At 49.4% G+C, this 71,137-nt stretch overlaps 2 protein-coding genes, 1 non-coding gene and 1 pseudogene across 3 annotated transcripts; 1 reads left to right on the forward strand and 3 right to left on the reverse strand.

The window, feature by feature from the left end:
• Nucleotides 1–3,687: 3,687 nt before the first annotated feature.
• LILRB5 (leukocyte immunoglobulin like receptor B5) lies at nucleotides 3,688–10,516 on the reverse strand. Its single transcript, XM_054539001.1, is given in 15 exon segments — nucleotides 3,688–4,122; nucleotides 4,202–4,360; nucleotides 5,245–5,297; nucleotides 5,557–5,594; nucleotides 5,677–5,740; nucleotides 6,062–6,181; nucleotides 7,245–7,292; nucleotides 7,591–7,641; nucleotides 7,952–8,254; nucleotides 8,538–8,849; nucleotides 9,310–9,408; nucleotides 9,411–9,608; nucleotides 9,756–10,040; nucleotides 10,228–10,263; nucleotides 10,409–10,516. Coding segments are annotated over 15 exon segments (1,947 nt in total). The 5' UTR covers nucleotides 10,443–10,516; the 3' UTR covers nucleotides 3,688–3,975.
• Nucleotides 10,517–17,595: 7,079 nt separating this feature from the next.
• LOC112130276 (U6 spliceosomal RNA) lies at nucleotides 17,596–17,699 on the reverse strand. Its single transcript, XR_002912547.2, has one exon. It is a non-coding gene; the product is annotated as a U6 spliceosomal RNA (small nuclear RNA).
• A 4,154-nt stretch (nucleotides 17,700–21,853) lies between these two features.
• Nucleotides 21,854–22,334, forward strand: LOC100936899 (ATP-dependent zinc metalloprotease YME1L1-like; annotated as a pseudogene).
• A 9,195-nt stretch (nucleotides 22,335–31,529) lies between these two features.
• On the reverse strand, nucleotides 31,530–56,005 carry LOC100432416 (leukocyte immunoglobulin-like receptor subfamily B member 1). The gene is given in 21 exon segments (XM_063719797.1): nucleotides 31,530–32,616; nucleotides 32,618–32,776; nucleotides 33,661–33,713; nucleotides 33,974–34,011; nucleotides 34,091–34,166; nucleotides 34,544–34,666; nucleotides 35,287–35,337; nucleotides 35,626–35,676; nucleotides 35,996–36,298; nucleotides 36,554–36,850; nucleotides 37,087–37,389; nucleotides 37,533–37,817; nucleotides 38,008–38,043; nucleotides 38,205–38,365; nucleotides 43,864–43,978; nucleotides 53,471–53,773; nucleotides 54,027–54,323; nucleotides 54,549–54,851; nucleotides 54,995–55,279; nucleotides 55,448–55,483; nucleotides 55,646–56,005. Coding segments are annotated over 21 exon segments (3,669 nt in total). The 5' UTR covers nucleotides 55,815–56,005; the 3' UTR covers nucleotides 31,530–32,391.
• Nucleotides 56,006–71,137: the final 15,132 nt, after the last annotated feature.

Here is a 71,137-nt window from a genome sequence, read left to right on the forward strand (position 1 = left end):
GCTCACTGCCAGCTCTGCCTCCCGAGTTCACACCATTCTCCTGCCTCAGATTCCTGAGTAGCTGGGACTACAGGCACCCACCACCATGCCTGGCTAATTTTTTTTTTTTTTTTTGTATTTTTAGTAGAGACAGGGTTTCACCGTGTTAGCCAGGATGGTGTCGATCTCCTGACCTCGTGATCCACCCGCCTTGGCCTCCCAAAGTGCTGGGATTACAGGCATGAGCCACCATGCCTGGCCATGCAGTGGGAAGAGTTTTAAAAGTGTAAGTCAAGATGGTAGTCATTCTGGAAACTTAGCTGACGTTCTGCGCGGACTCCTACTCTGAGCAAGGTTCAGACCCAAGTGCCAAGGCTCTGACTGTTGTGCAGATTATTTTGTCACCCAGATATTAAGCCTAGTACCCATTAGTTATTTTTCTTGATCCATTCCCTTCTTCCAACCCCCACCCTTCAATATGTCCCAGTGTCTGTTGTTCCTCTGTGTCCACATGTTCTCATCATTTAGCTCCCACTGATAGGTGAGAACATGAGGTATTTAGTTTTCTGTTCCTGAGTTAGTTTTTTGAGGATAATGACCTCCAGCTCCATCCACATTCCTGCAAAGGACATGATCTCATTCTTTTTTATGACTGCATAGTATTCCATGGTGTATATATACCTCATTTTCTTGATCCTGACTGTGTATTTTCAAATAGCCTGTCTTCAAGCTCACAAATTCTTCTTCTGCTTGATCAATTCTGCTATTAAAGGACTCTGATGCATTCTTCAGTATGCCAATTGCATTTTTTCAGTTCTAGAATTTTTCTGCTTGATTTTTAAAACTTATTTTAATCTCTATGTCAAATTTATAAGATAGAATTCTGAGTTCTTTTTCTGTTTTATCTCGAATGTCTTTGACATTCCTCAACAAAACTATTTTGAATTATTTGTCTGAAAGGTCAGATATTTCTGCTTCTCTAGGATTGGTCCCTGGTGCCTTATTTACCTCATTTAGTGAGGTCATGTTTTTCTGGGTGGTGTTGATTTTAGTAAATGTTCTTCATTGTCTGGGCTTTGAAGAGTTAGATGTGTATTGCAGTTTTCATTATCTGTGCTTATTTGTAGTAATCCTTCTTGAAAGGGCTTTCCAGATGTTTGAAAGAACTTGAGTGTTCAGCCTAAAAGCTCCTCCAGTTGATAAACAACTCAGCAATGTTGCAGGATACAAAATCTATGTACAAATTCACTATCATTTCAATACACCAACAACAGCCAAACTGAGGGCCAAATCAGAAAGGCAATCCCATTCACAAGTGCCACACACACACAAAATAAAATACAGGAATATAGCTAACTGGGGAGGTGAAAGATCTCTACAGTGGAAATCATAAAACACTCCTTAAAGAAATCAGAGAAGACACAAACAAACGGAAAAACATCCCATACTCATGGATCAGAAGAATCAATATCAGTAAGATGGCTATCCTGCCCAAAGTAATGTACAGATTCAATGCTATTCCCCTCAAACTACCAACAACATTCTTCACAGAAGTAGAGAAAACTATTATAAAATTCATATAGAACCAAAAATGAGCCCGAATAGCCAAGGCAATCCTATGCAAAAAGAACAAAGCTGGAGGCATCACATTACCCAACTTCAAACTATACTACCAGGCTACAGTAACCAAAACAGCATGGCACTGGTACACAAACAGGCACATAGACCAATGGAACAGAATAGGGTGCCCAGAAATAAGGCCACACATCTACGACCATCTGATCTGTGACAAAGCTGACAAAAACAAGCAATGGGGAAAAGACTCCCTATTCAATAAATGATGCTGGGATAACTGGCTAGCCATATGCAGAAGATTGCAACTGGACCCATTCCTTCTACCACATACAAAAATTAACTCAAGACAAACTAAAGACTTAAATGTAAAGCCCAAAACTATAAATCCCTAGAAGACAATCCAGGCAATATTATCCTGGACATAGGAATGGGCAAAGATTCCATGACAAAGACACCAAAAACAATAATAACAAATGCAAAAATTCACCAGTGGAATCTAATTAAACTTAAGAGCTCCTGCACAGCAAAAGAAACTATCAACAGAGTGAACAGACAACCTATGGAATGGGAAAATGTATTTATAAACAACGCATCTGACAAACGTCTAATATCCAGCATCTATACGGAACTTAAGCAAATTTACAAGAGAAAAACAAACAACCCCCTTAAAATGTGGGCAAAGGACACAAACACACACTTTTCAAAAGAAGACATACATGTGCCAACAAGCATATGAAAAAACCTCAATATCATTGATCACTAGAGAAATGCAAATCAAAACCACAATGGGATACCATCTCGCACCAGTGAGAATAGCTATTATTAAAAAGTCAAAAAATAACAAATGCTGGTGGGGTTGCGGAGAAAAGGGAACACTTATACACCATTGGTGAGAGTGTAAACTAGTTCAACCATTGTGGAAAGCAGTATGGCGATTCCTCAAAGAGCTATCAGCAGAACTACCCTTCAATCCAGCAATCCCAATTCTGGGTATATACTCAGACGAATATAAATCATTTTACCATAAAGACACATGGACGCGAATGGTCATTGCAGCACTATTCACAATAGCAAAGACATGGAATCAACCCAAATGCCCATCAATGACAGACTAGATAAAGAAAACGTGGCACATATGCACTATGGAATACTATGCAGCCATAAAAAAGAATGACAGCATGTCCTTTGTGGGGGCAGGATGGAGCTGGAGGCCATCATCCTTGGGAAACTAATGCAGGAACAGAAAACCAAATACTACATATTCTCACTTATAAGAGGGAGCTAAAGGATGGGAACACATGGACACATAGAGGGGGACAACAGACACTGGGGCGCATTTGAGGGTGAAGGGAGTAAGGAGGGAGAGGATCAGGAAAACAGGGCACTAGGTTTAATACCTAGTAATCCCAGCACTTTGGGAGACCGAGGAGGATGGATCATGAGGTCAGGAGTTCGAGACCAGCCAGGCCAAGATGGTGAAACCCCTGCCTCTACTAAAAATACAAAAATTAGCCGGTCGTGGTGGCAGGCGCCTGTAGTCCCAGTTACTCGGGAGGCTGAGGCAGGAGAATTGCTTGAACCCGGGAGGCGGAGGTTGTAGTGAGCCAAGATCACGCCACTGCACTCCAGCCTGGTGACAGAGCGAGACTCCGTCTCAAAAAACAAAACAAAACAAAACAAAACAAAAACCCACACACAAAAACCAAAACAAACCCCCTTGACACAAGTTTATCTGTCTAACAAACCTGCACATGTATCCCTGAACTTAAAAGTGAAAAAAATAAAGGCAATATGTGTCAGATTTGTGGTGGTGTCTGCTGTTTCATCCCCATATGGAGATGTGTGCCTGATCCCCGCTTTTCTCCTTGCTTATCGTGGCTAGGATTTGTGAATGTAATTCACATTCTCGAGAATGAGCTTTTTTAGCTTCACTGAGTTTTCACGTAGTTGTTTTGTCCTCATTAGTAACTCCTCCTGTTATTTTTGTCCCCTTCCTCACACCTTCATTTGGAATAATCTGTTGTTCTTTTTCTAAATTCTTTCTATCATTGCCAAGGTCATTAATTACGTAGGTTTTATTCTTTTCTAATTCATTCGCTCATTTGTAGTTTTCCGATTTCATCATTTAATGTGTAATATTTACATTATCATTCAATTTATACCATTCTCTAATTTCTGTTTTAGTTTTTTCAGCTCATTGATTTATTGAGAAGTCTGTGGCTTTATTTCAAAAATGCAAGGATATTAGTCATCTTTGATTGCAGAATCTAGTGAGTCCCAGAGTTCCCAGGATGTCCTGGTGGTCTTTGTTGGGGGTCCAGGCTGACTGGGGTTCATTGGTGTCCACTGGGGGCAGCTCCTGTGCCTTCTGGAGTCCCTGAGTCTCCTTCTGCTGAATGTAGGGTCTGCGTCCCCCCTGGGCTAGTGGATGGCCAGTGTGGCGTAGACGCTGGCCTCAGCTGGAGGTTCCCGTTCCTGGGATGGAGGAGGCTCAGTTGCCTCCCGTCTGAGGGTCAAGCTGTGCAGCTGGGCGTAGGTCACATCCTGGGGGGCTTCAGATGCAGCAGCCTGCAGTGGGGGAGAGTGAGAGGGAAGGAACGTGGTGGGGGTCGGGGAGGCCTGGGGGCCTGGAGAGGAAAGGACCCACCTCAGTGTCCATCTGCCTGTCCTCTTCTGCCTGTGTGTCCTTTGTGTCCAGGAATTCCTCAGACAGTGGGGAGGGAGGGGAGGCCATTTCTCTCCTAGGTCTGGAGTGTTTCACGGGGGCATATGTCATTGCCTGGGGGTCTTCATCGTGTGGGCTCTGCTGGAGAGAGACAGTGGTGGGGGGTGTCCTTGAATCCCCCTGACCCCCTGGAGTCAATTTTCCTCACTGTTCCCAGGGTGATCCGATTACATCCCTTTCCTGATGGAATCTCAGGGACGCCCTAAGGCCGTGGAGGGTCTGGCCGCTCCCTCCCTGTGGTTCTGGCCCCTCCTCCTCACTCTGACCTTGCCCATTTGGCTGCAGCCTCAGGCGGCCTTCCTGCAAGAGCTCGCTGCTGCCTCGGGGCCTTTGCATGGCTGTTTCCTCTGCCTGTAGGGGCTCGTCCATTAGAGGATCGTGTGGCCCCCTCCGTCCAGGCTTCTCAGATGACAGCTGAGCAGACAGCCCTCCCCTTCCATTCAGACTGGCCCCACTGCCCCACACTCTCTGCCCTTTCCCTGGTTTATGTTCCTTACAGCACGTTGCACTCCTGGACACGGCGCATTTATTTGCATTTTGTCTCCCACCACGAGGTGAGCTCAGGAGGCGGGGGCGGCTTTGCTCCCTGCTGTGTCTGCAGCTCCCACGGGGAGCCCGATCCTCGGTGAGCTCCCGGGAACACTCGCTGGATGAATGAATGAAGGGGAGCCCAGGGGACCAAGGTGGTTCATTTATTCCTCATCCTCCTGAGGCCTGGGGAGCGCTCTAACAACCAGATGACCAAACAGAGGATGAGGAGCAGGAAGGGGACCCGGGAGGAGGCCCACGAGGTCCCAGGACACCAGGAGAGAGTGACATCACAGCAGGCGGGAGGCAGCGTGCTGGACAAGGAGGGGTCCACTGTGACGATGCTGAGAGCCGGGGGAAGGAGGACAGAGAAGTCCTGCAGGATTAGATCTGGCACCAGGAGGCCTTTGGTGCCCGGGACAGGGGCGGGGTCTTACCTGAGTGTCCAGCTCCACCCCGTCCTCAGGCTGTGTGTCCTTCACAGCAGCATCTGCTGGGGCAGAGCAAGGGATTCATCTCCTGGGAAGGTTCCCTGAGATCTCTCAGTCCTGCCAACCCCTGCCCTGCTCCCACTAGGGTGGCTGAGATCCAGGGAGGGACTGTGATGTCCCCGAGGTCCCACAGTGTGGGTTCAGACCACCTCCCCCTTGGCCCCAGACCCTTCCCAGCCTGTGCTTGTGCCCCCATTGCTACAGAAACTTTGAGGCCCCCTTGCCCACCCCAGGTGCCCTCCGCTTCTTGTCACTCACTGAGAATTTCCTCCTGGACATCAGCAACTGGGCTGGCCCTGGGGGAGGACACGGGAATGTGAGGGGCAGTGAGGGGGCTGTGCGGGTGGATGGGAGTCTGGGGTCTTCAGGCAGAATTACCTCTTCTGCAGGCCCTGGTCCTTGGGCTCTGGCTCCGCAGCCCCTGTAGGACGGTAGAAATGGGCTGGACAGAGATGGACAGAGTGTCAGGCTTGGGAGAATTCGAACCAGCTGCCCTGCACACACAACTCGAGCGGAAAGAAGGAAACCTGGAGGCCTACTGGCACTGAGGCTTTAAACACGTCATAAGTTTAAAGTAAAATCAGAAGAATCAAGCACTTCCACACATGCTCACATTTATTCTCTTCTTTCTCCATCGATTTTTCACCTGGGAATTTCTGGAGCGGTTTTTCTAAGCTGACTTTCCTGTGTGTTTGGGTTCCCTCTGGCTGGTGCCCTGAGCCCACCCTCGGTCGGCCCACGGGTCCCCCCATTCCCTACTCACCCGATATCCTGTGTTTGCTCTGATGCTGACGTCGGAGGAGGAGGAGGAAGAGGAGGAAGAAGAGCAGCAGGATGAAGGCCACTGAGACCCCGGTCACAACCCCCAGGTGCCTTCCTAGACCTTGAGCGTGATGACGTCAGGAATGGGGATGACATCATTGATGTGAGCACCTACTGTGTGCAGGCGCGAGCTAGGTCTTTCCTTCATGAGCTCCAACCCTCACAGCAGTCGTGCAACATGGGACTGCCAACCCCCCAATTCACAGAGGAGCAAACTGAGGCTCAGAGAGGGGAATCGCCTGCCCCAGGCTCCCCAGCCTGGAAGAAGCAGGTCTGGGAAGGGAACCCAGGACCTTGTGTTTTCCCCAGCTGTCCTCCTGCTGCCCCACCAGGTGGACACCCACTTCCTGCTCTGGGTCTCCTCATCTGACAGGAGGGGCCTGTCCTAGTGTCTCCATCTGGGGCTAGTGTCCTCCTTACGGTCCTCCCTTCCCCAGCACAGCAGGGCCTAGGGGAGGGAGTGGATTGTGCAGGACGGACCCTGCATTGCTTTCATCCCCAGCTCAGCCAGGACCGTTTCCCACTCTGTCAAGTTCCCACACTCCCATGCAAAACCTGTCTGGATAGGGGCTCTGTGTGTATCTGGGAAGGGCTGAGGGTAACTGGAGGGCTGTGTCCCTGCTGGGCTGTGTCCCTGCTGAGCTGTGTACAGGGCCAGGTCCCATGATTTCGCTTACACCTCGCAGCAGTTCTGTGAGCTTGATTGGACTGAGCCAGTTTACAGCTGCTGAGACTGAGTCAGAGTAGAAAATTGACCTGCCTGGGGCCCCACGGTGGGATGCAGCAGAGCTAGGAAGTGAACCCAGGAGTCTGACCTGCAGCCCTTGTTCTTTGCCCCTGAGCCGAGCCCCAGAGATGCAGGGAAAGAGCCTGAATGCCCCAAACCATGGCCTTGCTCCCCTGCCCTGCCCCAGGTTACCGTCACTGCTGCAGGTGGGACAGGACAAGCCCCTAAAGAATCCCACCTGTGCAGGCCTCTCTCCTTTACACTTGGAGAAACTGAGGCCCAGGCCGGGGAAAGGCTTGTGCACGTCACCATCTCCAGAGGAGCCTGAACCTAGGACAGAACCCACCTCTGCCTCCCCTGGTCCCTGCCCACCTCCCACTCAGAGCCCCTCACTCACCACTCTGGGGATCCGACCGCGTGGGGTTGAGGGGCTGGTCCTCAGGGCCTCCTGGGTCAGGATGGGGAGGTGAGGGCTGGGGCTGCTGTGCCCCCCATGTCAGCCCGGCTGCTCCTCCCCCAGGCTGGGCCCCAACACCCAACATCTCTCTCTGCCTCGACGCCCCCCACTCACCAGCCCAGCCTCAGAGCCCTGGAGAGCCTGAGGCCCCTCCTCTGGCTCTGCCCAGCTCCCTGGAGGGAAGCTCCTGCTTGAGTCTTTGAGGGGAATAGGATCCTCGGTGAGACTCAGGGCTGCCCAGGGGGAGGCCGTGCTCCCTCCGAGCCCAGAGGCCTCAGTGACTCACCAGGTGTGGGGGTGGAGCCTGTGGGTGGGAGGCTGGGATCCCCAGAAGGTCCTGGGAATAAGCACAGAAAGGGAGTGAGTTTGGTGCTGAGTGAGGAGACCCCTCCCTCCACCTGCCCGTGGCTTCTCTGGAAACTTCCTTCTGCTCACCTTTCACCATTTGCGTCCCAGGAGATGGGGCCAAGGGTGGGCATGCCTGGGGAGACCCCGTTGTCCTCCTCCCCTCTGAGGGGTGAGTCTCCCTCTGGCTGAGCCCCCCTCAAACCCCCCCCACCCCGACTCCATCCCAGCCCAGAGCTCTCCTGGGGGCAGGGCCTGAGCTGAGCCTTTGGGCTTGGACAGGACAGGGTCACGGCCCTCACCTGAGACCATGAGCTCCCGGGGGTAACTAGGGCTGGACAGCAGGTAGGGGTAGGACCTGATTGCGCTGTAGCATCTGTAGGTTCCACCCTGGGCTGAGGTCACGGGACTCATGGAGAATTCAGCCTGATATTTATAAGACTGGTACTTGGACTGTAGACACAGCGGGGGATGGGCTGCCCCCTCCTTGGTCAAAAAGAAAGTGTCTATCTGATGCCGTGACTGACACAGCAGGGTCACATTCTCTCCTGAGGCCACTGTGGGGCCTGGCTGCACCGAGAGGGAGGGTATGGCACGGATCTGTCCTGGAGAGAAGAAGGATGGGTGAGGGGCTGCCCTACCTTGTTCTGAGCTGAGACCTCCCCAGGCCTCTCTAGGAGCCTCTGTCTCTGTTTTCTCTGAGTCTCCTCTCCCCACCCACCCCTGTCTCTCTCTCTCTCTCTCTCTCTCTCTCTCTCTCTCTCTCTCTCTCTGTCTCTCCCTCCCTTGGGATCACCCCCCGCCTCATCCCGGCCATCACTAACTGGATTCCCCCAGCAGGACCTATGCAGAGCCTGGGTCCCTGACTGAACCCGCTGGGCTCCTCACCTGCGATCAGGATGTCCAGGGGGTCACTGGGGGCCGACCACCTAGGGGAGAGGTTGTGTCCACCGTATCATCTATACTGCCCCCCGTGGGGGCGGCTCACAGGGCTCAGGGTGAAGTTGGCCTGGGAGATCCCGGCCTGGGAGATCCCAGCCTGGGGCTGCTGGCCAGAGCCCTGGAGGAGGTCATGTCCCCCCTCCTTGTACAGAGCGAATCTGTCGTAGCCGACATCAGAGCGACACTGCAGGGTTAGGCTGCCTCCACGGGCCACGACAGGGCCCTGCGGGATCAGGAGGGAGGGCTTCCTAGACACGCCTGGAGGGAAAGAGGAATTGGGACTTGGAGGGCTAGTTCCTCCCCCACCCCTTCCTTCTCCCGTCCTGGCGTCCTGGCCCTGCAGGTCTCACTGTCTTTCATGCTCTGTGTCTGGGATCCCACGGGCTCCTTCTCACCTGGGTCTGTCTTGGAGAAGTTCCAGACCGATAGTGTCTCCCTGACTCCTGGCCACTGTCTGTCTGGTCTGTCCTCTCCTCATCAAGGGACAGGAAATTGCAGCAAATACACCCAGTACCTTCCTGAGTTGACCCCTTCCAGGTGAGGGTGACTCAGGCTCCTCTTTCCCCATCCGAGCCTCCCCATAGGGTGTTCCTCACATCTTCAGCCCATCCATCAACACACCCTTCTGGGGTCCTTGCCATGATCAGTCATCAACCAAACTCCCAACAACCTATCTGGCTCCCCAAAATTATATAAAGGAGCGTGGTGGCTTTTTCACCTGGGACCAGAATCTCCAGGAGGTCACTGGGGTTCGACCACACCTGAGGGTTTTTCCTGTAATAGTAGTAGCATCTGAACCTCCACCTGCAGCTGGGGGCACGGGACCCACAGGGAACAGGGCCTGGGATGGCCCTTTGGGGAGTTTCTGTGAGTACAGGGTCCTGGGGAGCTTCTGTTCTTCCTCAACAAGAACAAACGTGAGAAGTCCGTCCCGTGTATCACACTGGAGGGTCACGTTTCCTCCTGAGTCCACCACAGGACTCGGCAGGGCTAAGAGAGTGGGTTCTGCATAGAATCCTAGTAGAGGAGGAGGCACCGTGTTAAATGGGGCTCCCACCTCCCACATCATCCCCAGGGCTGGGCTGTGAGAGGGAAACGCCCCTAAGAGCCGACCCTCTTCCTGAGGGCAGAGCCTGGGGCTGGGACCCCTGAGTGTCCTCTCACCTGTCACCACCAGCTCCAGGGGGTTGCTGGGCTCTGACCAGCCTGCAGGGGTCTCATAGTAGCAGCGGTATCTCCCTGCACTGTCATACGCCATGGATGGAATGTGGAACTTGGCCTTGGCTCCAGGCTCCAGTGGGTTCTGTCTGTCCCAGGTCCATGGGAGTCCCTCCTTATCCAGACGGTACTCCTCAGTCTCCAGGGGCCCCTGACACCAGAGGGTCACGGGCTTCCCCCGGGCTATCACAGAGCCTGGCTCAGCCCAGAGGGTGGGTTTGGGGAGGGTGCCTAGAATGGAATCAGAGGCTGGATCCCAAGACATCCTCATCCCTCAGATTCTAGCTCTCAGCCCCGGGACCCTCCAGACGTCCCCATCAGTCAGCCCAGAACAGCTATCTCCACCCCCAGCTGCCCGGGGTTGGGCCCTTGTCCCCAGTGAGAAGAAGGGACCTGGGACAGCTGGGGACAGACTCACCTGCCTGCACGCAGGTCCTGGGGCCCAGACTCAGCCCTGGAAGAGAGTTCCCTGTGATAGATTTGCCCCCAAAGCCCCAACAGTTCCTCTCCTCCCTCGGAGCCTCTGATAGACCAGAGCCTGGCTTTAGAGTGAGCTCCCTCCAAGACGGGGAACTTCCTTCCCCCTCTTCAAACCTCACCGAGGCAAATCAGGACTGAGAGGGTGAGGGTCATGGCGTCAGCTCCCACTGGACTCAGCTGTGGAGGCGGATGAGACCACGGTGCCTGGCGGGGCACAAAAACACGCAGAGTGTGGACTGGAGGCTGGGTTCCCCCTGTCACAAGGCTGTCCCATCTGCAGCCCCACAGGAAGGGGAACTGCCCTCCCCAAGAGCCTGGCTCTCATTTCCCCAGGGATGGGGGTGGGGTGAGCTCCAGGCTCTCTGCAGACATTTCAGACAGAAATGGGGTCTCCCTGAGCCCTAGCCACTGTCGGCCTGACCTATACTCAGCTCACCAAGGGCTAGGGCAGAGCAACAAAACCCCTCCGCTGGGAATGAACCTGAGTCGTTCCTGCCTCCTCAGTGCCCCTTTGTCCTTGGCCGTCCCTCTGTGCCTCCAGCCATGTTCCAAGTTTTCAGAACAATTACTCAGGTTTGTCATCTGATTCAGGGGGTGGAGGGGGGAGCTGAATTTTCTTCCCAATTCCACCGATTATGTGACCCTGGACAGCAAAGTGGCTTGCTTGAGCCTTTCTCTTTTGGAACTTGTGGTCATGACCTCAGCTTCTCAGAGTGGATGTGGGGCTCAGTGGTGCCTGGGACATGGGAGGGGGCTCGGCCATGGTGAATTTCCAGACCAGATTAAGACAGGAGTGGTTGGGGTGTGAGAGGATCCTGGCGTTGAGCTCCGTAGTTGAGGAGGATGATTGATGCCCCCACTCAAGAGCCCACATCTGCTCCAAATACCAAGAAATGCTCCTTATAATATGTTTGAAGTTCCCGGCACGGTGGCCTACCCCTGTAATCTGAGCACCTAGGGAGGCTGAGGATGGAGGATCCCTTGAGCTCAGAAGTTCAAGACCAGCTTGGGGAACATAGTGAGACCCCGTCTCTGCATATAATAAAAGAGAAATAATCAGGTATGTTTGTGCACGACTGCAGTCCCAACTATTTGGGAGACTGAGGTAGGAAGATTGCTTGAGCCTGGGTGGTCCAGGCTGTAGTGAGTTATGATCATAGCACTGCACTCCAGCCTGGGTGAGAGAGCAAGACCCTGTTTCAAAACATACATACATATATATATATATATCTGAAATATGTAGATTATACATCTGAAATAGTAGATTACGAAAGTTTTGCGCAGAAAAAGAAATGAAAAGTTTTTTAATCTGAGAAGGTTGCACATCAAAGAACAGACTTGAAAGCTGGCAGCCCGCTTGTGTCTAGGACCATCCCAGGGTCATTAGGGAGGAAATTTCCACTTCTGTGTGGGACAGAAGAGGAACCCCAGGTCCTCACAATCAGGGAGGGGTAGGGGCTCCAGATGAAGATGAAAAGCTGTGGCTCGGCCCGGCGCGGTGGCTCACGCCTGTAATCCCAGCACTTTGGGAGGCTGAGATGGGCAGATCACGAGGTCAGGAGATCGAGACCATCCTGGGTAACACAGTGAAACCCCATCTCTACTAAAAAAAAAAAAAAAAATAGAAAAAATTAACCGGGCGTGGTGGCGGGCGCCTGTAGTCCCAGCTACTTGGGAGGCTGAGGCAGGAGAATGGCATGAACCCGGGAGGCAGAGCTTGCAGTGAGCTGAGATCGTGTCACTGCACTCTAGCCTGGGGGACAGAGCGAGACTCCGTCTCAAAAAAAAAAAAAAAAAAAACAAAAGGGAGAAGAAAAGCTGTGGCTCACCCTCGCTCGTGTTTGTGGACAGGAGCTGGGATATCTCCGCCCACTGACTGAAGTCCATAATCAGCATGGGGCTACCTCTCCTGTTTTTGTGTTTAACAGATTCAGCCGCCGGGCGCGGTGCCTCACGCCTGTAATCCCAGCACTTTGGGAGGCTGAGGTGGGTGGATCACCTGAGGTCCGGAGTTTGAGACCAGCCTGACCAACATGGAGAAACCCCATTTCTACTAAAAATACAAAAAAATTAGCTGGGTGTGGTGCTGCAGGCCTGTAATCCCAGCTACTCAGGAGGCTGAGGCAGGAAAATTGCTTGAACCCGGGAGGCGGAGGTTGCGGTGAGACGAGATTAAGCCATTGCACTCCATCCTGGGTGACAAGAGTGAAACTCCATCTCAAAATAATACTACTAAAAAATAAAAAAATAAAAATCTTGAAGTCCACCAGGCGTTCTGTTGCACTGCAGCTGACCTGGCACTCAAACCAAAGATACTGTCCTTCCCACTCATCCCTCCCCTTTCTTAAGGCAAAGGAGCCTCACGCCATGGCCACTGCCATGACAGGCCGACAAGGAGAACTCCCAGACTACTGCCAGTGTTCTTTTAAGCCCTAAGGGATCTTCAGTCAGCTTGTGGTGAAACCTGCCTGGCCTGCTATTCATCCGTCATGACACTGGGCTCTGCCCAGGCCCAGGGCGGGTCCAGAAATGATCTCTAAGAGCAAAGTCCTTGAATCGGGGACCCCGAGAGCCTACTTGGCACTCTATCCCCTGTTGTTGAGCTGGTACCTAAGGTGCAATACAAAGTCCCTTTTACTTTTTCCTCCACTTTTCTCACCCCACAGTCAACACGGCTGGGAAGGTGCTGAGTCTCACTTGAAGCCAGCAAGTCTCAGAGTCTCACCTAAGGCCCACGACATAGTACCTGTATATTGCTGCTGGTTATTCGGGGCCCAAGAGCTCTTTGGTTAGCAAGTGATGAATTCTGCCAGGACTAAATCCTTCCCCACAAGGCAGCAATTTCCCTTCTGGCCTAGGGTATGTGTAAAAATGTTGTCCAGGAGCTAGCATCTGGGATGGGGGCCTCAGGACTCTGCCTGTTGCTCTATCTTTCTGTGGCTGAGTTGGTATCCCAGAAAAAAGACAAAGTCCTCTTTATTCTTCCCTCTCCTCTCTTCAATCAGAAGAAAGGAATCACTTTTGTTGCTACAAGTTGTGCTGCCTTGGGTAGTGGGAGGGATGAAACAAGTACACCCTTAGCTACCTTGGCTGATTTCTCTAAATTCACTGGTTCCAAACTCAGCACAGCACTAGGATTTGCCCAGGAATCGCAGTACTTGTGGCCTAGACTATCTTTCAAGCTTGTTTAAGACCCCAGACCAGGCACAGTCACTCACACCTGTAATCTCAGCACTTTGGGAGGCTGAGGCGGGCAGATCACGAGGTCAGGAGTTTGAGACCAGCCTGGCCAATATGGCCAAATCCCATCTCTACTAAAAATACAAAAATTAACTGGGCGTGGTGGCACGTGCCTGTAGTCGCAGCTACCAGAGCGAGACTCTGTTTCAAAAAAAAAAAGAATGCTGAAAATATACCCTAATATCTTTAATATCTTCTGACTTTTAGGGTTATGCTGAAAGGTTCACTGTTAGCCTGATGAGGTACCTCTTTTAGATGACTGGCCTATTCTCTCTAGCTGCCATAAATAATTTTCTTTCATGTTGATCTTGGAGAAGTTGATGACTATGTTGCTTGTGGGTGGTTTTGTTGTATAGTGTCTCACTGGGGTGTTCTGAATTTCCTAAATGTGAATGTTGGCTCTCTAGTGAGGTTGGGAAAATTTTTATTGATAATATTCTCAAATATGTTTTTCAAGTTGCTTGCTTCCTCTCTTACTCAGGGATGCCAATGGGTCATAGGTTTTGTCTCTTTCCATAATCCCATAATTCTCAGAGGTTTTGTTCATTCTTTTAAATTCTATTTTCTTTATTTTTGTCTGACTGCGTTGATTCACAGAAGCAGTCTCTTTTAATTTTGTTTTTGTTTTTGTTTTCTGAGATGGAGTTTCGCTCTTGTTGCCCAGGCTGGAGTGCAATGGCACAATCTTGACTCACTGCAACCTCCACCTCATGGATTCAAGCAATTCTCCTGCCTCAGCCTCCCTAGTAACTGGGATTACAGGCATGAACCACCACGTCCGGCAAATTTTGTATTGTTAGTAGAGATGGAGTTTCACCATGTTGGTCAGGCTGGTCTCAAACTCCTGACCTCAGTTGATCCGCCCGCCTCAGCCTCCCGAAGTGCTGGGATTACAGGCGTGAGCCACCACACCTGGCCATAGAAGCAGCCTTTGAGCTCTAAGATTCTCTTCTCACCTTGGTCTATTTTGCCGTTACTACTTTTTATTATATTATGCAATTTTTGTAATGAGTTTTTCAGCTCTATAAAATCAGTTTCTTTCTTTCTTAAAATGTCTATTTCATCTTTCACCTCTGGTGTCATTTTACTGGGTTACCTAGATCCCTTGGATTGGGTTTCAACTTTCTTCTGAACCTCAGTGATCTTTGTTTGGCATCTAGATTCTGAATTCTACATCTGCCATTTTAGCCATTTCATTAAAAATCACAGGGTGGCCACATAGTAAATGAAAGTAGCACTGCACCTCTATCACCCCATCCCCCAGTCAGGATCAGCTTGGAATAAAGAGGGACTTCTCCTTGCTGGAAGAAGCTGAGAAAAGGACCTAGCAGCTTCCATCAACACTTTGGACACCTGTAGATCTCACCATTGGAGATTCCCTTTCACAGACACTAAGCACAGCTGACGGAGCTACCCAGATTCTACACAGCTGCACTCACCCAGGAGAAAAGACTGACACTGTGCCCACTGTCCATGGCCGTCATGGCTCTGGCACTATGCCATTGTGGAATGGAATCTACTTCTGGATCTCTGGGGGACACGTAGCTACGGCATCCTTTCATTGCTGAGGGATTGTCACTGCTGAGCCAGCCTTGCCTAGTGGCCTGCCATCCCCAGGCTGAGCTGTTGCTATACACTATCCTGTTGTGCCAAGCTGCCATAGAGCCACTCTATCCACCTTTCCCAGTAACAGATGCATCTTGACCCGCAGGAACTGAGCTGAAGTGGAAATGGTGCCATGGGTGTTCACAAGAGTAATGGCCCTGTGCCTGGGCTAATGTGACACGCTGTGTATTAGGGTTCTCTAGAGGTACAGAACTAATGGTGTATATATATGTATGTGTGTGTGTATATATATATATAAAATTGTATATGGTATATATATGTGTGTGTATATATGTGTGTATATATGTGTGTGTATATGTGTGTGTGTATATATACCATACATATATATGTATATACACCATATAAATGTATGTATATATATATGAGTGCTTATTAAGTATTAACTCACACTATTATACAAAAATTAGCCCAGTGTGGTGGCGGGTGCCTGTAGTCCTAGCTACTCAGGAGGCTGAGGCAGGAGAATCACTTGAACCTGGGAGGCGGAGGTTGCAGTGAGCTGAGATTGTGCCACTGCATGCCAGCCTGGTGACAGAGTGAGACTCCGTCTCAAAAATAAATAAATAAATAAAATAAAATAAGAAGCTGCATGAGGGCCATACTGCTTCATGTACTCGGAGCCAGCACCACCCTACTCTTCCTAACCAACACACTAAGACTCATCTGCAGGTGAAAGTGTTATCCTATGGAAGCCTCTTAGAGTTTAGAAGAGGTGATTTATTCCACAAGATTTGCAGACATAAATGCAGGGACACAAGAAGCACGAAAAAGCAAGCAACCATGACACCATCCATGGAACACAATGATTCTTCAGTAACTGACCCCAAAGAAAAAGGACATTCACCATTTTTCTCAAAAAAAAAATTCAAAATGATCTTGAGGAGCATAATGACAGACAATGCAGCAAAATCAGGAAAACAATTCATAATCCAAATGAGAAATTCAAGAAAGATATAGACGTAATAAAAAAGAACCCAACAGAAATTCTAGAGCTGAATAATTCAATGAATATTCCTGCCTTTTTGTTATTTGTTTTCTGGTTGTTTTGTGTGTGTGTGTTTTTTTCCTTCTTTCTTTTCTTCTTGTCTTCCTTTAGTGAAAGTGATTTTCCCTGGTGATGTGATTTTATTCCTTGCTTTTTATATTTTGTGTCTCTATTGTATTGTTTTTTTGTTTGTGGTTACCATGAGACTTGCGAATACTAGTTTATAACCTATGATTTTGACCTTAATGACTTAACGCTGCATAAACAAACAACAAGCAAAAAGAAAACTAATAAAAACCCTATGCCTTCACTTCATCTTCTTGCTTTTTAACATGTTGCTTCCAGTTATAGCTTATTGTACTGACTGTGTCTTGAAAAGTTGTTGTAGCTATATTTTTTGATTAGTTTATCATTTAGTCTTTCTGCTTAGGAGTAGAGTAGTCACCACAGTTACAGTGTTATATCCCAAACCCCAAAGAAAAAAGAAATTTATATTATTCCTCAAAAAAAATTCAAAATTATCTTGAGGAGCATAATGACAGAAAATTTAACAAAATCAGGAAGACAATTCATAATCTGAATGAGAAACTCAACAAAGATATAGATGTAATAAAAAACCCAACAGAAACTTTTGGAGCTGAATAATTCAATGAGAGAAATAAAAAAATACAATATAGAACCTCAATGACAAACAAGATTAAGAAGGATAAATCTCTAAACCTGAAGATAGAGCTTTTGAAATTACCCAGAGGAAAGTAAAAAAAAAGAAAAACATTTTAAAGTTTCTTTAATGTTTAATGGTTAGTAATTATTGACTGAATAGTGAACACTAAGAATCTTATATTTTTGAGTACTTGATTTTGATGTCTTCTTCTAAAGGATGTTGTATATTTTTTCCTGTGTCTTATCATTTATAGTGTCTAGAATCTCCAGAAAAGGAAACTTTTGACAGTGGAGATTTAGGATGACATGCATTAAAAAGACATGACACAGCCGGGCACAGTGTCTCACATCTGTAATCCCAGCACTTTGGGAGGCCGAGGCAGGTGGATCACCTGAGGTCAGAAGCTTGAGACCAGCCTGACCAATATGGTGAAACCCTGTCTCTACTAAAAATACAAAAATTAGCCAGACATGGTGGTGTATGCCTGTAATCTCAGCTACTTGGGAGGCTGAGGCAGGAGAATCGCTTGAACCCAAGAGACAGAGGTTGCAGTGAGCCGAGAGCGTACCATTGGACTCTAGCCTGGGCAACAAGAGCAAAACTCTGCCTGTCTCAAGAAAAAAAAAAAAAAAAAGACATGACTCAGGCAACACTGATGGGGAATCACCAGGGTCTGCCCTGTCTGTTGCAGTCCACACTTTGCCCTGCTCATAGCCCCATGAACTTCATGTTCATGTCTTTTCACACTGTAACTATAATTTCTTCCAGGTCTTTGCTGGACACATTAAAAACAATATATAAAATGCTTCATGAAATTTGTTAATATCTTTGTGTAGCTGCCATGCTGATCTTCTCTGTATCATTCCGATTTTGGTATATGTGCCGCCAAAGCAACAACACGCTGGACAAATTTATTTAAAAATGAGGCAAACAAAGCATATGGATGTGAATGGGGAAAAGCACAGTGTTCTCTGTTGTAATTGACCCTGAGGTCATCCTTTATATTTACCAGCTTTGCTGTCTATCACCCTCTCTAGGTTCTGCTTACATTCTGCCAGAGTTTGCATGAGAAACTCTACTTGTCTCAACTATTGGCCCAATGAAATAAACATAAATTTCAACTTTGAGGCACCTGAGCACCTGATTATTGTGCCTGTTTCAGGCTTTCTTGTGGGAGTTGCCCATTGTGTTAGTTTCTTGGAGGCTGATATAACAAATTATCTCAAAGTATTGAATAAAAACAAGATAAACTTATTCTCTCAGAGTTCTGCGGGCCAGAAATAAAAAATCAAAATGTTCATATAATTTCTTCTTTCTATAGGCTCTGAAGAAGAAACTTGTGTGCTTTTTCCTTCTTTCTTTCTTCCTTTTTTTTTGAGACAGAATCTCGCTCTGTCGCCCAGGCTGGAGTGCAGTGGCGCAATCTCGGCTCACTGCAAGCTCTGCCTCCTGGGTTCATGCCATTCTCCTGCCTCAGCCTCCCCAGTAGCTGGGACTACAGGTGCCCACCACCACGCCCGGATAATTTTTTTGTGTTTTTAGTAGAGATGGGGTTTCACCGTGTTAGCCAGGATGGTCTCGATCTCCTGACCTCATGATCTGCCCCCCTCGGCCTCCCGAAGTGCTGGGATTACAGGCATGAGCCACCGCGCCCGGCCACTTTTGTGCCTTTTTCTTAGATTTTGGTCCTTGCTGGCATTTCTTGGCATTCCTTGGTTTACAGACTTCTCATTCTAATCTCTGCCTCCATCTTCACATGGCATCCTATTCTTCTCTGTGTGTCTTCTTCATGTCTTATAAAGATGTGAGCAATACTGGATTTAGATCCTGCCCGAAGCCAGCATGACCACATCCTAACCAATTATATCTGCAAAGATCCTATTTCTAAATAAGTTCATATTCACAGCTATGGGAAGTTAGGATGTCAACATACCTTTTTGGAGACACAGTGCAAACCCCAACCCCAGTCATGGTTACCTCCAGCTATGGAGACTTCATCAGTGCCACAGTGAATTATCTGAGCTGCCCAGCTACCCTTTCTTCACCAAATCCTCCTCCTCATCATTAAAGAAAATTACCCAGGCCAGTATAATATCTTTCTCCTTACCTGTTGATGAGGTACTGTAATGAGGAAACCCAAGGAAAACCAGCAACATCATTTTAGGTACAGAGTAATTTGTGTTGTTCCCTGGTAGTGGTTTCTTACCAGGCAGATTTTCTAACCCAGGGTCACCTAAAAGTGCAGTCACAGGACATGCACATCTCCCAAGTGTGTCATCTATAAAGTTAGTGATAGATGCTGTTCATTAAACTCTCACTTTTCTCCCAAGCCCATGCATTCTACCTATCAAAAGACGTACCATGATTTATTGTTTTGTTGTTGTTGTTGTTTTTGTTTTGTTTTGTTTTGTTTTGACGGAGTTTTGCCCTTGTTGCCCAGGCTGGAGTGCAATGGCGCAATCTCAGCTCACTGCAACCTCCGCCTCCCGGATTCAGGTGATTCTCCTGCCTCAGCCTCCCGAGTAGCTGGGATTACAGGCGAGCAGCACCACGCCCGGCTAATTTTTGTATTTTTAGTAGAGACGGCGTTTCACCATGTTGGTCAGGCTGGTCTTGAACTCCTGAACTCAGGTGATCCACCTGCCCCGGCCTCCCAAAATGCTGGGATTACAGGCATGAGCCACCGCACCTTGTCCATTTATTGTCTTCATAGCTATACCTATATGTATATTATCTACAGCTTTCTATATACCTATTTACATCTACGGTAACAGAACCCCCAAACTACAGAGTCTCGTTCACAAACTGCTCAATACATCCAATTTCAAGAGGCCATTTCAATGTTCTTTCAGTCCCAGTAAAACCAAACCACTGCACGGTACATATCTCAGGTCATCCCCAGAATATCACGCGGCCATGTTCTCATTCACTCCACTGATTTTGTGGCCATCTGGATTCCCATTCTGAGAATAAGTCATGGGCTATTTCGTGTAAACAAGTCAGACATTCTGAGTGCTCACAGACCCCTGCAAGGAGCTCGGTCAAACCCATTTTCAGCACAAGCATCCATCGGACTAAGGAAGGTTTGCTGCCCCCTCGTGGGTGGAATGTGTTCCATGTCATCAAGTTGCTACCAGGTGGATTACTGGTCGGTCTCCTCAAAGGATGGCATCACATCCAGACCTCTCTGCTGGTCGCAGGTGAGACTTTCAGCTACAGTGGTGGCTACATGGTCTTTGGTGAGAGGGAGTCACTGGTGTTGGGTCCATGCATGTCCTCCTTTCTTGCTCCATGGCTATCCCATTCATGGGCCCCTCCTGCTTGCATTGGGCCTGCTGACCCCACAGCTGGATGGACTCCACTGCGTCAGTCCTGTACTCCACCTGGTGCCTCCCCCAGCTGTGTACTGCTCTTGCTTGCTTCTCAGGGATAGGCTCACGGTGGGGAGTAGAAATTTCTCCTGTCCTCACCGAGCCTCAGTCTTGGACAATTTCTATATGAGTGGGCTTTGAAAGGGTGGGGCTTGCTCAGTGTTTGTGTCCTCCTTCCCCTTGGCAGCTGGATTGTACTTGGTAGCTTTGGTTAACTTGGGTAGGAATTTTCTGTCCCTTCCCTGACATTTGTATATCTGGGATTATGGTTTCAGGAATTTTCCGCATTACTCCTAGGGATAGAGGGACTTTTAAATCTACCTTCTTATATCCACAATGGGTTTTTACCTGGGGCCTGAGATTGGCTGGTTTTGCTGAACCTCTCTCAATGACTTAAGTCTTTTTCTACACATGGGAGAAGTATCTGGGCAGGGGGTGAGATTTCAGGCCACGCACTGTGGAAGGTAATTATGTCTAATTACAAGTTTTGGGTCTCCACCTTACTTCCAATCTATGTTGTGAAGGCCCAGGTGAGACCCATGGAAAAGAGCTCATGGGTGAGTGTGAAGTGCTCCTCTGTCTTAAGTACCCAGAGATCCTTGTCTCTTGGAGGCCAGCAAACACTGACTCTTGAGGAATTCATGACAATTTCATCTGATTCCTCTTTCCCAACTTGTATGGCAGCCTCCCACCCTCGTGTGTTCTGCCTTTGTAGAGCCTGTCATGGCATCCTACTCCTCCTTGGAATTCAGGTTACTCAGTTGCTCCCAGAGCTTGGATTTCTGATGTCTCAGGTGAAATCTACATTATGGAGTTGATCAGAGTTTTACTCATGGTTAGGATTGCAGAGAAGCTCTTTTTTTTGGGGTGGGGGGAGGGGGAGGGCTGGAGTTTCGCTTTTGTTGCCCAGGCTGGAGTGCAATGGCGTGTTCTTGGCTCACTGCAACCTCTGCCTCCTGGGTTCAAGTGATTCTCCTGCCTCAGCCTCCCTAGTAGCTGGGATTACAGGCATGTGCCACCATGCCCAGCTTTTTTTTTTGTATTTTTAGTAGAGACAGGGTTTCACTATGTTTTCTAGGCTGGTCTCAAACTCCTGACCTCAAGTGATCCACCTGCCTCAGCTTCCCAAAGTGCTGGGATTACAGGTGTGAGCCATGGCGCCCAGCTAGTGAAACTCTTTCCAGCTTCCCAAACACTGGGCAGAAAGAAGCCTGGATATAAATTATTTATTTACTTAGTTATGTGACATAACTCACACCATATGAAATGCACCGTTTTTTAGTGTACAAATAAAATGGATTTTAGTGTCTTCATTATGCTGTGCAATCACCATCCCTACCTCATCCCACAGCATTTCCATCACCTCAGAAAGAACCTCGTAAGTACTCAGTCCTATTTCTCCCCTTCCCCCAGGCTTAAGAAATCACTAGTTTACTCTCTGTTTCCATGGCTTTGTCTATTCTGGACATTTCATGTGCATGAAATCACACCAAATATATGTCCTTTTGCAGCTGTTGATGGAAAAGAAGTGGTTACCATGAAGGAACTGAAGTTTTCCATAGACAAAATTATAATGTGGCCTGACAGAAGAAGCATAGAAATTGATAACAAAAACAAATCCATCACAAAGTATCATGAATCTGGTCATGCCATTATTGCATATTACACAAAAGATGAAATGTCTATCAACAAAGCTACAATCATGTCACAGGGGCCAACATTTGGACATGTGTCCCTGTTACCTGGTGATGACAGATGGAATGAAACTGGAGCCTAGCTGCTTGCACAAATGGACGTTAGTATGGGAGCAAGAGTGGCAGAGGAGCTTGTATTTGGAACTGACCATATTACAACAGGTGCTTCCAGTGATTTTGCTAATGCCACTAAAATGGCAAAGCAGATGGTTATCAAATATGGAATTAGTGAAAAGCTTGGAGTTATGACCTACAGTGATACAGGGAAACTAAGTCTAGAAACTCAATCTGCTATTGAACATGAAATAATAACCCTTCTAAGGGACTCATAAATGAGCAAAACTTATCTTGAAAAGTCATGCAGAGGAGCAAAAGAATCTAGCAGAAGCTTTATTGACCTGTGAGACCTTGGGTGCCAAAGAGATTCAAATTGTTCTTGAGGGGAAAAGGTTGGAAGTGAGATGAGAACTCTCTTGATGTGGATGCTTTGCCGGTCTTTTTGCAAGAATATAAGTAGCATTGCAGTAGTCTCCTTTTGCAATGCTTTCTCCTCATTATAGACGTGGTGTAATTTAAGGATGTGAAACATTTTGCCAATATTTTGTCACGTTTACCCAATTTTGGTTATTCTCATTATGACACCCATTGCAAATCAGCATCCCGTGGCAAATATATTTTTAAAAATAAAGAACTATCAGGATTAAAGACAGCTCATTTGGGAAATGTCAACTAGTTACGAAGTTGAAAGTAACTAATGATTTTATGGTTGGTTACTCTACTAGATGTGAATAAAACTTCAGCCTTTAGCCTTTTATATACATCAGTGGAAACTTAATTAAGATGCATTAATTATGTTCCAGATTGACCATAAATAAAATGTTTTTAAATCTAAATGTAGAGAATTGTAAGCATACAGTTGCAACCCGAATTTAAATGATTATAACCTTTTGGCATGGTGTGGTGGCTCACGCCTCTAATCCCAGCACTTTGGGAGGCTGAGGCGAGTGGAAGGCTTGAGGTTAGGAGTTCGAGACCAGCCTGGCCAATGCGGTGAAACCCTGTCTCTACTAAAATAATAAAAAAAAATAGCCACCTGTGGTGGCGCACACCTGCAATCCCAGCTACTCGGAAGGCTGAGGCACAAAAATTGCTTGAACCAGGGAGGCAGAGGTTGCAGTGAGCCAAGATCGCACAACTGCACTCTAGCCTGGACGACAGAGTGAAACTTTGTCTCAGTAAATAAATAAATAAATAAATAAAATAATTATAATTTTTTAAAAATGAAAAAAACCCCAACAAATATATGTCCTTTTTTTGTCATTATTCATGATAGCTAAATAGTGAAAACAACCCAAATGTCCATCAATTGGTGAATGCATAAACCAAATGTGATATAGGCATAGAACGGAATATTCTTCAATCATATAAAGGAACAAAGACCAATTACATGCTATAACATGCACAGACCATGAAAACATTATGCTATGTGCAATTGGATTTTTGCTGTTGTTGTTGTTAATGTGGTAAATTTATTTTTATTTATTATTATTTTTTTAAATTCAATAGTTTTTGGGAAACAGGTGGTGTTTGGTTACATGGATAAGCTCTTTAGTGGTGATTTTTGAGATTTTGGTGCATTCATCACCCGAGCAGTGTACACTGTACCCAATGTGTAGTCTTTTATCCCTCATTCCCCTCCCATTGTTCCCTGTGAGTCCTCAGATTCCATTATATCCTTCTTATGCCTTTGCATCCTCATAGCTTAGCTCCCACTTATGAGAACATATGATGTTTGGTTTTCCATTTCTGAATAACTTCACTTAGAATAATGGTCTCCAACTGCCTCCAGGTTGCTGTGAATGCCATTATTTTGTCCCTTTTTATGGCTGAGTAGTATTCCGTGCTGTGTGTGTGCATATACACACACACGCATACATGTTTTTCATATGTTTGTGGACCATTTGTATATCTTCTTTTGAGAATTGTCACAAAGGGAATTGGATTTTGAGGGAAAAATTTTATGGCTATTTTTCAGTATAATCATCAGGTGAATATAGTGTCTGTTCGGCCAGTGTTACTTTAATCCATTACCTGTAGCCAGAAAGGGAGACGTTTATCATGGAGATAGGCACCAACCTGGAATGCTTTCCTCAAAGGTGATTAACTGTAGTGTGAACCCTAAATTTCACCACAGTTCGGTCCTGATTTGGCGGCACAAGATATGCTTTATCCACTGATGTGAAATGTCCAGGTGTTTTTTGTATGGTTTTGTTGCTGAAAGACACAATAACCTCTAATCTAAGGCATCCTCTCCAAATCCCACTGAGGCACAGGAGCGACACTAAGGAGGGGGTCACGGAGCTTCCTGAGAGAGATTTGCCTCCTGAACCCTGGAAGATCCTCCCCACCTTGGGATCTCTGTGAACCTCTGGGATCTCCTATTCAATCAGGACCAAGTTGTGAGGCAGGATTCCTCCCAGGCTACAGTCTCCCTTCTCCCTCTTTCAATTTCATCAAGACAGATTAGAGGTTTGCGAGTGGGAGTCATGGCGTCTCCTCCCACAGCCCCTGGCTGTGCAGATGGATGAGGCCACAGTTCCTGGATGGAGTAAATCTACTGGGAGCCTGGGTTCTCCATCACGAGGTTGTCCCGTCATCAGCCCCACAGGAAGGGGAACTGCCCTCTCCAGGAGCCTGGCTTTCATTTCCCGAAGGCTGGGGCTGGGGAAGGCACCAGGCTCTCTTCAGATACTTCATACAGAAATGGTATCTCCCTGACCCTTTTCTGCGATTTGCCTCATCCGTCCTCATCTCTTCAAGGGTCAGGTCATAGGAGCCGATAGACCCAGCACCTTTCTGAGTCTGTCCTGTCCAAGTGAGGGTGACTGGGGGCTTGTTCTTCTTCTCAGAGCCTCCCCGTGGGGTCCCCTTCCCTCCTTCAGCCCGTCCATCAACACAGCATTGCAGGATCCTTACCGTGGCAGTCCAGCCCTGGAGATGCTTCAGGAAAGCTGCAGGTCCATGCTGCAGGACAGGCTCGGATCAGCAGAGACGCATCTCACATCGGGCTGTGAAATTCAAGTTGAGCTGCAATTGGCAATGAGAAAAAAAGGAGAAATAAAGAAAAGCTGACTCTTCTTTTGTCTTTGGAGTATGGGTTTTATTTCTTCCAGTTTCCTTCTTAGACTTCCCTTCTTTTTTTTCTTCCTATTTTTTAATAGTGTTCACCTCCCCCTCCCTTAAAAGTAACCTCTGAGTCATTCCTGCCTCCTCGGCGTCCCTCCCACCCCCAGCCCCGCTTCCTTGGGCATTCCCCTGCATCTCAGTCTGCCTTCAAGGTTTTGGGAACAAGTCTTGTCTTGAGCTCTGATTTGGGGGTGGGACAGGGAGTTAATTTTTTCTGAATTGCTCACCTTCATCCCTGCCTGCATGACCTTGGGCAGTAAGCTCCATCTCTGAGCCTCGGTTTCCTCATTTGGGCCTGTTGTAATGAACCCCCCTCCTGAGTGGTTTTGGGGGCCAGTTGTGCCTGGGTCATGGGAGGGCGTCAGACATGGTACATTTCCAGACGGGGTTAATACTTGAGGGGCTGAAACATGAGTGGATCCTGGTGTTGGACTGCACAGTCATGGTGAGCGACTTACATGCTCAACAGCGCACATCTGCTCCTAACACTGAGAAAACTTACTTATAATGTTTCTGAAATATGTAGCCATGGTCCTATGAAGAAAATGAGAAATGAAACTTCCTGTCATAGGCAGGAAACCTTAAGAAGCAGAAGAGGTCAGAGCCCAGTAGCTGCTGTTGACTTGCAATGTCAGGGGTCACTAAGGCGGAGGTTTCTGCCTCTGTATGAGACAGAGGAGAACCCCAGGGCCCTCACAGACAGGGAGGGGTCATGGCTTTGGATGAAAGTGGGAAGTTGTAGCTCCTTCTCCCCTGTGTTTGTGGATGGCACTGGGATATCTCTGCTCATTGACTCAGGTCCATGGTCAGCCCTGAGCCACCTCCTCCATGTGTGTGAAACAGATTCACTACAGCGTTGTCACACATAGGCATCTGTCCCACATGCGAGTCTGAGGCTCCCACTGGACTCTCCCCTGCTGGTTACAGCCTTGAGCAGACTCATGTGGCACTGGCAGGTGGAACCATCTCCCCTTTTCCAACCTTAACTCCCAGCATAGCCCTGGTAGAAACCCTCTCTGGAAGATGAGGCATGTGGGAAGCATGTGTCCAAAAATGACAAGAAGAAGGAATTATCCTAATGATCAAAAGTGCTATGATGGGCCGGGCACCGTGGCTCATGCCTGCAGTCCCAGCACTTTGGGAGGTCAAGGCAGGCGGGTCACTTGGGCCCAGGAGTTCAAGACCATCCTGGGCAACATGGCAAAACCTCATCTCTACAAAAAATACAAAAATTAGCTGGATGTGGTGTCATGAATAATGGCCTCCAGCTCATCCAAGTTGCTGCAAAACTCAATCCCTTGTACATCAGTTGCAAAAAAATTAAAAATACCTAAGAATATACTTAACCAAGGAGGTGAAAGATTTCTACAAGAAGAACAACAAAACGCTGCTGAAAGAAATCATAGATGACACAGCAAAATAGAAATATAACCCATGCTCACGAATTGGAAGAATCAATATTGTGAAAATGATCATACTGCCCAAAGCAATCTTCAGATTCAATGCAATTCCCATCAAAATACCAATATCATTTTTCAGAGAATTAGAAAAAAAATCCTAAAATTCATATGGAACCAAAAAATAGCATGAATAACAAAGCAACAGTAAGAAAAAGATCAAATGTAAATTTAATACACATATCCTAGGCTAAGTTGTGGGGTTTTTATTTTTTCTTTTTGACAGAGTCTCATTCTGTTGCCTAGGCTAGAATGCAATGGCACGATCTCTGCTCACTGCAACCTCTGCCTCCTGGATTCAAGCAATTCTCCTGTCTCAGCCTCCTGAGTAGCTGGGATTACAGGTGTGCGACATCACGCCTGGCTAAGTTTTGTACTTTTAGTAGAGACAGGGTTTCGCCATGTTGGCCAGGCTGGTCTCAAACTCCTGACCTCAAGTGATCCACCTGCCTCGGCTTCCCAAAGTGCTGGGATTACAGGCATGAGCCACCATGCCCGGCCTGAATTGTGGATTTTAAAATGTTATTTTTATATTACATAATTTTCAACTCATTAAAAAATACAAAGAGGTCTGGCCTGGAAACAACACCACCAACAACAAGTCCTAAAATGGTTGCTTTGTAAAAATGCAAATTATTTCCAATGGATTTGCATGTTCATTGGGATTGGAACTTCCAACAGCAAATTCAACACCAGGAGATACCAAAGAAATGCCTTCAGAAATTCATGGTGAGGGAAGAATTCTATGTTAACCCAAATTATTAAAGACAAAGGTAAACGACCTGTCGGCAGCTTGTCTCACACATTAAACCCAGCATGTCAGGCTTCATCTTGAGGAACGGGGAGGGATTGGCAGTAGACGCCTTAACCATTACATGTACTTTCCCTTCTACATCTTTTCCCTTATGCTTTATTTAATATAATTCAGGACATAGGCATGGGCAAAGACTTCACAACAAATCACCAAAAGCAATTGCAACAAAAGCTAAAATTGACAAATGGGCTCAAATTAAACTAAAGAGCGTCTGCACAGCAAGAGAAACCATCATCAGAGCAAAAAGACAACCTACAGAATGGGAGACAATTTTTGCAATCTGTCCATCTGACAAAGGTCTAACATCCAGAATCTATAAGGAGCTTAAACAAATTTACAAGAATAAAACAACCTCATTAATAAGTGGGCAAAAGGCGTGAACAGACACTTCTCAAAAGAAGACATTCACATGGCCAGGAAACACGGAAAAAAGCTCCACATCACTGGTCATTAGAGAAATGCAAGTCAAAACCTCAATGGGATACCATCCTACACCAGTCAGAATTGTGATTATCAAAAAGTCAAGGAGAAACAGATGCTGGTGAGGTTGCAGAGAAATAGAAATGCTTTTACATTGTTGGTGGGAATGTAATTAGTTCAACCATTGTGGAAGATGCTGTGGTGATTCCTCAAAGATCTAGAACCAGAAATACCATTTGACCCAGCAATCCCTGGGTATATACCCAAAGGAATATAAATGATTCTATTACAAAGATACATGCACCCAGATGTTTATTGGAGCACTATTCATAATAGCAAAGACCTGGAATCAACCCAAATGCCCATCAACAATAGACTGGATAAAGAAAATGTGATACATATACACCATGGAATACTATGCAGCCATAAAAAGGGACAAGATCATGTCCTTGGCAGGGACATGGATGGAGCTGGAAGCCATTATCCTCAGCAAACCAATGTAGGAACAGAAAACCAAACACTGCATGTTCTCACTTATAAGTGGGAGCTGAACAATGAGATCACATGGACACAGGGAGGGGGACAAAACACACTGGGGACCGCTGGAGGAGGGTGGGTTGGGACAGGGAGAGGATTAGGAACAATAGCTAATGCATGCTGGGCTTAATACCTGGGTGATGGGTTGACAGGTGCAGCAAACCACCATGGCACATGTTTACCTGTGTAACAAACCTGCAGATCCTGCACGTGTACCCCAGAACTTAAAATGAGAATAAAAGTTAAAAAAATTTTCACAAATCTTGAAAGAGAGTGAAAGGGAAACGAAGATATTTCCAGAGCCACAATTTAAAAAAATACTTTACTGTTTTCACACTCAGTGAAAGCAATTCTAAATGATGTAACTTAGTTGGAAGATCAAAGAATCCGAAATGTGTAATGTGATATCCTCGAGGGAGGAAAAATGGGAAAAACCACACACTAAAACACACACACACGTGCACATGCACCCTCATAGATACACACGTGGGTGAGTACTCAGAATAGAAAAACCACATACTGAAACACACACACACACGTGCACATGCACCCTCATAGATACACACGTGGGTGAGTACTCAGAATAGAAAAACCACATACTGAAACACACACACACACACAAGTGAACATGCACCCTCATAGATACACACGTGGGTGAGTACTCAGAGTTCAGCTAATGTGTAATTAGAACCCGTTTTCTCTACAGGGAGAGGAGAAATGAATTCTTATTCAAAAATATAGAATCGTTTGTAAAACTTGGCAATTGTGAATAGTGCTGCAATGAGCTTAGGAGTGTGGACATCTCTTCTGTGGCTGATTTCATTTCCTCTGGGTATACACCCAGCAGTGGGCTTGCTGGATTATACGGTGGTTGCATGTTTAGTTTTTTGAGGAGCTTCCATACTGTTTTCTAAAATGGCTGTGTTAATTTACATGTCCACCAATGGTGTGTGAGGATTTTCTTTTCTCCCCATCCTCACCAACAATGATCTTTCACCATTTTGATAATAGGCAATGTAACAGCTGTGAGGTGATATCTCACTGCAAAATTTCACTTTTTACACATATATGTGTATACGTATGTATACATATATACATACACATACATATATGTACACACGTATGCACATATGTACATAGGTATGTACGGATATATACATATGAATACATACATTTTCATATATACATATACATATATATATATATATATATATATATATATATATATATATATATAAACTTTAATAAGCTAAAACCTCACATCTCCTAGGATGGTTACTATGAAAAAGAGTAGGCCGGGCATGGGGGCTCATGCCAGTAATCTCAGCACTTTGGGAGGCTGAGACAGGTGGATCACTCGAGGTCAGGAGTTCGACACCAGCCTGACCAACAAGGTGAAACCCAGTCTCTACTAAAAATACAAAAAAATTAGCTGGGCGTAGTGGCAGGTGTCTGTAGTCCCAGCTACTCGGGAGGCTGAGACAGGAGAATTGCTTGAACCCGGGAGGTGGAGGTTGCAGTGAGCCAAGATCACACCACTGCACTCCAGCCTGGGCAACGGAGCGTGGGTCCATCTCAAAAACAAACAAACAAACAAACAAAAAAAACGGAGTAGAGTAACAAGTGTTGGCGAGAGTATAGAAAAAATAGAACCCCTGCACTCTGCTAGTGGTAATGTAAATATGAGAACAATGACCACAAAAATACTATAGATGATTTTCAGAAGTTAACGATCAGAACCGCCCTATGTTTCAACAATTTCACTGCTGGGTGTGTATCTAAAGGAAATGGAATCAGTACGTTGAAGAGATGTCCGCCCTCCCATGTTCATGACAGCTTTAGCCACCATAACCAAGACATGGGACCCGGCCAAGTGTCCATCAGCAGGCGAATGGATACAGAAAATGAAGCACTCAGTATATACACAGCGAAAAATCATTCCGCCTTCTAGAAGAAGGAAATTGCTTCATTTGTGACAACATGGATGAGCCTAGAGGTCATCACACTACGTGGAATAAAGAAGGCACGGGAAGACACCTGCTGCCTGATCTCACTTGTGTGTGGATTGCCCCAGTTCAACTCATGGAAGCAGAGAGTAGAAGGTGGTCCCCGGGAGCTGGGCTGAGGTGGAATCAGAGAGCTGCATCGAAGGATACTGCATTTCTGTTAGACAGGAGGAGTAAGTTTAGAAGATCTGTTGTACAATACGGTGACTACAGTTGCTAACAATGGATTGTATACACAAAAATTGGTAAGAAAGTAGATTTTAGGGTCTGGCGCAGTGGCTCACACCTATAATCCTAGCACTCTGGGAGGCCGAGGCGAGTGAATCACGAGGTCAGGAGTTCAAGACCAGCCTGACCAACATGGAGACACCCCGTCTCCATTAAAAGTACAAAATTAGCCAGGCGTGGTGGTGCATGCCTGTAACCCCAGCTACTCGGGAGGCTGGGGCAGGAGAATCACTTGAACCTGGGAGGTGGAGGTTGAGGTGAGCCAAGATTGCACCATTGTACTCCAGCCTGGGCCACAAGGGTGAAACTTCATCTCGAAAAAAAAAAAAATAGAGTAGATTTTAAATGTTCTCTTAACAAAAAGATAACTATGGATGTTACAGATATGTTAATTAGCTTGACCTAGTGATTTCACAGGGTATTCATATATATTAAAATATCATGTTGCACACCCTAAATATGTAGAATTTTAAACTGCCAAATAAAATAAAGTAAAACATTAAAATAAAATAAAAAAAATTATTTTGAAACAAAAAAACTGTAGAGTTTAAAACATGCCTTTTATAGAATGGAATATTCCATTTTATATGTGATGACTTTTTTTTTTAAAATGTTTTGAGACAGAGTCTGGCTCTGTTTCCTGGGCTGGAGTGCAGGGGTGGGATCTCAGTTCACTTCAACCTCCACTTCCCGGGTTCATTCAAGTGATCCTCCTGCCTCTGCCTCCCAAGTAGCTAGGATTGCACCGTGCACCACCATGTCTGGCTAATTTTTGTATTTTTAGTAGAGATGGGGTTTTGCCATGTTGGCCAGGCTGGTCTAGAACTCCCGGCCTCAAGTAATCTGCCGCCTCTGCCTCCCTATGTGTTGAGATTACAGGCATGAGCCACCGCACCTGGGCACGTTGCCTCTTTTTCTATTCTCAAGAAACATTTGTGATGCTCTGGGTGTGTTTGTGTGTTTCATTAGTGTGTCAGTATTTGTAAGAAATCACCAATGAAGCTTCCTGAACTGGAGTTGGTACCATGGGAACATTTTTATTACAGTCAATGTTTTTCACACACACACACACACACACATATATATACACACACATACACACATCTAAAATGAGTCAGATTCTCTGATTACTCTTACGTTCATTATGTAAACTCCAGTTTTGAATATTTCATCTATTTAATCTGCATTTTCTAGTATATTGGCATCGGTTTGCAGCCTGTTCTGGGGTTAGTTTGTGAAAATGTGTGTAGGATCGCTGGGCTGTCTGCTTCTTCACTCCCATGTGGAAATGCGTGCCTGCTCTTTCTTTCTCTTGCTCAATGTAGTTAGGATTTATGAGTGTGACTAATATTTTCAATAACGAGCTTCATTGGCTTTGTTGAATTTTCAAGTGTTGGTTTTTCCTCACGAGCAACTTTTCTTCTTCTTATTATTCCCTTTCTTACAGCTTCATTTGGAATAATTTGTTATTCTTTTTCTAAATGCCTTATACGAAAGCCAACGTCATTCATTTCCTAGTTTTTTTTTTCGTTTCTACTTTTTTCATTTGTGGTTTGTAGTTTTTCAATTTCATTGTGTGATGTGTAATATTTATATTGTGATTCAGTTTAAAGCACATTCTTACTTCTGATTTTAGTTTTCTCAGTTAACTCATTGATTATTGAGAAGTCTGTTGCTTTAATTAAAAAATGTAGGGATATTAGTTATTTAGACTGCAGAATCAAGTGAGTCCCAAAGTTCCCAGAATCTCTTGGTGGTCTGTGTTAGGGGTCCAGGCTGACTGGGGTTCATTGGTGTCCACTGGGGGCAGCTCCCGTGCCTTCAGCAGTCCTGAGTCTCCTTCTGCTGAATGTAGGGTCTGCGTCCCCCCTGGGCTAGTGGATGGCCAGGGTGGCGTAGACGCTGGCCTCAGCTGGAGGTTCCCGTTCCTGGGATGGAGGAGGCTCAGTTGCCTCCCGTCTGAGGGTCAAGCTGTGCAGCTGGGCGTAGGTCACATCCTGGGGGGCTTCAGATGCAGCAGCCTGCAGTGGGGGAGAGTGAGAGGGAAGGAACGTGGTGGGGGTCGGGGAGGCCTGGGGGCCTGGAGAGGAAAGGACCCACCTCAGTGTCCATCTGCCTGTCCTCTTCTGCCTGTGTGTCCTTTGTGTCCAGGAATTCCTCAGACAGTGAGGAGGGAGGGGAGGCCATTTCTCTCCTAGGTCTGGAGTGTTTCACCTCGGCATACGTCACTGCCTGGGGGTCTTCATCGTGTGGGCTCTGCTGGAGAGAGACAGTGGTGGGGGGTGTCCTTGAGTCCCCCTGACCCCCTGGAGTCAATTTTCCTCACTGTTCCCAGGGTGATCCGATTACATCCGTTTCCTGATGGAATCTCAGGGACGCCCTAAGGCCGTGGAGGGTCTGGCCGCTCCCTCCCTGTGGTTCTGGCCCCTCCTCCTCACTCTGACCTTGCCCATTTGGCTGCAGCCTCACGCGGCCTTCCTGCAAGAGCTCGCTGCTGCCTCGGGGCCTTTGCACGGCTGTTTCCTCTGCCTGTAGGGGCTCGTCCATTAGAGGATCGTGTGGCCCCCTCCGTCCAGGCTTCTCAGATGACAGCTGAGCAGACAGCCCTCCCCTTCCATTCAGACTGGCCCCACTGCCCCACACTCTCTGCCCTTTCCCTGGTTTATGTTCCTTACAGCACGTTGCACTCCTGGACACGGCGCATTTATTTGCATTTTGTCTCCCACCGTGAGGTGAGCTCAGGAGGCGGGGGCGGCTTTGCTCCCTGCTGTGTCTGCAGCTCCCACGGGGAGCCCGATCCTCAGTGAGCTCCTGGGAACACTCGCTGGATGAATGAATGAAGGGGAGCCCAGGGGACTGGGGTGGTTCATTTATTCCTCATCCTCCTGAGGCCTGCGGAGCGCTCTAACAACCAGAGGGCCAAACAGAGGATGAGGAGCAGGAAGGGGACCCGGGAGGAGGCCCACGAGGTCCCAGGACACCAGGAGAGAGTGACGTCACAGCAGGCGGGAGGCAGCGTGCTGGACAAGGAGGGGTCCACTGTGACGATGCTGAGAGCCGGGGGAAGGAGGACAGAGAAGTCCTTCAGGATTAGATCTGGCACCAGGAGGCCTTTGGTGCCCGGGACAGGGGCAGGGTCTCACCGGACTGTCCAGCTCCACCCCGTCCTCAGGCTGTGTGTCCTTCACAGTAGCATCTGCTGGGGCAGAGCGAGGGGTTCGTCTCCTGGGAAGGTTCCCTGGGACCTCTCAGCCCCGCCAGCCCCTGCCCAGCTCCCAGATGGGGCCACTGAGATGCAGGGAGGGGCTGCGATGTCCCCGAGGTCCCACAGTGTGGGGTGAGATGATCTCACCCTGAGCCCCAGACCCTTTCCAGCCAGCGCCCCTTTCCCCATTGCTACGGAAACTTTGGGGCCCCCATCTCCCTCCTGGCTGATCACCTCTTCCTCTCACTCACAGGGGTTTTCTTCCTGGGCGTCGGCAGCGGGGCTGGACCTGGGGGAGGAACGGAAGCTTTAGGGGCAGTGTATGGGCGAGGGGCGGGTGGGAGTCTGGGGTCTTCGGGCAGAATTACCTCCTCTGCAGGCCTCTGTCTCTGGGCTCTGGCTCCACAGGCCCTGCGGGATGTTGGAAATCAGCCTTTCTCTGGGCTGGGGGAAGAAGGACAGAGCCTCAGCCCTGGGAACATTGGAGCCCCCTGCGCCGCACACACAGCTCGAAGGTAAGGAAGGAAACCTGAAAACACTCCTGCCTCCATGTTCCAAATGCCTCATGAGATGGACAGAGCCCAAAGGACACTTTACATTTGTAGATGGGACTGAGCCCGGAGGACACTTTACATTTGTAGATGGGACTGAGCCCGGAGGACACTTTACATTTTGTAGGTGGGACTGACTGTCGATTCGCCTGGTGAGAAATGCTGAAACAGTTTCTCAAAGCTGCATTTGCCCAGTGGTTTGGATTCTCTTTGGCTGTACCCTGAGCCCACCTTCGGTCGGCCCACAGGGTCCCCCCATTCCCTACTCACCCAATGTCCAGTGTTTGCCCTGACGTCGATGTCGGAGGACGAGGAAAACGAGGAGGAGGAGGAGGAGCAGTAGGACGACGGCCACCAAGACGCCGGTCACAAACCCCAGGTGCCTTCCCAGACCTTGAGCACGATGACGTCAGGAATAGGGGTGATGTCATTGAAATGAGCGCCTACTGTGTGCAGGTGACTGCTGGACCTTCTATTCACCACCTCCAACCCCCGCAACAGTCGTGCAGCACAGAAACATCCACCCCACCCACTCTACAGATGAAAAACTGACTCTCAGAGAGGGGAATCACCTGCCCTGGGCCCCCAGCCAGGAAGCGGCAGAGCTGGGAAGGGAACCCGGGAGTCTGACCTGCAGCCCTTGTTCCCTGCACCAGAGCCGAGACCCGGAGCTGCAGGGAAAGAGCCTGACCGTCCTGAACCACGGCGCTGCTCCCCTCCCCTGCCCCAGGTCACCGTCTCTGCTGCAGGTGGGACAGGACAGGCCCCCGCGGAATCGGGTCTGGGAGGTTCCCTGGGAGGCCTCCTCTCCCAGGAGGTCACAGCTGGGAGTCAGAGCTGAAAGGAACTTTCCCACCCGCAGGCTTCTCTCCTTTACACTTGGAGAAACTGAGGGTCAGGCAGGCGAGGGGCCTGTCCACGCCACAACCTCCAGAGGGGCCTGAACCTAGGACAGAACCCACCTCTGCCTCCCCTGGACCCCGCCCACCTCCCACTCAGAGCCCCTCACTCACCACTCTGGGGATCTGACCCCGTGGGATTGAGGGGCTGGTCCTCAGGGCCTGCTGGGTCAGGATGGGGAGGTGAGGGCTGGGGCTGCCCTGCTCCCCACGTCAGCCCGGCTGCTCCTCCCCCAGGCTGAGCCCCAACATCTCTCTCTGCCTCGACCCCCGCCCCTCACCAGCCCAGCCTCAGAGCCCCGGGGAGCCTGTGGCCCCTCCTCTGGCTCTGCCGGGCTCCCTGGAGGGAAGCCTGTGCTTGAGTCCTTGAGGGGAATGGGATCCTCCGGGAGACTCAAAGCTGCCCTGGGGGAGGCTGCGCTCCCTCTGAGCCCAGAGGCCTCAGGGACTCACCAGGTATGGGGATGGGACTGGTGGGTGGAGGGCTGGGAACCATGGAGGGTCCTGGGTAAAAGAATGAGAGGAGGCTGAGGAGCTGGGGCTTCCCTGAAGAATCCCCCTCAAACCAAATGTCTCCACATGGGTCCTGTGACCTCCCCAGGTCCCTCCCTCCACCCACCTCTCCTCTTCATGATGCTGGCGATGCCACTGAGGGTGGGCATGCCTGGGAGGGCCCTGTTGTCTTCCTTCCCTCTGAGGGTGAGTCCCCCTCTGGCTGAGCCCTGCTCAGACCCCCGCTCACTCCATCCCAGCCCAAAGCTCTCCTGGGGCAGGGCCTGAGCTGAGCCTTTGAGCTCAGAGAGGACAGGGTCAAGGCCCCCACCTGAGACCACGAGCTCCAGGGGGTCACTGGGGTGAGTCAGCAGGTAGGGGTTGGAGCTCCGTGAGCCGTAGCACCTGTAGGTCCCTGCATGGGCTGAGGTCACAGGACCCATGGGGAATTCAGCCTGGTACTTAGGAGATTGGTACTTTGATCTTAGATGCAGCGGGGCATTAGCTGCTCCCTCCTTGGTCAGAAGGAAAGTGTCAAACTGCCCCCATGACTGACACAGCAGGGTCACGTTCTCTCCTGAGGCCACCGTGGGGCCCGGCTGCACTGAGAGGGAGGGTCTGGCATGGATCTGTTCTGGAGAGAAGAAGGATGGGGGAGGGGCTGCCCCACCTTGTTCTGAGCTGAGACCTCCCCAGGCCTCCCTCTGGGACCCTCAGTCTCCCTGTCTCTGTTTTCTCTGAGTCTCCCCCTCCCCGCCCATCCCCTGTCTCTGTCTGTCTCTCCCTCCCTTGGGACCCCCACCCCTCATCCTGGCCATCACCACCTGGGCTCCCCCAGCAGGGCCTGTGCAGAGCCTGGGTCCCTGACTTAACCCGCTGGGCTCCTCACCTGCGATCAGGATGTCCAGGGGGTCACTGGGGGCCGACCACTCGGAGGTGAGGTTGTGTGCACCCGAGCATCTGTACTGGCCTCTGTGGTAACGGCTCACAGGGCCCAGGGTGAAGTTGGCCTGGGAGATCCCAGCCTGGGGCTGCCAGCCAGGGCGCTGGAGGAAGTCACGTTCCCCCTCCTTATACAGAGCAAATCTGTCATAGCCAACATCAGAGCCACACTGGAGGATCAGCTTCTCCCCAGGGGCCACGACAAGAACCGGCTGCACTGAGAGTGATGGCTTCTTAGAAACACCTGGGAAAAGGTGGTCATGGTTTCCAGGAGCCGACCCTCAGGCTTCCCCACAAACCCTCCCTCTCCCCCGGGGCCTCACCACTGCTGATCTTCCTGTGTCTCTGGCCCCAGGAGCCCTGAGCCCTCTCGCCCCAACATCATCCCCCCTGGAGCTGCCCTAAGACATGGCTGCTCCCCACCTGCCTGGAGACTCAGGGAAACTCAGGGAACTCCAGGCAATGCTGTGAATTTCTCACCTGGGACCAGGAGCTCCAGGAGATCACTGGGTAAAGACCACACATAGGGAGTGCGCGAGTCATAACCATAGCACCTGTACAACCACCTGCGACTTGGGCTCACAGGGCCCATGGAGAAGATGGCGCGGGACGACCCATGGGCATGGGGCTGGGAATTCAGGCATTGTGGGTGTTCTTCTTCTCCTTCCTTACACAGAGTGAAGCCGCCAAATGCCACCTGTGCCTCACACTGGAGGATCACCTTCCCTCCTGAGGTCACCACAGGGCTGGGCAGAGCTGAGAGGGTGGGTTTGCTGTAGGCTCCTAGAAGAGAAGGAGGCACCATGTTAAATGGGGCTCACACCTCCCACATCATCCCCAGGGCTGGGCTGTGAGAGGGAGACACCCCTGAGAGCCTCCTTCTTGAGGGCAGAGCCTGGGGCTGGGACTCCTGAGTGTCCTCTCACCTGTCATCACCAGCTCCAGGGGGTCACTGGGCTCTGACCACCGAGTGCGGCTGTAATACTGACAGCGATACCGCCCTGTGTGTTCCCAGGAGATGGATGGGATGGGGAACTGGCCCTTCTTCACAAGCTCTAGTCGTATCCGTGTAATCCAGGATGCTGATTTTTTCTCCCTATATAGATGGTACTCCTGGGCTTCAAGGCTCCCCTGACACCTGAGGGTCACGGGACTCCCCTGGGTGATCACAGAGTCTGGCTCAGCCCAGAGGGTGGGCTTGGGGAGGGGCCCTGAAAGGAAATCAGAGGTCAGATTCTAAGTCATTTCCCACCCAAGAGATCTCAGCTCTCAGTCCAGGACCCTCCAGACACCCCCATCATCAGCTCAGAAGTGCTATTCCCCATCCCCAGCTGCTGCACGGGGGTGACCCCTTGTCCCCAGTGAGGAGGAGGGACCTGGGACAGCTGGGGACAGACTTACCTGCCTGCACGTGGGTCCTGGGGCCCAGACTCAGCCCTGGAAGAGAGTTTCTTGTGAAAGATTTGCCCCTGAAGCCTGAGCAGGTCCTCCCCTCCCTGGGATCTTTGTGAGCCCCTGGGTCTCCTTAGGGACGAGAGTTTGGCTGTGGGGTGAGGTCCCTCCTAGGTTAGAAGCTCCCCTCCCTCTTCAAATCTCACCGAGACAGATCAGGACCATGAGGATGGGGGTCATGGCGTCTTCTCCCACTGCCCTGCTCTGTGGATGGATGAGCCCTCGGTGCTGGCAGGACAGAGACACACAGAGAGAAATAGCCTCCCCTCCTTCCCACCCTGTGTGGACACTCGGAGGCTGGGTCCTTCTTGTCATGGGGTGTGGTCATCTGCAGCCACACAGGAAGCGGAACTGCCCTCCCCAGGAGCCTGGCTCTCATTCCTTTAGGGCTGAGGTTGGGGCAGGCACCGGGCCCTCTGCAGACATTTCAGACTGTAATGGGGTCTTTCCTGATCACCAGCCACTGTCTTTCTGGTATATCCTCGTCTCACTGAGAGCCGGGATGTAGCAGCAAATAGAACTGGTGCTTCCTGTGTCTGCCCTTCCAGATGAGGGTAACGGAGGCTTCTCCTTCCTTCTCACAGCCTCCCCCAAGGTCTCCCTCCCTCCTTCAGCCCATCCGTCAGCTCAGCGTTGTGGGGCCCTTACCATGGCAGTCGTCCCTCCAGCCCTGGAGATGCTTCAGGGAAGACCCAGGTCCATGCTGCAGGCAGACTCGGATCAGCAGAGAAGCATCTCGCATCTGGCTGTGCCATCCAGGCTGAGCTGTGTGTGGCAGTGAGCACAGAGGAGAAATGCAGGGAAATAGGGGAAGAGAAGTTGACTTCTTTCTTGACACTGGATTGTGGGTTTTCTTTCAACCAAATAGTCCCCTCTCAACTTCCCCTTTTTAAGTGTTTTTGCTACAGCGTCCACTCCCTCCCCCCGGGAACAAACCTCTGAGTCTTTTCTGCCTCCTTGGTGCCCCTTGCATCCTTGGCCATCCCTCTGCACCTGAATTTCTGGTCAACATTTTGGGAACAATTACTTATGTTTGAGCTTTGATTTGAGGAGTTAGGGAGGAAGTTGATATTTATTCAATGACTTGTTATCATCCACTCCCTACGTGACCTTGGTTTGTTTTAATGTCCCATCTCTGAGCCTCAGTTTCTTCCTTTGCAGATTGTTGTCACAAATCCCACTCGTCACAGTGGTTGTGGGGTCAGTAGTGCCTGGGACATTGGGAGGGGCTCATTTGTGCTTGATTTCCAGAGCAGGGTAAGACCTGAGGTGTTTGGGACGTGAGAGGATCTGGGTGTTGGACTCCACGGTCTATGTAGGTGATTGATGTGTCCACTCAAGATGTCACATCCGACCGTAATGGAGAAATGTACGTGAGGCATTTCTGAAATACCCAGAGCATCAAGGTCATGAGCAGAAAAAGACATGTAGAAACCCCGAGTGTAGACGGATCCACAAGAAAGAACAGAGGCCAGAGGTGAGATGCCACAGGGTCCTGGGACCATCAAGGGGTCATTAGGGTGGAAGTTTCCACCACTGAGTGGAGCCAGGAGAGGAACCTCGGGATCTGCAATAACAGTGAGGGGCTCAGGGCTCCAGACCAAGGTGGGAGGCTTCGTCTTCTAGCCACACCTGAAGATGGAGTGGACCCCAAGCAGCTCAGGGGAATTCCCTCAAGGGAGTGCACCAAACCGTCCATAGCTGCTAGGATTCCAAAGAAAGAAGCACTAAACACCGCGGTGTTCATAGAGCATTTATCAGGGGCACTTCCGTACAGTTGGGCACCCTTGTCTCCTTGCCCAGTGTCTGTTTGTGGATCTCAAGGATGTGCTTCCACATAGCAGCATGTTCTTCAGATGGACAAGGAGACACTGGGTGTTCTACCCAAGGCTTTAATCTAAAATAAAACCAAAAATAAACCCCTAGAGAATATGATGTCTCAGTAGAGTTCTTTCTTGGGATACACAGGGAATTCGTTTCACTATTCCCTACATGTACCAAAACCTGATGTACCAAAGCAGCTGATAGAGCTGCTTAGAAACAGAGTTCCCTGGTTCCAGGGGTTCAAAGCCAGTGTTGCTGTCAGTCCATTGGAGGAGATGCCGTTGCTGGGCAAGTGTTCTCTCGAGAGCATCTTATCGGAATTCCTGACGTCCTAAAGAATATCTAGTAATAAACCTTGTCAAAGCAGGAGATGGGTGAACGACATGGAAGAGTTTCTTGTGGGGTTTTAAAAAAGTTTTTAAACTGAGAAACAGTTCTTATCTGAGATGTGGAAGCATGGGTCTCCTCTCCTTCAGGCCTTCCTGGCCCTGTGTGGTCTGAATTTGACCAAAGTCATCTCATCCTTGCACATGTGAATTTCCTATTGGGTGTCTGCCGTGAAGGGATTGGGTTACAAAGTTTAACCTGAGAGTTTCAGGAATTTGGTTCAGGGCAAGTCTTGTTTCCATATCTTTAGCAAAATGGTTAATTTTTCAGTGTTTTCTAGAAAAAACCTAAAGTGCTTTGTCAGTACCTGGGAATGCTCAAGACCTCAGCTTAGGTTCCAGCCTGCAGGTGGAAACATGCGTTTGTCCAGCCCACAGAGCAGTCATGGCACTTTGTCTCTCTCTCAGAACAAAGAAAGAAGTGGAGGAGACTGTTGGACCCTAGAGAGACTGGCTCCCCCTCTTCTGTGTTTGTGGACAGACCCTGGATAGCGCCACTCAGTGACCCGGGCCACACTCAGCACTGAGCCACCTTCCCGGGTGGGCATGACACAGACTCGCTTTATCATTGCTGGACCGGGCATCTCTCACACATGTGTGTGAGGCTCACATGGGCCCTGCTGTACTGGGCACAACACGGAGCTGATTCTAAGCTTGGGAGCGTGGACACTGCAGGGCACGAGTGGCCACAGCAATGCCACTTATCAGTTTTTATTCCTGAGTGGGTCCTGGGAGAAACCCTGAATGGAAGATCAATTGGGTAAGAGAAAAGTCACCCAAGAGGAATAAAAATCAAACAGTCTATTAGAGAAAAAACAGGCAATTCTAGAAATGAATTAGAAAGATATTTTGAGGTGAAAAATAGTAAATTATATTAACACATTTAGAAATAATTTCATCCAGAACAAGACACACCTGAAATGATAAATATTATATTGGTGTAGAATGTTTATTAAAATTTTCAGAAGTAATCAGAGCAACTTTAGAAATGAAAAAATAGAAAACATAACTAATGCACACAAGAAATAGAATGAGAAGGGTAAGCAGATGTCTCTCTATGGATCACAATTTCAGAATGAAAGAAATAAGGAGTATATTAGTCAGTAAAACTTGCAAAGAAAACAGTTGACATTTTTACAGAAATGAACAAAGAACATGAGCTTAACGTGCACAAATTTATAAATAAAATTAATATCTTGACAATGGTAGAATGAAAGATATCTAGAACAAATAAAAAGTAATTTTAAAACTACTGGAGAAAATGGAAATTATTCTCAAATGAATGACAAGCACATTGGGACTGGATTTCCCAAGAGTAAAAAGTGGTGGAAAAAATGACCAGGGGTTCAGGCTCAAGTTGGGTGAATGGGAACAGCTGGCGTGTGCCTCTCTCCTTAAGAGGAATCAAAATGGTGAGTAAATACCGAAACACCAGTGGATCTTCTCAGAGAGCACCCTGGGGCTCACCAGAGAACCATGGGGACATGGAAAGCACAGAGGATAAAAGCCCAGAGCCAGGAGAGCCTCCTAACAAGAGGAGGGGGTGAGTGAGTGAGAGGCCCCCTAACACAAAAAAGGGATGAATGTGTTAGTCAAGGTTCTCTGGAGGGACAGAACTAACCTAAAGCCTTTTGATTTATGATGCTGGGATGAGTTTTTCCTCATTTAGGTCTTTTGTTATTTCTTTGAGCAGTATTTCTAAATTGTCAATGTACACATATTGCATCTCTTTGGTTAGATGTATTTCTTTTTTTTTTTGAGACTAAGTCTCACTTTGTTGCCCAGGCTGGAGTGCAATGGCACGATATCAGCTCACTGCAACCTCCGCCTCCCAGGTTCAAGCAATTCTCCTGCCTCAGCCTCCCGAGTAGCTGGGATTACAGGCATGCGTCACCACGCCCACCTAATTTTTGTATTTCATTAAATGTATTTCTATATGCATTTTTTAAAAAATAAATTGACTTGTTCCCCTAGTATACATGTTAAAATTCTGAGACCCATTAGCTATAAATGTGAACATAGTTGGAAATAGAGTCTTTGCAAATGCATTTAAGTTATGATCAGGGGATCATAACAAATTAGGATGAGTCCTAATCTGATCTGACTGGTATCATAATCTGAAGAAGAGAAGAGACACACAGAGAAGAATTGGTGTGAAGACAGAGGGACCCAGGTAGACTTAAGCATTGAGAAGATGGAGGCAGAAATTGGCACGATGCTGCCCCAAGCCAAGGAGTGCCTAGACCAGCAGAAATTAGGACGAGTCATTTAAGAATTCTTCCATCGGCCAGGCGTGGTGGCTTACACCTGTAATCCCAGCACTTTGGGAGGCCAAGGGGGCAGATCACCTGAGGTCAGGAGTTCAAGACCAGCCTGACTAACAGGCTGAAACCCCATCTCTAGTAAAAATAGAAAAGTTAGCCGGGCATGGTGGTGCACACCTGTAGTCCAGTTACTTGGGAGGCAGAAGCAGGAGAATCGCTTGAACTGGGGACGCAGAGGTAGCAGTGAGCTGAGATCCCGCCATTGCACTCCAGCCTGGGTGACAATAGCAAAACTCTGTCCAAAAAAAAAGAATTATTCCATCGAACCTGCATAGTTCTGTTAACATTTTTCTTATGTTGTACTTAGATTTTTAGGTGAGCAGTGTTATCTCTCACATCAGATATTAATATGTTTGTCTTTTGTGGATATGCGAGGATAACAGTGTCAGAATTTCATTTGACCTGTGCCATAGCACTAAAGTAGAAGTGATCATTGCCTCTGAAATAGAAAGGACTGTAGGTATATGCGTGAGCTCTCAGTGGGATGTGCCACAGGTCCCTGGTGCTCATTAGTGAAGACAGCTCTGTCCCTTGCTTCCCAACCCTGCATTCAGTGAGAACTCATTGGCACCTTGATTTGGGCCATGAAAAAAAAATTATGCCACAGAAACTGCAAGATACCACTAATTACGGCATTTTAAAGATGTCTTTTTCAGAAACAGCATGGCTGTGGTGTCACTTGAAATGCCAGTGTGATGATTCCAAGTGGTGATATTTCAGAAGAAATTACACAGATAGCATCTGAGAAAGAGGGAAGGGCTCATAGGGTGCAGAGAGGCTGTCAGAGCAGCAGGGTGGATTTATCTTTACCTGGTTGGAATCTGATCTCCTGTCATTGATTTAGTTGGTGGTTCAGGTTTGGATCTCTGAACTGAAGAGATGGGGACTCAGTAAGGGACATCAAGGAGTGTGACAATGAGGAATGAGGAAGACTGTGTCACATGCCATGGACCAGAGCACACAGGTGTGCGGAGGTGTGGACCCAACACTGCCATGTGGGATGGAGCCTCATGTCTGGGGATGGGAAAAAAGGGGATCCAGTCAAGGAAAGTCAACATTCATAGATTAAAAAATGTACCACAGTTTAATGATCTTCTAGGAATCACCCCAGTTTCCCTGCACTCAAATATTGATTCCTATTGCTAGAAATGACCAGCAGACAGTCCAGATAATGTAGGTCCTAGATTGTCTTCCAGAGCCTCCTGGGATCATCAGATCTGTCCCTGGGGCTCCACCATGCTGAAGGGTGCATTGTCTTCTCTGCTGTTCACCTCCCGGCTGCATCTTGGAGGCTTCTCTGGCTCAGGATCCCGAGGACCACCAGGACCAAGCCAGCCACGCCAATGCGGATGAGATTCTCCACTGTGTGATCCCGGGGGTGTGAGGCTGGGGATGGTGGACAAAGAGGCCACAGAGGTCAGGGCAGATCAGAATCACCCAGGACCCCTGAATGTCCACCCAGGGCACCCACCTCCCCTTCACAGGACCTGACCCTCTGTGCCAGCCCCATAACTGAGAGCATCTCCTCACTCACTAGTAATGGAGTCTGTCTTGTTTTGTGATGGGCTGAGGGTCTCAGCTACTTCTGAGAATCAAAACAGTGGAGAAGAGCACCGAGCCCAGCCTCACTCCTGGGCTCTGCATTCTTCTTTTCCCCTGTGTCTCTTGACATGAGTTTTATGGAGTTCCTCAATAAACCCTTCCTCTGCTGTAGCAGGGTTCCCTCCAGTCTCCTCATTGAATTATTTCAGACTTTCTGTGTTCTACAAATCCAAACTCGGCTCCTGAGTCATTTGGGAGAGTTTTCCTGCATCCCAGGAGCTCAGCATGTATAAGGAAAGTGGTCCCCAGTACAGAAATAACTGTGACCTTATGTGCTGTCTGTACAGCCTGGGACCTTGTGTGCTCTCTGAGCCCTAACAGGCTGCAAGGAGCAGGTGCAGGACCACAGAAGCCAATGCTCCCCAGAGATGAGAGTTTCACGGATCCATCAGCTGAGGACCCAGGCTCCATGGAGGAGGGGTTGGACCTCAGGGGCTCTTGAATGTCAGGAACACAAAGGGGTGAAAGTCTGGGCCTGCCTCCCCTTCATGCCCTCAACCACTTCACCTGGGGTTTCATCTTCCGTTTAATCCTTAGGTAACTAATTCCTCATATAGGCAGTAACCCCTAGAATGCAATACAGGTGCACACACACCCACACACACACAGAGATATGCATATGCTAAATGCTGGTGCTATCTGAGGTTCATAAATGAATACTTCTGCTCTAGCAAGTGTGAATCTAGATGAGAAGACCAATAACATACCTGTAAAGATCTGTCATGTCAAATATATGAAGCATATGGATGAATACATATAAAAATGTATTTAGATATACCTCCACTCACATCATGTGTAACGTATAGAACCTGTGTATATATGTAAAACTTCAGATATGTATTTATTATGTAGTTATATACATGTTAATATCTGAGACATATTGGCATGTAATTTAGAAATAAAGAAATAAAATTTCCGTGTATTATGGTTTCTATAAATTTTACGAGAAATTAAAGGAGATCATTGAAAAGTAATTAGAAAAGAGCCATTCTCTAGTGGGTGAATAATAAATAAAAAGAACATAATGAAACCAGTCACTTTCTCATGGATACCTATCTCTTCTTTAAAAAAAAATATAGGCATCACTTCCAAGATGGTGGAATAGGAATGGCTCTGGTCTGCAGCTCCCAGTGAGATCGACACAGATGACGGGTGATTTCTGCATTTCCAACTGAGGTACCTGATTTATCTCATTGGGACTGGTTGGACTGTGGCTGCAGCCCGCAGAGGGCGAGCTGAAGCAGGATGGGGCATCGCCTCATCTGGGAAGCACAAGGGGCTGGAGGATTTCCCTTTCCTAGCCAGGGGAAACCATGACAGACTGTATCTGGAGAAACAGTACACTCCTGACCAAATACTGCACTATTCCCACAGTCTTAGCAACTGGCAGACCAGGAGATACCCTCCCGTGCCTGGCTCGGCAGGTCTCACATCCACAGAGCCTTGCTCACTGCTAGTGCAGCAGTCTGAGATTGACCAGCGATGCTGCAGCTGGACGGATGGAGGGGTGTCCACCATTGCTGAGGCTTGAGTAGCTCACAGTGTAAACAAAGAGGCCTGGAAGCACGAACTGGGTGGAGCCCACCACAGCTCAGCAAGGCCTACTGCCTCTATAGATTCCACTTCTGGGGGCAGGGCATAGTGGAACAAAAGTCAGCAGACAGCTTCTGAAGACTTAAACGTCCCTGTCTGACAGCCCTGAAGAGAGCAGTGATTCTCTCAGCACGGCATTCGAGCTGCAACAATGGACAGACTGCATCCTCAAGCGGGTCCCTGACCCCCATGTAGCCTGACTGGGAAACACCTCCCAGTAGAGGCCGACAGACACCTCAAAAAGGCAGGTGCCCCTCTGGGATGAAGCTTCAAGAGGAAGGATCAGACAGCAATATTTGCTGTTCTGCAGCCTCTGCTGGTGATACCCAGGCAAATAAGGTCTGGCTGGACTGGACCTCCAGCAAATGTCAACAGACCTGCTGCTGAGGGGTCTGACTCTTAGAAGGAAAACTAACAAACAGAAAGGAATAGCATCAACATCAACAAAAAGAACATCCACACCAAAACCCCATCTCTAGGTCACCAACATCAAAGACCAAAGGTAGATAAAACCACAAAGATGGGGAGAAACCAGAGGAGAAAAGCTGAAAATTCCAAAAACAGAGGGCCTCTTCTCCTCCATAAAATCACAGCTCCTCACCAGCAAGGGAATGAGACTGGATGAAGCATGAGTTTGATGACTTGACAGAAGTAGGCTTCAGAAGGTTGGTAATAACAAACTACTTCGAGCTAAAGGAGCATGTTCTAACCCACTGCAAGGAAGCTAAAAACCTTGAAAAAAGGTTAGACGAATAGCTAACTACAATAAACAGTGTAGAGAAGACCTTAAATGACCTGATGGAGCTGAAAACCATGGCACAAGAACTTCGTGATGCATGAACAAGCTTCAGTAGCCTATTCGATCAAGTGGAAGAAAGGATATCAGTGACTGAAGATCAAATTAATGAAATAAAGTAAGAAGACAAGATTAGAGAAAAGAGAGTGAAAAGAAATGAACAAAGCTTCCAAGAAATATGGGACTATGTGAAAAGACCAAACTTATGTTTGATTAGTGTACTGGAAAGTGACAAGGAGAATGGAACCAAGTTAGAAAACACTCTTCAGAGTATTATCCAGGAGAACTTTCCTAACCTACCAAGGCAGGCCAACATCCAAATTCAGGAAATACAGAGAACACCACAAAGATACTCCTCGAGAAGAGCAACCCAAAGACACATAATTATCAGATTCACCAAGGTTGAAATGAAGGAAAAAATGTTAAGGGCAGCCAGAGAGAAAGGTCAGGTTACCCAAAAAGGAAAGCCCATCAAACTAACAGCAGATCTCTTGGCAGAAACTCCACGAGCCAGGAGAGAGTGGGGGCCAATATTCAACATTCTTAAAGAAAATAATTTTCAACCCAGACTCTCATATCCAGCCAAACTAAGCTTCATCAGTGAAGGAGAAATAAAATCCTTTACAGCCAAGCAAATGCTGAGAGATTTTGTCACTACCAGGCCTGCCTTAAAAGAGCTCCTGAAGGAAGTATTAAACATGGAAAGGAACAATCAGTACCAGCCACTGCAAAAACATGCCAAATGGTAAAGACCATTGATGCTATGAAGAAACTGCATCAATTGATGGACAAAATAACCAGCTAACATCATAATGACAAGATCAAATTCAAACATAACAATGTTAACCTTAAATGTAAATGGGTTAAATGCCCCAATGGAAAGACACAGACTGGCAAATTGGTTAAAGAATCAAGACCCATCAGTGTGCTGTATTCAGGAGACCCATCTCATGTGCAGAGACACATGTAGGCTCAAAATAAAGGGATGGAGGAAGATCTACCAAGCAAATGGAAAGCAAAAAAACAAAAAGCAGGAGTTGCAATCCTAGTCTCTGATAAAACAGACTTTAAACCAACAAAGATCAAAAGAGACAAAGAAGGCCACTATATAATGGTAAAGGGATCAATTCAACAAGAAGAGCTAACTATCCTAAATATATATACACCCAATACAGGAGCACCCAGATTCAAAAACCAAGTCCTTAGAGACCTACAAAAAGACTTAGACTCCCACACAATAATAATGGGAGACTTTAACACCCCTCTGTCAATATTAGACAGATCAACGACGCATTAGGTTAACAAGGATATCCAGGACTTGAACTCAGCTCTGAACCAAGCACACCTAACAGACATCTACAGACTTCAACACCCCAAATCAACAGAATACACATTCTTCTCAGCGCCACTTCACACTTATTCCAAAATTGACCACATAATTGGCAGGAAAACAGCAAATGTAAAAGAACAGAAATCACAACAAACTGTCTCTCACACCACAGTGCAATCAAATTACAACTCAGGATTAATAAACTCACTCAAAACCACACAACTACATGGAAACTGACCAACCTGTTCCTGAATGACTACAGGGTAAATAATGAAATGAAGGCAGAAATAAAGATGTTCTTTGGAACCAATGAGAACAAAGACACAATGTACCAGAATCTCTGGGACACATTTCAAGTAGTCTGTAGAGGGAAATTTATAGCACTAAATGCCCAAAAGAGAAAGCAGGAAAGATCTAAAATCGACACCCTAACATCACAATTAAAAGAACTAGAGAAGCAAGAGCAAACAAATTCAAAATCTAGCAGAAGGCAAGAAATAACTAAGATCACAGCAGAACTGAAGGAGATAGAGACACAAAAAAAAACCCTTCAAAAAGATCAATGAATCCTGGAGCTGGTTTTTTGAAAAGATCAACAAAATTGATAGACCGCTAGCAAGACTAATAAACAAGAAAAGAGAGAAGAATCAAATAGATACAATAAAAAATGATAAAGGGGATATCACCACCAATTCCACAGAAATACAAACTACCATCAGAGAATACTGTAAACACCTCTACGCAAATAAACTAGAAAATCTAGAAGAAATGGATAAATTCCTGGACACATACACCCACCCAAGACTAAACCAGAAAGAAGTTGAATCTCTGAATAAACCAATAACAGTTCTGAAATTAAGGCAATACTTAATAGCCTACCAACCAAAAAAAGTACAGGACAAGAAGGATTCGCAGCCAAATTCTACCAGAGGTACAACAAGGAGCTGGTACCACTCCCTCTGAAACTATTCCAATCAATAGAAAAAGAGGGAATCCTCCCTAACTCATTTTATGAGGCTAGCATCATGCTGATACCAAAGACTCGTAGAGACACAACAACAAAAAAGAGAATTTTAGGTCAATATCCCTGATGAACATTGATGTGAAAATCCTCAATAAAATACTGGCAAATCAATCCTCAATAAAATACTGGCAAACCAAATCCAGCAGCACATCAAAAAGCTTATCCACCACGATGAAGTCAGCTTCATCCCTGGGATGCAAGGCTGGTTCAACATACGCAAGCCACTAAAGGTAATCCATCACATAAACAGGACCAATGACAAAAACCACATGATTATCTCAGTAGTTGCAGAAAGGGCCTTCAACAAAATTCAACAGCGCTTCATGCTAAAAACTCTCAATAAACTCGGTACTGATGGAACATATCTCAAAATAATAAGAGCTATTTATAGCAAACCCACAGCCAAAATCATACTGAATGGGCAAAAACTGGAAGCACTCCCTTTGAAAGCTGGCACAAGACAAGAATTTCCTCTCTCACCACTCCTATTCAACACAGTGTTGGAAGTTCTGGCTAGGGCAATCAGGCAAGAGAAAGAAATAAAGTGTATTCAATTAGGAAAAGAGGAAGTCAAATTATCTCTGTTTGCAGATGACATGATTGTATATTTAGAAAACCCCATCGACTCAGCCCAAAATCTCCTTAAGCTGCTAAGCAACTTCAGTAAAGTCTCAGGATACAAAATCAATGTGCAAAAATTACAAGCATTCCTATACACCAATAATAGATAAACAGAGAGCCAAGTCATGAGTGAACTCCCATTCGCAGTTACTACAAAGAGAATAAAATACCTACGAATCCAACTTACAAGGGATGTGAAGGACCTCTTCAAGGAGAACTACAAACCACTGCTCAAGGAATTAAAAGAGAACACAAACAAATGGAAGAACATTCCATGCTCATGGATAGGAAAAATCAATATTGTGAAAATGGCCACACTGCCCAAAGGAATTTATAGATTCAATGCTATCCCCATCAAGCTACCACTGACTTTCTTCACATAATTGGAAAAAACTACTTTAAATTTCATGTGGATCCAAAAAAGAGCCCATATAGCCAAAACAATCCTAAGCAAAAAGAACAAAGCTGAAGGCATCACGCTACCTGACTTCAAACTACCCTTCAAGGCTACAGTAACCAAAGGAGCATGGTACTGGTACCAAAACAGGTGCATAGACCAATGGAACAAAACAGAGCCCTCAAAAATAAAACCACACATCTACAACCATCAGAACTTTGACAAACTTGACAAAAACAAGAAATGGGGAAAGAATTCCCTATTTAATAAATGGTGCTAGAAAAACTGGCTAGCCACATGTAGAAAGCTGAAACTGCATCCCTTCCTTACACCCTATACAATAATTAAGTCAAGATGGATTAAAGACTTAAATGTAAGACCTAACACCATAAAAACCCTAGAAGAAAACCTAGGCAATACCATTCAGGACATAGGCATGGGTAAAGACTTCATGACTAAAACACCAAAAGCAATGGCAACAAAAGCCAAAATAGACAAATGGGATCTAATTAAACTAAAGAGCTTCTGCACGGCAAAAGAAACTATCACCAGAGTGAACAGGCAGCCTACAGAATGGGAGAAAATTTTTGCAATCTACCCGTCTGACAAAGGGCTAATATCCAGAATCTACAAAGAACTTAAACACGTTTACAAAAAAAAAAAAAAAAAAACCATCAAAAAGTGGGCAAAGGATATGAACAGACACTTCTCAAGAGAAGACATTTATGCAGGCAACAGACATATGCAAAAATGCTCATCATCACTGGTCATCAGAGAAATGCAAATCAAAACAGCAGTGAGATACCAACCATCTCACGCCAGTTGGAATGGCGATCATTAAAAAGTCAGGAAACTACCGATGTTGGAGAGGATGTGGAGAAACAGGAAAGCTTTTACACTGTTGGTGGGAGTGTAAATTAGTTCAACCATTGTGGAAGACAGTGTGGCAATTCCCCAAGAATCTACAACAAGAAATACCATTTGACCCAGCAATCCCATTACTGGGCATATACCCAAAGGGTTATAAATCATTCTACGATAAAGACACATGCACACATATGTTTATTGTGGCACTATTCACAATAGCAAAGACTTAGAACCAACCCAAATGTCCATCAGTGGACTGGATTAAGAAAATGTGGCACATATACACCATGGAATACTATGCAGCCATAAAAAGGGATGAGTGCATGTCCTTTCCAGGGACATGGATGAACCTGCAAACCATCATTCTAAGCAAACTGTCACAGGAACAGAAAACCAAACACCGCATGTTCTCACTCATAATGGGAGCTGAACAATGAGAACACATGGACACAGGGCAGGGAGCACCACACACCGGGGCCGGTCTGGGGGTGGGGGGCTGGGAGAAGGATAGCATTAGGAGAAATACTTAATGTAAATGACGAGTTGATGGGTGCAGCAAACCAACATGGCACCTGTATACCTACGTAACAAACCTGCACGTTGTGCACATGTACCCTAGAACTTAAACTATAATAATAAAATATATATATAAAGAAATCAAATACCTCACTTATCAATTGTTAAAGATGTTGAATAATTCTTTAAGTTAAAATGAGCATACAATATTCTTAGGAGTAAAATTTCAAAATGTGTCTTAAATTCATTAAGAAAATCTTCACTTTTAATGTGTAAAAGAGGAAGACTTGATATTAACGAGAAATTTGTTTCTACATTGAATGTATAAATTAAATCAAGACTCAATTAAAGGGGAGTATAATTAAGGCTTTTTAAATAATAAATGCATACAAACAAATAAAAATTATAAATTCCTATATTCAAATATTGTTTTAAAAGTTTTAGAAAAAAAGTAACAATGGACAAGTGCATACAGAAAATGCAGAGTAGAAATGAGTTAAACACAAAGACGTGCTGTGAATAATTGCCTGACTCGTCCAGGGAGCAGGTGCAGGGCCCCTCCGTATTCTCAGGGGTGCCCTGAGCACAGAGGCCTCCAGGTGAGCACAGGAGGGGCCGTGTGAGTGGCACCCACAGCTGGGGTGCTTCTCTCTCAAGGAGCACATCTGGGGTGGACTCCAGCCTCATCACAGTCAGATCCCACCAAGGCCCGAGCAACCTCCTCTCTTGTCTTGAGATGGCCCAGGGACCCCGCAAGTGTGGGTGAGGGGCTCATACTCAGGGGCTCTTGGAAACGAGAAATGAGAGCTGCCAATAGACTGTCCATCTGTCCTCTCTCCAACTTGCCTGCCTCTCTTCCTCCTCCATCAGTCCCAGCATCTTCCCGGTATCCAAGTCAGGCCTGGACCCCAAATCCTCCCTACCCAGCCTGTTCTCCTTCCTCTACTCATCACACATCCTGCAGGACAAGGTCAGCGGCTGGGGGTCCTACAGAGCTGTGCCAGGTGTTGATTTTGGAAGAAAATGGGAGAAATTTTCTCTTGTACACAAGAGAGGGGAGACTCTCAACCAGCGGGGTTTTGTAAACTTTTGTTTTTTCCAAAATATTGTGGTTTGTCTTACTAAGCTGAGATTCCGGGAGGAATGAGTAAAACTGAGTGCACCTGCCCCCATCTCCATTGGTTTTTTAACTCTTAACAAGTCTCAGTTATTGGGAGAATTAGGAGAGGGCCAGAGAGGGCTGTAGATGGGAGCAGGTCTAGGATGAGCCACATCCCAGACGCCCCAGAAGGTCAGAAATGAAGGGGCTTTGGGGCGGTCACATCCAGGCAGCTCCCCCTTATTCAGATGGGGAGTCCAGGGTGCAAGGGGAACGGTCTTTTTCAGAAGTTCCACCTCCCAAGGAGAGGCTGAGCCATCACAGACCCAGCCCCACCTCCCCGGGCTCCTCCCACCTGACTCCTAGACCAAGCACCTGCCTGTGATGTCCCCTGACCCTGGCTCCCCCATGAGAGGTGACAGCTCCTGGGAATCCTGCTCGGGGAGGGGGAAAGACCCCGTTGCTCCACTCATCAATGCTGAACCTCAGACACGTCCCTCCCCTCTGTCCACCATGGAGGGAACACCTGCCCTATCCCTGGAGCCCCAGGAAGCCACACAGACCACACCCTTACTGTCCACTCTCCCCTCTGCTGCCCTGGAGTCAGACCCTGAATATTGGAGGTAGCATTGAGACGAGTCTAGAAACTTCTCTTGAGCTGGGAGTGGCTGTTTTTGTCACCCTTGGGGTCAGGACTTAGGGGTTGGGACCCCCAAAGGCTCTGATTCTGAGGTGGAGACATCAGGAGGGGAGCAGGTGGGGTCTCCGTCTTCCACCCTAAGTCTAATTTCATCTCCTCTGAGGTTCACCCCCATCTCCACCCAGCCCTCCCTGCTCTTTACTCTACTGAGACTTCAAGGGTGGGAGCCAGGGGTGGGAGGTCCCCGCCTATTTCCACCCTCCCATGGGCTGGACCCTCCCCTGTGGACCCTCCCCCTTCACTCCCCTCATTCATTATTGTCCCAGAGCTCTGCTGGGGGCAGGGCCTGAGCTGATCCTTTGAGCTCAGAGAGGACAAGGTCAGGGCCCTCACCTGAGACCATGAGACGCAGGGGGTCACTGGGTTGAGACAGCAGGTAGGGTTTGGAGCTGAGTGAGCCATAGCACCTGTAGGTCCCCGCGTGGGCTGAGGTCACAGGACCCAAGGGGAATTCAGCCTGGTTCTGCTGAGCTTGGTGCTCTGATCTCAGACGCAGCGGGGGATGGGCTGCCCCCTCCTTGATCAGAAGGAAAGTGTCAAACTGCCCCCATGACTAACACAGCAGGGTCATGTTCTCTCCTGAGGCCACCGTGGGGCCCGGCTGCCCGGAGAGGAAGGGTCTGCCAGGGGTCTGTCCTGGAGAGAAGAAGGATGGGTGAGGGGCTGCCCCACCTTGTTATGAGCTGAGACCTCCCCAGGCCTCTCTCTGGGATTCTCAGTCTCTCTGCCTCTGCTTTGTCTGAGTCTCCCCTCCCCACCCACCCCTGTCTCTGTCTGTCTCTCCCTCCCTTGGGACCCCCACCCCTCATCCCGGCCATCACCATCTGGGCTCCCCCGGCAGGGCCTGTGCAGAGCCTGGGTCCCTGACTGAACCCGCTGGGCTCCTCACCTGAGATCAGGATGTCCAGGGGGTCACTGGGGGCCGACCACTCGGAGGAGACGTTGTGTGCACCCTAGCATCTGTACTGGCCCCCGTGGGAGCGGCTCACAGGGCTCAGGGTGAAGTTGGCCTGAGAGAGCCCAGCCTGGGGCTGCCGGCCAGGGCGCTGGAGGAAGTCACGTTCTCCCACCTTATACAGAACGAATCTGTCGTAGCCGACATCAGAGCCACTCTGGAGTGTCAGGCTCTCCCCAGGAGCCACAACAGGGCCCGGCTGCACTGAGAGTGATGGCTTCTTAGAAACACCTGGGAAAAGGTGGTCATGGTTTCCAGGAGCCGACCCTCAGGCTTTCCCACAAATCCTCCTCTCCCCCGGGGCCTCATCACTGCTGATCTTCCTGTGTCTCTGGCCCCAGGAGCCCTGAGCCCTCTCGCCTCAACATCATCCCCCCTGGAGCTGCCCTGAGACGCGGCTCCTCCCAACCTGCCTGGAGACTCAGGGAACTCCAGGCAATGCTGTGAATTTCTCACCTGGAACCAGGAGCTCCAGGAGATCACTGGGTGAAGACCACACATAGGGAGTGCGCAAGTCATAACCATAGCACCTGTACAACCACCTGCGACTTGGGCTTACGGGGCCCATGGAGAAGATGGCGCGGGACGACCCACGGGCATGGGGCTGGGAGTTCAGGCATTGTGGGTGTTCATCTTCTCCTTCCTTACACAGAATGAAGCCGTCAAATGGCACCTGTGAGTCACACTGGAGGATCACATTCCCTCCTGAGGTCACCACAGGGCTGGGCAGAGCTGAGAGGGTGGGTTTGCTGTAGGCTCCTAGAAGAGAAGGAGGCACCGTGTTAAATGGGGCTCACACCTCCCACATCATCCCCAGGGCTGGGCTGTGAGAGGGAGACACCCCTGAGAGCCTCCTTCCTGAGGGCAGAGCCTGGGGCTGGGACTCCTGAGTGTCCTCTCACCTGTCATCACCAGCTCCAGGGGGTCACTGGGCTCTGACCACCGAGTGCGGCTGTAATACTGACAGCGATACCGCCCTGTGTGTTCCCAGGAGATGGATGGGATGGGGAACTGGCCCTTCTTCACAAGCTCTAGTCGTATCCGTGTAATCCAGGATGCTGATTTTTTCTCCCTATATAGACGGTACTCCTGGGCTTCAAGGCTCCCCTGACACCTGAGGGTCACGGGACTCCCCTGGGTGATCACAGAGTCTGGCTCAGCCCAGAGGGTGGACTTGGGGAGGGGCCCTGAAAGGAAATCAGAGGTCAGATTCTAAGTCATTTCCCACCCAAGAGATCTCAGCTCTCAGTCCAGGACCCTCCAGACACCCCCATCATCAGCTCAGCTGCTGCACGGGGGTGACCCCTTGTCCCCAGTGAGGAGGAGGGACCTGGGACAGCTGGGGACAGACTTACCTGCCTGCACGTGGGTCCTGGGGCCCAGACTCAGCCCTGGAAGAGAGTTCCTTGTGAGAGATTTGCCCCTGAAGCCTGAGCAGGTCCTCCCCTCCCTGGGATCTTTGTGAGCCCCCGGGGTCTCCTTAGGGACTAGAGTTTGGCTGTGGGGTGAGGTCCCTCCTAGGTTAGAAGCTCCCCTCCCTCTTCAAATCTCACCGAGACAGATCAGGACCATGAGGATGGGGGTCATGGCGTCTCCTCCCACTGCCCTGCTCTGCGGATGGATGAGCCCTCGGTGCTGGCAGGACAGAGACAGACAGAGAGAAATAGCCTCCCCTCCTTCCCACCCTGTATGGACACTCGGAGACTGGGTCCTTCTTGTCATGGGGTGTGGTCATCTGCAGCCACACAGGAAGCGGAACTGCCCTCCCAGGAGCCTGGCTCTCATTCTTTTAGGGCTGAGTTTGGGGCAGGCACTGGGCCCTCTGCAGACATTTCAGACTGTAATGGGGTCTTTCCTGACCCCCAGCCACTGTGTGTCTGGTTTCTCCTCGTCTCACTGAGAGCCAGGATGTAGCAGCAAATAGAACTGGTGCTTTCTGCATCTGCCCTTCCAGATGAGGGTAGTGGAGTCTTCCCCTTCCTTCTCACAGCCTCCCCCAAGGTCTCCCTCCCTCCTTCAGCCCATCCATCAGCTCAGCGTTGTGGGGCCCTTACCATGGCAGTCGTCTCTCCAGCCCTGGACATGCTTCAGGGAAGACCCGGGTCCATGCTGCAGGCAGACTCGGATCAGCAGAGAAGCATCTCGCATCTGGCTGTGCCGTCCAGGCTGAGCTGTGTGTGGCAGTGAGCACAGAGGAGTAATGCAGGGAAATAGGGGAAGAGAAGTAGACTTCTTTCTTGACACTGGATTGTGGGTTTTCTTTCAACCAAATAGTCCCCTCTCAACTTCCCGTTTTTAAATGTTTTTGCTAGAGCGTCCACTCCCTCCCCCCGGGAACAAACCTCTGAGTCTTTTCTGCCTCCCAGGTGCCCCTTGCATCCTTGGCCATCCCTCTGCACCTGAATTTCTGGTCAACATTTTGGGAACAATTACTTATGTTTGAGGTTTGATTTGAGGAGTTAGGGAGGAAGTTTATATTTGTTTGATGACTGGTTATCATCCACTGCCTATGTGACCTTGGTTTGTAGTGTCCCATCTCTGAGCCTCAGTTTCTTCCTTTGCAGATTATTGTCACAAATCCCACTCGTCACAGTGGTTGTGGGGTCAGTAGTGCCTGGGACATTGGGAGGGGCTCATTTGTGCTTGATTTCCAGAGCAGGGTAAGACCTGAGGCTTTGGGATGTGAGAGGATCTTGGTGTTGGACTCCACATTCTGTAGGTGATTGATGTGTCCACTCAAGATGTCACATCTGACCCTAATGGAGAAATGTATGTGAGGCATTTCTGAAATACCCAGAGCATCAAGGTCATGAGCAGAAAAAGACATGTGGAAGTTCCCAAGTGTAGGTGGATCCACAAGAAAGAACAGAGGCCAGAGGTGAGATGCCACAGTGTCCCGGGACCATCAAGGGGTCATTAGGGTGGAGGTTTCCACCACTGAGTGGAGCTGGGAGAGGAACCTCGGGATCTGCAATAACAGTGAGGGGCTCAGGGCTCCAGACCAAGGTGGGAGGCTGCATCCTCCAGCTACACCTGAGGCTGGAGTGGAACCCCAGCAGCCCAGAGGAATTCTATCAAAGGAGTACACCAAACCGTCCAGTGATAGAGCTGCTGGGATTCCAAAGAAAGAAGCACTAAACACCAGGGTGTGCATAGAGCATTTATTAGGGGGACTTCCACAGAGTGGGGCGCCCTCGTCTCCTTGCCGAGTGTCTGTTTGTGGATCTCAAGGATGTGCTTCCTCATAGCAGCATGTTTTTCAGATGGACAAGGAGACACTCGGTGTTCTACCCAAAGCTTTAACCTAAAATAAAAACAAAAACAAAAATAAACCCCTAGAGAATATGATCTCTCAGTACAGTTGTTTCTTGGGATACACAGGCAATTCGTTTCAGTACCCCCTACATGTACCAACACCTGCTCGTCCTCCAGCCCTGACATTGTCTCTGCTGGGCCTGCATATAGGAAAAGTCTGCCGTTCATATACGCAAATCTTGCATCCCACAAATGCAATAGTTTTGATCCCCGTTTGGTTGAAAAAAGTGTGCACATAAGAGACCCCAGGAATTCAAGGCTGCGTTGCTCCAAGGTTGCCTGGATTTCGAGTGTATTTGGGAGTGAGAAGCAAGGATTACAATCTGGAGTGCATGGCATGGCAAGCCACAGTGTGTCCGAAGAGGGAAGTGTGATGTGATACACACTGGTTTTCACCCTTGGTTCCTGGCTCACAACTCCATAGCCCTTGTTATAGTCTTTTGTTATAACATTGGCTGTGCTGGGCCTCAGGGGAGGCCTCTGACCTCCTCCTGCCCTTCCTTCACCTGCCCAAGGCAAGACTCGAATGTCCCTGCCTTTCTGATGGTGGCTCTTAAGACCCTCCCAGAACACGGTCTCAGCCTGTTCCTTGTGGGAGGAAATGCTGACATCATGAAGCTTCATAAAAACCCAAGAGGACTGGGTTTCATGGGTTTCTGGATGGCTGAGCATGCGGAGGCTCCTGGAGGGCGACGCCCAGGGAAGGTATGGAAGCCCCGCGCCCCTTCCCCCATGCCTCCTTCTATGAGTCTCTTCTTCTGTGTCCTCTGCAGTGTGCTTTGTATTCAACCAGGAAATGTCAGTGTTTCCCTGAGTTCTGTGAGCTGCTACAGCAAATTAATCAAACCCAAAGAGTGGGGCATGGGATCCCCAACTTGAAGCCGGTCAGTCAGAAGTTCTGGAGGTCTGGACTTGGGAATGGTGTGGGGGGCAATCTTAGGGAATGAACCTTCAATCTATGGGATCCGGGACTGTGTCTGGGTAGACAGCGTCAGAGCTGACTTAGAGGACACCCAGCTGCTGTTCGCTACTGGGTCTGGGGGAAAAAAACCCCACATATCTGGTCCTAGAAGTATTCTTCTGTGTTGATGATTCCTGTGATGTGAGAGTAGAGGAAAAGCACCGTAGAGAGAGCTCTCTGTACATAGAGAGGTAAAGGAAGTTCTTATCAGCAACAAGGGAGAGGCTGACAAACCTGCTTAGAAACAGAGTTCCCTGGTTCCACAGGTTCAAAGCCAGAGTTGCTGTCAGTCCATTGGAGGAGATGCCATTGCTGGGCAAGTGTTCTCTCGAGAGCATCTTATTGGAATTCCTGACATCCTAAAGAATATCTAGTGATAAACCTTGTCAAAGCAGAAGGGGGTGAAGGACATGGAAGAGTTTCTTGTAGGTTTTTTAAAAGTCCTCAGAAACAGTTCTTATCTGAGAGCTGGAAGCATGGCCTCCTCTCCTTCAGGCCTTCTTGGCCCTGTGTGGTCTGAGTTTGACCAAAGTCATCTCATCCTTGCACCTGTGACTTTCCTATTGGGAGTCTGCAGTGAAGGGATTGGGTTATGAAGTTTAACCTGAGAATTTCAGGAATTTGGTTCAGGGGAGGGATTGTTTCTACACTTTTAGCAAAACGGTTAATTTTTCAGTGTTTTCTAGAAACAACCTAAAGTGCTTTATCAGTACTTGGGGATGCTCAAGACCTCAGCTTGGGTTCCAGCCTGCAGGTGAAAACATGCATCTGTCCAGCCCACAGAGCAGTCATGCCCCTTTGTCTCTCTCTCAGAACAAGGAAAAAAGTGGAGGAAATTGTGGGACCCTAGAGACTGTGACTCCCCCACTTCTGTGTTTGTGGACAGACCCTGGGATGACTCAGTGACCCTGGCCACACTCAGCACTGAGCCACTTTCTTCCTGGGTGTGCATGACACAGATGCGCTTTATCACTGCTGGACCGGGCATATCTGATCCTTGAGTGTGAGGCTCACATGGACCCCACCATGCTGGGCATAACACAGAGGTGATTCTAAGCTTGGGAGCATGGGCACCGCAGGGCAGGAGCGGCTACAGCAATGCCCTCATCAGCTTTCCTTCCTGAGTCAGCCCTGGGAGAAACCCTGTATGGAAGATCAGGTGTGTGGGAGAAAATCTCACCCCAGAGGAATAAAAATCAAAGAGTCCGTTAGAGAAAAAACAGGCAATTGTAGAAATGAATTAGGAAGCTATTGTGATGTGAAAATAGTAAATTATATTAACACATTTAGAAATAATTTCATCCAGAACGAGACACAGCTGAAATGATAAATATTGTATTGGTGTAGAATATTTATTAAAATTTTCCATTAGTCATCAGAGAAAAACTAGAAATGAAAAAAATAGAAAAGATAATTAATGCACACAAGAAATGGAATGAGAAGAGGAAACAGATATCTCTCTTTGGATCACACTTTCAGAATGAAGGAAATAAGGAGTATGTTATTCAGTAAATACTTGCAAAGAAAATGGTTGACATTTTTATAGAAATGAAGAAAGAACATGAGTTTAACGTGCACAAATTCATAAATAACATTAATGTCTTAACTATGATAGAGCAAATGATACCTAGAATAGATACAAAGTAATTTTAAAACTACTGGAGAAAATGAAAATTATTCTCAAATGAAAGACAAGCACATTGGGACCGGATTTCCCAAGAGTAAAAAGTGACAAGAGCTCTCCCTCTCCCTCTCCCTCTCCCCCTCCCCCTCCCCCTCCACCTCTCCCTCTCCCTCTCCCTCCCCTTTCTTCGGTCTCCCTCTCCTTCTTTTTTCCGTCTCCCGCTGTTGTCGAAGCTGGACTGTACTGCCATGATCTCGGCTCGCTGCAACCTCCCTGTCTCGGGCTCCTGTGACTCTCCTGCCTCGGCCTGCTGAGTGCCTGGGATTGCAGGCGCGCGCCGCCACGCCTGAATGGTTTTTGTATTTTTGGTGGAGACGGGGTTTCACCGTGTTGACCGGGCTGGTCTCAAGCTCCTGGCCTCGAGTGATCTGCCTGCCTCGGCCTCCCGAGGTGCTGGGATTGCAGACGGAGTCTCGCTAACTCAATGCTCAATGGTGCTCAGGCTGGAGTGCAGTGGCGTGATCTCGGCTCGCTGCAACCTCCACCTCCCAGCCGCCTGCCTTGGCCTCTTAAAGTGCTAAGATTACAGCCTCTGCCCCGCCGCCACCCCGTCTAGGAAGTGAGGAGCATCTCTGCCTGGCCGCCCATCGTCTGGGATGTGAGGAGCGCCTCTGCCCGGCCGCCCTATCTGGGAAGTGAGGAGCGCCTCTGCCCGGCCGCCCATCGTCTGGGAGGTGAGGAGCGCCTCTGCCTGGCCACCCCGTCTGGGAGGTGAGGAGCGCCTCTGCCTGGCCACCCCGTCTGGGAAGTGAGGAGCGCCTCTGCCCGGCCGCCCATCGTCTGGGATGTGAGGAGCGCCTCTGCCTGGCCACCCCGTCTGGGAGGTGAGGAGCGCCTCTGCCCGGCCGCCCCGTCTGGGAGGTGAGGAGCGCCTCTGCCTGGCCGCCACCCCGTCTGGGAGGAAGTGAGGAGCGCCTCTGCCCGGTTGCCCCATCTGGGAAGTGAGGAGCGCCTCTGCCTGGCCGCCACCCCGTCTGGGAAGTGAGGAGCGCCTCTGCCCGGCTGCCACCCCATATGGGAAGTGAGGAGCGCCTCTGCCCAGCCGCCCCTTCTGGGAGGTGAGGAGCGCCTCTGCCCAGCCGCCCCGTCTGGGAGGTGAGGAGCGCCTCTGCCCGGCCGCCCCGTCTGGGAGGTGAGGAGCGCCTCTGCCCGGCCGCCCCGTCTGGGAGGTGAGGAGCGCCTCTGCCCGGCCGCCACGTCTGGGAGGTGAGGAGCGCCTCTGCCCGGCCGCCACGTCTGGGAGGTGAGGAGCGCCTCTGCCCGGCCGCCCCGTCTGGGAGGTGAGGAGCGCCTCTGCCTGGTCGCCACGCCGTCTGGGAGGAAGTGAGGAGCACCTCTGCCCAGCTGCCCCATCTGGGAAGTGAGGAGCACCTCTACCGGGCTGCCACCCCGTATGGGAAGTGAGGAGCGCCTCTGCCTCGCTGCCACCCCGTCTGGGAAGCGAGGAGCGCCTCTGCCTGGCCGCCACCCCGTCTGGGAAGTGAGGAGCGCCTCTGCCCGGCTGCCACCCCATATGGGAAGTGAGGATCGCCTCTGCCCGGCCGCCCCATCTGGGAGGTGAGGAGCGCCTCTGCCTGGCCGCCCACTCTGGGAGGTGAGGAGCGCCTCTGCCTGGCCGCCCACTCTGGGAGGTGAGGAGCGCCTCTGCCTGGCCGCCCACTCTGGGAAGTGAGGAGCGCCTCTGCCTGGCCGCCTACTCTGGGAGGTGAGGAGCGCCTCTGCCTGGCCACTCCGTCTGGGAAGGGAGGAGCGCCTCTGCCCGGCCACCCCGTCTGGGAGGTGAGGAGCGCCTCTGCCCGGCCGCCACCCCGTCTGGGAGGAAGTGAGGAGCACCTCTGCCCGGCCGCCCCGTCTGGGAGGTGAGGAGCGCCTCTGCCCGGCTGCCCCGTCTGGGAGGTGAGGAGCGCCTCTGCCCAGCCGCCACCCCGTCTGGGAGGAAGTGAGGAGCACCTCTGCCCGGCCGCCCCGTCTGGGAAGTGAGGAGCGCCTCTGCCCGGCCGCCACCCCGTCTGGGAGGAAGTGAGGAGTGCCTCTGCCCGGCTGCCCCATCTGGGAAGTGAGGAGCGCCTCTGCCCAGCTGCCACCCCGTATGGGAAGTGAGGAGCGCCTCTGCCCGGCCGCCCCGTCTGGGAGGTGAGGAGTGCCTCTGCCTGGCCACCCCGTCTGGGAAGTGAGGAGCGCCTCTGCCCGGCCACCCCGTCTGGGAAGTGAGGAGCGCCTCTGCCCGGCCGCCCCGTCTGGGAGGTGAGAAGTGCCTCTGCCCGGCTACCACCCCGTCTGGGAGGAAGTGAGGAGCACCTATGCCCGGCTGCCCCATCTGGGAGATGAGGAGCGCCTCTGCCCGGCCGCCCCGTCTGGGAGGTGAGGAGCGCCTCTGCCTGGCCGCCACCCCGTCTGGGAGGAAGTGAGGAGCGCCTCTCCCCGTCTGGGAGGTGAGGAGCGCCTCTGCCTGGCCGCCACCCCGTCTGGGAGGAAGTGAGGAGCGCCTCTGCCCGGCTGCCCCATCTGGGAAGTGAGGAGCGCCTCTCCCCGGCCGCCACCCCATATGGGAAGTGAGGAGCGCCTCTGCCTGACCACTCCGTCTGGGAGGTGAGGAGCGCCTCTGCCCGGCCGCCCCGTCTGGGAGGTGAGGAGTGCCTCTGCCCGGCCGTCGCCCCGTCTGGGAGGAAGTGAGGAGCACCTCTGCCCGGCTGCCCCGTCTGGGAGATGAGGAGCACCTCTGCCCGGCCGCCCCGTCTGGGAGGTGAGGAGTGCCTCTGCCCGGCTGCCACCCCGTCTGGGAGGAAGTGAGGAGCACCTCTGCCCGGCCGCCCCCTCTGGGAAGTGAGGAGCGCCTCTGCCTGGCCGCCACCCCATCTGGGAGGAAGTGAGGAGCGTCTCTGCCCGGCCGCCCCGTCTGGGAAGTGAGGAGCACCTCTGCCCGGCCGCCCCCTCTGGGAAGTGAGGAGCACCTCTGCCCGGCCGCCCCCTCTGGGAAGTGAGGAGCGCCTCTGCTCGGCCGCCCCATCTGGGAAGTGAGGAGCGCCTCTGCCCGGCCGCCCCGTCTGGGAGGTGAGGAGCGCCTCTGCCCGGCTGCCACCCGGTCTGGGAGGAAGTGAAGAGCGCCTCTGCCTGGGCGGCCCCGTCTGGGAAGTGAGGAGCGCCTCTGCCCGGGCGGCCCCGTCTGGGAAGCAAAGAGCGCCTCTGCCCGGGCGGCCCCGTCTGGGAAGCGAGGAGCGCCTCTGCCCGGCCGCCCCGTCTGGGAGGTGAGGAGCGCTTCTGCCCGGCCGCCCTGTCTGGGAGGTGTACCCAACAGCTCCGAAGAGACAGCGACCATCGGGAGCGGGCCATGAGGACGATGGCGGTTTTGTTGAAAAGAAGAGGGGGGAAGTGTGGGGAAAGCAAGGAGAGATCAGATTGTTGCTGTGTCTGTGTAGAAAGAGGTGGGCATAGGAGACTCCATTTTGTTCTGACTAGGAGAAATTCTTCTGCCTTGGGATGCTGTTGATCTATGGCCTTTCCCCCAGCCCCGTGCTCTCTGAAACATGTGCTGTGTCAACTCAGGGTTAAATGGATTAAGGGCGGTGCAAGATGTGCTTTGTTAAACAGATGCTTGAAGGCAGCATGCTCTTTAAGAGTCATCACCACTCCCTAATCTCAAGTACCCAGGGGCACAAACACTGCAGAAGGCCGCAGGGTCCTCTGCCTAGGAAAACCAGAGACCTTTGTTCATGTGTTTATCTCCTGACCTTCTCTCCACTATTATCCTATGACCCTCCCATATCCCCCTCTCCGAGAAACCCCCAAGAATCATCAATAAATACTTCATAAATTAAAAAAAAAAAAAAAGGAAAAAAAAAAAGTGACAAGAAAATGACTGGGGGTTGAGGTTGAAGTTGGCTGAGTGGAAAGAGCTGGAGTCTGCCTACTCACAAAGAGGACCCAAAATAGCAAGTAAATACTAACGGGTCAAGTGGATCTTCCAAGAGGATGCTGGGGTTCACCTGAGAAACATGAGGACATGGAGAGAAGAGAAGAGAAAAGGTGGGAGCCAGGAGAGGCTCCTAACCCGGGGAAGGGGTGAGTGAGTGAGAGATTCCCTAACACGGGGAAGGGGTGAGTGAGTGAGAGCCTCCTAACACGGGGAAGGGGTGAGTGAGTGAGAGGCTCCCTAACACGGGGAAGGGGTGAGTGAGTGAGAGATTCCCTAACACGGGGAAGGGGTGAGTGAGTGAGAGGCTCCTAACACGAGGAAGGGGTGAGTGAGTGAGAGGCTCCCTAACACGGGGAAGGGGTGAGTGAGAGATTCCCTAACACAGGGAAGGTGTGAGTGAGTGAGAGATTCCCTAACACGGGGAAGGGGTGAGTGAGTGAGAGGCTCCCTAACACGGGGAAGGGGTGAGTGAGAGGATCCCTAACATGGGGAAGGAGTGAGTGAGTGAGAGGCTCTCTAACACGGGGAAGGGGTGAGTGAGTGAGAGGATCCCTAACATGGGGAAGGGGTGAGTGAGTGAGAGATTCCCTAACACAGGGAAGGGGTGAGTGAGTGAGAGGCTCCCTAACACGGGGAAGGGGTGAGTGAGTGAGAGGCTCCTTAACAGAGGGAAGGGGTGAGTGAGTGAGAGATTCCCTAACACGGGGAAGGGGTGAGTGAGTGAGAGGCTCCTAACACGAGGAAGGGGTGAGTGAGTGAGAGGCTCCCTAACACGGGGAAGGGGTGAGTGAGAGATTCCCTAACACAGGGAAGGTGTGAGTGAGTGAGAGATTCCCTAACACGGGGAAGGGGTGAGTGAGTGAGAGGCTCCCTAACACGGGGAAGGGGTGAGTGAGAGGATCCCTAACATGGGGAAGGAGTGAGTGAGTGAGAGGCTCTCTAACACGGGGAAGGGGTGAGTGAGTGAGAGGATCCCTAACATGGGGAAGGGGTGAGTGAGTGAGAGATTCCCTAACACAGGGAAGGGGTGAGTGAGTGAGAGGCTCCCTAACACGGGGAAGGGGTGAGTGAGTGAGAGGCTCCTTAACAGAGGGAAGGGGTGAGTGAGTGAGAGATTCCCTAACACGGGGAAGGGGTGAGTGAGTGAGAGGCTCCTAACACGGGGAAGGGGTGAGTGAGTGAGAGGCTCCTAACACCGGGAAGCGGTGAGTGAGTGAGAGGCTCCTTAACAGAGGGAAGGGGTGAGTGAGTGAGAGATTCCCTAACACGGGGAAGGGGTGAGTGAGTGAGAGGCTCCTAACACGAGGAAGGGGTGAGTGAGTGAGAGATTCCCTAACAGGGGGAAGGGGTGAGTGAGTGAGAGGCCCCCTAACACGGGGAAGGGGTGAGTAAATGAGAGCATCCCTAACACGGGGAAGGGGTGAGTGAGTGAGAGGTCCCTGGCATCTACACCTCTGCCGTGGGCTCTTAGGATCCTGCCCACAGGAGAGCGCCTGTCCCCTCTGGGCCTCCAGAAGCCCACAGTTTGCTCCTGGAGACTATATCAAGGCCCCGCTGGAGCCCACGTGGAATCCCACAGGCTTCTGATCCCTGAGCAGCCTGGGTCCAGCTGCCACTGCCTTAGCAGGGAGGGAGGGGGCCAGGCACCTCTATGGGCCCCAGAATAAATATGACAGCTGGGGCACAGGAGCAGCCAAGCTGAGCACCACACAGCTGTCCACCTCTGTTGCTTCCTGCTAAATGGGGCTTCCTTCCTGCTAAATGGGGCTTCCTTCCTGCTAATGGGGCTTGCCAGCTGCAGGGCCCCAGTGCACCCATCCTGCCCCCACCTGAACACCGTGCCCTGGCTCGGTGCCCTCTGAAAGCCCAATGCTCAGAGGCCCCTGACAAGCCCTTTGCAGTCACTGCCACCTCTGCCTCTGCCCCTGCTGCCCCAGGCCTAGGGAGGGCGTGGGGAGGCCTGGCACTTTCGTGTGTCCCCAACAGCAAAACCGAGTGACGCTTCTTCAGGAGGGAAGTGTGAGCAGGCCCTGTGCCCCACAGCTGCCAGTCTCCAGTGCCCCAGCAGAGGGGCCCTGCCCTCTCTAGTGACAGGCCCACAGCACAGCCGCCCTGCCCCCACCTGGACATTTCAGCTGCAGCCCCCAGCCCTTCTGAGAGCCCAGTCCCCACAGGCCTGTGATCTGCCCCAGGCTCTACCACCTGAGCCTTCTGCCTGCCCCACCTGGGGGTTCTGCCTGTGACCTGGGGACCAGCCCATCCCTCCCCATCACAGCCAGCACCTGAACCCCGGAGCAGCCGAAACCCAGTCCAGCCCCTTCAGGACTCACACGCGCTGTCCAGCCGGCCACCTGGGGGCCTGCGATCCGGGAACTGCCTGCCCTTTCCTACCCTTTTGGCACCTGACCACTCACCCCAGGGCCTGAGGTCGGGCCCACCCAGCCAGCAACAGCACCACAACTGACGTCCACTCTCCCATCCAGAGAGGCAGAACCCCTACATCCCACCTACATGAAGCAGCTACCACGTCAGACAACAGACAGCCGCTCAGGGTCTGCACTGGGCTGAGGGAGGAGGCTCTGCCTTGGAACCAAGCCTGCAGAGAGTGGCAAGGCCGGTGTTTCCCACGGCCCTCAGCCACACTGTGGCCTAGGGAGAGACAACGGTGTGTGTCTGAACTGAGACTCATGAGCCCTGGAGCACGGGTGTGATAGGGAGACAGACAATCTTCCTCCCTGTGGGACTGGAAGCAGGTGTAGCTCCTTCACTCCCCGCAGAGACCTCAGGGCATTTCACTAGGAGCTGCTCTAGCCAAGCCCATCAGGACTAGTGCCTGCATTCATCATTGGGATATCTGTGGGCAAGCTGGGGTTCCAGCTCTGCCCAGCAGTGTTCCCTCGCCCCTGTGGAACACAAAGCTCAGGGCACCTGACACTCCACGGTCCAGCCCTTCCCCTGAAACAACAGTCAGCACCTCACAGGAAACACACCAGGTCCATATCCACCTGCTTGTGCTGAGGGTGGCTCTTACCCTTAAGCACCATCTCCTGGCCTGCAATTTGAGCTGCAAAGCCCAACACAAACTCTGCTGCAGAAGCGCCCAAAGCTATGGGAAAAGCCAAAAGACCCTTCCCAACGTGCTCTACAGTCACGCTCCCTGTGGGGCCAGGGGAAAATGTGCAAAAGAAATCCCATCCAAACGAAAATAAATTCGAACAGAGTAAGTGGAGGCCTCTCCAGATGAGAAGGAATCAGTGTAAGGATTCTGACGCCATGAAAAATCTGAATATTGTGGCACCACAAAAGGATCGCACTAGCTCGCTAGCAATGGATGCTGAAAACGACGGAAACTTAGAAAGGACAGATAAAGAATGAGATTGAGACAAAAACATTACAAAGAATCAATGAAAGAAAACGTTGATTTTTTAAAATTATAAATAAAATTGAGAGATGCCTAACTACACTAACCAAAAAAAGATTTAAATAAGCACAATCAGAAATGATAAGGTTGACATTACAACCAACACCACAGAAATACAAAAGATCATCAGAGACTACTATGAACACCTTTATGCACATAAACTAGAAATCCTAGAGAAAATAGATGAATTCCTAGACACATGCAACTTCCCAAGATTGCACAGGCAAAAAATAGAAACCCTAAACAGACCGATAACAACCAATGAAAAAGGAACAGTACTAAAAAGTCTTCCAGCAAAAAAGCCCAGGAACAGATGGATTCGCAGTTGAACTTAGCTGTATGTACAAAGAAGGGCTGGTACCAATCATATTGAAAGTATTCCAAAAATCAAGGAAGTGGGATTCTTTGCTAGCTCATTCTACAAAATCAGTATCATCCTGATAACAAAATCAGACAAGGATCCAATGGAAAAATAAAACTACAGGCCAAGAAATCTGAGGAACACAGATGCAAAAATCTTCAAGAAAATACTAGCAAACGGAATCTGAGTGTATCAAAAACATAATTCATCATGATCAAGTTGGCTTGATTACAGGGAAGAAAGGATGATTCAGTACATGCAAGTCAATAAAAGTGACTCATGACATAAACTAAGAACAAAAAGCATATGATCATCTCAATAGATGCAGATAAAGCATTCAAGAAAGTCCAACATCCCTTCATGATAAAATCCCTCAACAGGCTAGGCATGAAAGAAACATATCTCACAATAATAAGAGCCCCTGCATGACAAACCCACAGCCAACATCAAATTGCATGGGGAGAAGTGAAAACATTTTCCCAGGAAAATGGGAATGGGATCCTCCCTAGCACCTGGGATCTCCTACTGGACCAGGGCCTACCTGTGGGGCAGGGTCCCTCTCATGCTAGAATCTCGTGTTCCCCTCGTCAAATCTCAGTGAAGTGGACCATGGCCATGGGCATGACAGTCATGTGGTCTCCTCCTACTGGCCCCGGCTGTGCAGGTGGATAAGACCATGGTGCTCACAGGACAGAGACACACGTGGGCACAGAGAGGCAGGGCTCTCCTGTAGCAGGACGAGCCTCAGACAAAACTCCTCAGACACCGGATTAAAGAAGGAGAGGTTTTTATTCGGCTGGGAGCGTCGGCAGACTCGCGTCTTAAGAGCCGAACTCCCCGAAAAAGAAATTCTTGGCCTTTTTAAAGGCTTATAACTTTAAGGGGTCCACGTGAAAGGGTCGTGATACATCAAGCAAGCGTGGGAAATGTGACTGGGGGCTACATGCATCAGCTAACAGAACAAAAAGTTTTACAGTGCTTTTTTCATGCAGTGTCTGGAATTTACAGATAACACCAGTAGTTTAGGTCAGGGGTTGATGTTATTATTATTACTTTTTTTAACTCCTACAGCCGGGTAGTGGTGCCAAGGTTGTCTGGCTATTTATCTTACTTTTGTATTTTTCCAACTTTTTGCTTTTTCTCTCTTCCTGTTTTGTGAACTAGGCAAGGTGGGGGAACGAGGGCAGCAGGAGTAGTAGTGGTCTCCTTCCTCACTCCCACTTACAGGATTTTCCCACCAGCATCTCCATGGGTGGTGAACTGTCCCGGACCCCGCTGGCTCATGTTTTCCCAGGGCTTGGCCTTTCCTGAATGCTCTATCTGCATCTATTGAGATGATCATATGCTTTTTGTTCTTAGTTTATGTCGTGAGTCACCTTTATTGACTTGCATATATTGAACCATCCTTTGAGACAGGCACCAGGTTTTCTGCAGATATTTCAGACACACATGGGATCTCTTCTGATCTCCTTTCACTGTCTGACTGACATGTCCTCATCTCATTGAAGGCCGGGACGTAGCTGCAAATAGACGTGGTGCCTTCCTGAGTTGGTCCCTTCTAGGTGAAGGCAACGGAGGGTTCTTCCTTCCTCTCGGAGCCTCCCAGTGGGGTCTCACTCTCTCCTTCAGGTCACCCGTAAACACACCCTTGTGGGGAACCTACCATGGCCAGTCTTCTCACCAGTCCGGGGGAAGCTTCAGGGAAGATGCAAATTCAGGCTGCAGGGCAGACTCACATCAGCAGAGACTCATCTCACATCTGGCTGTGCAGTTTCAGTTGAGCTTTATTGTGGCGATGAACAGAAAGGGGAAATATATGGAGAGAAGGGAAGGAATCATGACCCTTTTCCCAGAACTGGAGTGTGGGTTTTCTTTATGCAAAAACGTTCCCTTCACGAACTTCTCATTCACTCATCGCAACAGCATCCACCCCCGTCTCCCTGGAAACAACATTGACCTGACTCTGCCTTCTTGGTGCCCACGTCTTCTTTCAAACACTCCTGTTCCCATCCTGTGCTCCTGAGTTCAAGGTTTTGGGACAATACGTGGGGTTAGCACTCTGATTTGAGGGGAAATCTTGTCTTTATTTAAATATTCATGTGTCACCCCCTGCCTGTGTGACCTTGGGCAGTAACCTCCCATCTCTGAGCCTTGGTTTCCTCATTTGGAGCCTGTCATGAACCCCATTCATCACAGGGGAGCTGGGTCGTTGGAGCCTGGGGGCTGCAGGGGGCTCGGCCATGGGTCATTTCCAGAGCAGGTGAAGACAGGAGGGGTGGGGGCATGAGGGGTTGCTGGCACCCACCATCAAGGCCTGAGATTGATGTTTCCACTAAGGAGAGCCCCTTTGTTCCTGCCCTTGAGAGATGCTTCTCGTAATATTTCATCAGCACCCCGGTTATCACAGTCATGTCCAGAAAATGGGAAATGAAAGCGTGTCAGAAGGAAAAGCACGTGCATTAAAGAGAAAATTAAAACTGACAGAGCATTTGTGTCTGGTACCATTAGGGGTCATCAGGGACGAAGCAATTAAGTCACTAGTGTGCATACATTTAAGCATGAAATGCAAATCTTTTTTTTTGAGACAGAGTCTCACTCTGTCGCCCAGGCTGGAGTGCAGTGGCACAATCTCAGCTCACCGCAACCTCCGCCTCCCGGGTTCAAATGATTCTCCTGCCTCAGCCTCCCGAGTAGCTGGCGCTACAAGCACGCACCACCACACCCGGCTAATTTTTGCATTTTTAGTAGAGACGGGGTTTCACCATGTTGGTCAAGCTGGTCTCAAACTCCTGACCTCACATGAGCCGCCTGCCTCGGCCTCCCAAAGTGCTGGGATTACGGGGGTGGGCCACCGCGCCTGGCCAAAATGCAAATCTTGACCTCTCATGATAAACTGAAAAATAGGAGTAAATTAAAAAATACATATGCTAGACTGAATTATATAATTTAAAATGCATTTTTGTGTTTTGTGATTTTCAACTCAACATATCAATAGCATTGCTTCTCAGTGGGACTGGACTTCCCGATAGTAAAAAGAAAGGGCAGGAGATGCTAAAAGAGTACTCTCAAGGGACCAACTGCAAGTAAGGGATTCTGTGCTTACTCAGGTTAATACCTTAAAGGTAAAGGGGTCAGCAGGGGACCAATTCCTAAGCAGAAGAAGGCTCAGGGCAAGACGGACCTGTGAAGCCATCTGGTTGGGCTTCCCCTGCGTGAGGGCTGAGGAGGGATTGGAGGGTGGATCCCTCAAATCATCAGATGTGCTTTCTCTTCCAGGTGTTATACTTACCCTTTAACTAATATAGAAATGTTTTCATCTATTTTGATAGAGAGAGTGGGAGGAAAAAGAAGGCATTTTCTGAGCTGCAGGTTACTAGATATTACTGTTTT

Source organism: Pongo abelii, chromosome 20 (genome assembly GCF_028885655.2).
Source record: "Pongo abelii isolate AG06213 chromosome 20, NHGRI_mPonAbe1-v2.0_pri, whole genome shotgun sequence".
NCBI classification, from domain to species: Eukaryota; Metazoa; Chordata; class Mammalia; order Primates; family Hominidae; genus Pongo; species Pongo abelii.